General features: G+C 31.7%; 9 protein-coding genes and 1 non-coding gene across 17 annotated transcripts in view; 8 read left to right on the forward strand and 2 right to left on the reverse strand.

Annotated features, from left to right (window-relative positions):
- Positions 1-19,606: 19,606 nt before the first annotated feature.
- Positions 19,607-22,724, forward strand: LOC100794727 (monogalactosyldiacylglycerol synthase 2, chloroplastic). The gene is made up of 8 exons (XM_003549679.5): positions 19,607-20,210; positions 20,653-20,825; positions 21,125-21,286; positions 21,396-21,537; positions 21,690-21,914; positions 22,038-22,100; positions 22,180-22,254; positions 22,359-22,724. The coding sequence occupies exons 1-8, from the start codon at positions 19,938-19,940 to the stop codon at positions 22,614-22,616; spliced, it is 1,371 nt and encodes a 456-aa protein (XP_003549727.1). The 5' UTR covers positions 19,607-19,937; the 3' UTR covers positions 22,617-22,724.
- A 1,825-nt stretch (positions 22,725-24,549) lies between these two features.
- LOC100795255 (actin-related protein 2/3 complex subunit 3) lies at positions 24,550-27,273 on the forward strand. Its single transcript, XM_003549680.5, has 5 exons — positions 24,550-24,674; positions 24,770-24,838; positions 24,945-25,053; positions 25,148-25,417; positions 27,028-27,273. Exons 2-5 carry the CDS (start codon positions 24,836-24,838, stop codon positions 27,168-27,170), a joined length of 525 nt encoding a protein of 174 aa, XP_003549728.1. The 5' UTR covers positions 24,550-24,674; positions 24,770-24,835; the 3' UTR covers positions 27,171-27,273.
- A 2,669-nt stretch (positions 27,274-29,942) lies between these two features.
- On the forward strand, positions 29,943-30,734 carry LOC102665086 (E3 ubiquitin-protein ligase RING1-like). The gene has a single exon (XM_006601375.4). The coding sequence runs from the start codon at positions 29,943-29,945 to the stop codon at positions 30,732-30,734; it is 792 nt and encodes a 263-aa protein (XP_006601438.1).
- Positions 30,735-34,168: 3,434 nt separating this feature from the next.
- LOC100306475 (uncharacterized) lies at positions 34,169-36,105 on the forward strand. The gene is given in 3 exon segments (NM_001248654.1): positions 34,169-34,347; positions 35,490-35,554; positions 35,646-36,105. Coding segments are annotated over 3 exon segments (504 nt in total). The 5' UTR covers positions 34,169-34,245; the 3' UTR covers positions 35,983-36,105.
- On the forward strand, positions 35,030-35,127 carry MIR9742 (microRNA MIR9742). The gene has a single exon (NR_126779.1). It is a non-coding gene; the product is annotated as a microRNA MIR9742 (primary transcript).
- A 3,474-nt stretch (positions 36,106-39,579) lies between the features above and the next one.
- LOC100796312 (ubiquitin C-terminal hydrolase 22) lies at positions 39,580-44,165 on the forward strand. Its single transcript, XM_003549682.4, has 3 exons — positions 39,580-40,693; positions 40,845-40,969; positions 43,164-44,165. Exons 1-3 carry the CDS (start codon positions 39,813-39,815, stop codon positions 43,934-43,936), a joined length of 1,779 nt encoding a protein of 592 aa, XP_003549730.1. The 5' UTR covers positions 39,580-39,812; the 3' UTR covers positions 43,937-44,165.
- Positions 44,166-45,983: 1,818 nt separating this feature from the next.
- LOC100796846 (translocase of chloroplast 90, chloroplastic) lies at positions 45,984-50,721 on the forward strand. 8 transcript variants are annotated; one of them, XM_006600666.4, is made up of 3 exons: positions 45,984-46,048; positions 46,777-46,907; positions 48,145-50,721. In XM_006600666.4, the coding sequence occupies exons 2-3, from the start codon at positions 46,781-46,783 to the stop codon at positions 50,406-50,408; spliced, it is 2,391 nt and encodes a 796-aa protein (XP_006600729.1). In that variant the 5' UTR covers positions 45,984-46,048; positions 46,777-46,780; the 3' UTR covers positions 50,409-50,721. The 8 variants fall into 8 exon arrangements, with proteins under 8 accessions (XP_006600729.1, XP_040867086.1, XP_003549731.1 ...); XM_041011152.1 differs by having other exon boundaries at positions 48,151-50,721; XM_003549683.5 differs by having other exon boundaries at positions 46,040-46,369.
- Positions 50,722-54,324: 3,603 nt separating this feature from the next.
- TDF-5 (uncharacterized protein) lies at positions 54,325-55,743 on the reverse strand. The gene has a single exon (NM_001250102.1). It carries the CDS (start codon positions 55,726-55,728, stop codon positions 54,625-54,627), a length of 1,104 nt encoding a protein of 367 aa, NP_001237031.1. The 5' UTR covers positions 55,729-55,743; the 3' UTR covers positions 54,325-54,624.
- A 4,815-nt stretch (positions 55,744-60,558) lies between these two features.
- On the forward strand, positions 60,559-65,722 carry PAP3 (purple acid phosphatase-like protein). Its single transcript, NM_001249748.2, has 10 exons — positions 60,559-60,685; positions 61,087-61,318; positions 61,499-61,699; positions 61,918-62,029; positions 62,206-62,432; positions 63,067-63,205; positions 64,044-64,264; positions 64,440-64,561; positions 64,658-64,819; positions 65,404-65,722. The coding sequence occupies exons 1-10, from the start codon at positions 60,636-60,638 to the stop codon at positions 65,474-65,476; spliced, it is 1,539 nt and encodes a 512-aa protein (NP_001236677.1). The 5' UTR covers positions 60,559-60,635; the 3' UTR covers positions 65,477-65,722.
- Positions 65,723-66,389: 667 nt separating this feature from the next.
- The window catches only part of LOC100797374 (synaptotagmin-5), an 8,970-nt gene continuing 3,634 nt past the window's right edge, over positions 66,390-71,725 (reverse strand). The window contains exons 7-12 of the mRNA XM_006600667.4: positions 70,916-70,995; positions 68,957-69,107; positions 68,631-68,861; positions 67,434-67,727; positions 67,241-67,354; positions 66,390-66,713 (exon numbers count right to left, since the gene is read on the reverse strand). Coding sequence (XP_006600730.1) covers positions 66,567-66,713; positions 67,241-67,354; positions 67,434-67,727; positions 68,631-68,861; positions 68,957-69,107; positions 70,916-70,995 — 1,017 coding nt within the window. The 3' untranslated portion in view covers positions 66,390-66,566. The remainder of the gene's footprint in view (positions 66,714-67,240; positions 67,355-67,433; positions 67,728-68,630; positions 68,862-68,956; positions 69,108-70,915; positions 70,996-71,725) is intronic.

Here is a 71,725-nt window from a genome sequence, read left to right on the forward strand (position 1 = left end):
TCAACTCGTTTGATCTTATATTTCAGTTTAAAGTAATAATCCATTTATTTTTTGGTCAAATTAGTTTTATAAAAATAAAATATTAAAAAAATAATAAATATATTTTAATTAATTTATATTTTATAAATATTGATTATGAAATATAATAAATGTTCATATGAAGAAAGATAGATCCAAAAATATTATTGTATGAATTATAATAAATGTTAGGATCACAATCTTTAACATGCTTTTGAATATTTTCTCTCATTGATTAAAATATATTAAAAATTGTAAAAATTTAGTAGGTCTTATATTTTATTTATTGACTATTTCTCTTGTGATTTTAAAATTTTTAATACACTTTAACGGATAAAAAAAATTGTATGGAGAAGTATGATAAAGAATATGTTATTATCATTCATAAGTTATTGTTTGAATTGTATGGGGAATAGCATATTCATTTTTTATTTAATATTTTCTTATAAAATACTATGAAAGTTTGTAAATAATTTTTTATGAAAGAATTCACATTTTACTAGAAGATTAGAAGTAGGTTAGCGATTGAGAAATTTGTATGAAATTATAAATTTAAATCCTTTGCAACCATAGATTGATAATGATGAGCGGACCTGGATATTCCGGTGTTTAGGCAATATCTGCCAGCGTGAGATGTATTTATTAATTGAACAGTGTATTTATTAGTATCTTTTTTCTGAGGTATAGTATTTTTAACCTTTTTCACTCTACAATATATATTATTTGTGATTAAAATTGTACTACTATTTAGCTTCTTTTAATCTCAGTTTGATACTATTGAAATTAGATTACCACCTTGCCACAGTTGGCAATCTGATTCACATCCCCGTCAATATTGCTGCACTGATGAAACAGTTATATCATAATTTAATGAGGTGGATTTTTACTACCCAAATCTCTAATCTCACACCCTCCACCAAAAATCCCACTCCCTCTGAATCTTTATTCTAGACACCTAGCATTGACCCAAAGCCAAAGATTTGAACCCCTGTCGTCGGTGCAACTCCTTTTCCTCATGGTTTTACGGTGGGAGTGCTCCCCTATAATGTAACTCGTTGACTTCACATGCTACGAGTCGAAGAAAATGACAAAAGAGAGCAATGTTCGAAGAAACATCATTTCATTTTCAGAGGAAAGTTTCCACCATGGTTGGTTTAATGACTGTTGCATGTTTCAGGTCACTGGCGTCGCCGCTAGCATTGCAACTTACTCGTGATATCTCTTTCTTATATCAAAAGGACACTCCTGTTTGGTTTAGAGAATGAATATAAAGATAATTTTTTTAATTAAAATAAAATATAAAAAATTTGAATCCCACGAAACAAAATATATTTTTTTCTCTTGTATATGATTTCTCTCATTCAAAACAACCACATCTTTAAGAAAATACATGATTTGTAAAAAGGACCAGCAAAGAGGCTGTTAAGGACTATGGTTTCAAGATGATGCCATTAACCACTAGATTCGACGATAACAATAATATGCCTCCAACCATCCACTGTAGGAGAAGTGGTCAAAAGAGAAAGTTTAAATTTTTCTGTTTTTTTAGGTGTTATTGTTGAAAATATTTGATTTTTTTCCTTCCTTTTGAAATGAATAGGTCAATTTTTTGACACAATTTTTAGTTAATATGCTTAATTTTTAAAATAGGTTTGGTAAAAGAGTTGAATATGAGATCTTCATTTGTGCAATCTTGATATGAATCTCATGAGTAATATTAGAGTAGTCCATGGTGAAGTACATCCTCAACTCCTTCTTCGACTATCACAATGTTGGTATGAATTTGATGATTAATATTGTTGTTGTTGAAGGTAGTGGCATTGTTGTTCATGAAGTCATTATTGAAAAGGGGTTGCATTGTTTATGTTGTTATCATTGGACAGAGGATGTTGTTGTTGTTAGGTTCTAAGGTTGTGTTTAGTGAGCATGCTTAGTATCAGAGATAGTGTGCAATGAAGAAGATGAAGCGTTTTGTCAAAAACAAAAAAAAAATCATTAACCATTATGTGCACGACATGTGATAAATTCTGGTTAACATAAGTTACATTATTACACTGTAGGGTGTGTTACAAAAAATAAAAAGTTTTGGAGAGACAGATATTATTGTTCTATTTTTTTTTTATTTGACAATATAAAAGCTTTTACATTGAGAATGCATAACCACTAAATTCTTTAAATATTTCACATAATGTTTTCCATTTAAAATTTAATAAATGTTTATTAGTCATTCATTATTTTATTATGTATTTAAACTCCACTAAATATAATTAAATAGTCTTACAAGTAGCGCTAGTGCATGTATTTTTTTTTCATTATTATTACACAAATATTATTTTTTATATATAAGAATCAAATATGATATAAAAAATTTATAATAAGCAGATATCTTATTCCTCGATTAGTATTACACACGTATATATTCTTCATAGGGCAACAACATCTTTTACTTTTTCTTTTTTCACGTATAAACACACCTTGCTTTTAAAGAGGATAAATAAGAATATAAAACAAGTTCCTTTTCTTTCTTTGAAGTTTATTTTTGTTAGGCTTCGAGTTTCTGATGATGAGCTGGTACCTATCTTAAGGAGCGTATTTCAAACGCATCCAGTGCCCGAATCAACTTTTCGCCCTCCCACCACTTTTTTCCTAATTTCTTACTTTGGAAAGCAAATTAATTCAAACTTTGATGAATAATCTTCCCCCCTTACTAATTACAAAACTATAAAACTCTGATTGATGATACTTCGCTGTCATTCCGTTTGAATGAACCAAATCATGCATTTACGATATGGCCTACCATTTATATTCTCACCCAAATACGAGCCAACAACTTAATTACATGCCACAACTGATATTGACCCTTAAATAGATTCGCATATGATGACATTTTCTTATATTTAAAAAGTAAAATGTTAGTGCAAATATTTTCTTTTTCTTCTCACGATGGCCAATGTAAATCAACCAATAAAAAATAATCTGAGATGACTTTTAAAAATAATTATTATAAAATTCAATATACACATTATAGTTTATTATTGAATGAGTCTAAATTTATTTTGCATTATTAAAGCATTTAAACAAAATTCTATAAATAAAGGATTTTAAATTTAAATTTTCAACAGATGTTTAATTACTAGCAATTTCTACTATAAACGATTGTAACAACTGATTCATGGATGAACCATTGAACAGTAAAATATATTATTGGACATATTAATTAGATAATGAACGGTCAAGAATTTTAGTTGATAATTTAATTATAATTGAAATTTTAATGTTTGATTATTGTTAATTAATTAGTCATGATTAACTTAATTAGTCCTTATTAAGCCTAACCCTAAATCCCCCTTGAGCGTTGTTCCTCCGTCATTGCCGTCGGCGTTGCACCATCTCTGTCTCCTTCATCTGCACCCACCCACCGCCTCGACTGGTTTCTCATGGTGGTCGACTTTCTTGCTCATGCTGCACACAACACCACTCTTGTCGACAATGACACCTTAAGAGAGAGAAAAATGTGATCATTAAAAACATTTTATTTTTTAATTATTAACAAATATCACTGTTCAATGGTGCATCTGTCAACAACTTATTTCATGGTTCATGGTAGAAGCCGCCATGTTTACTTCAAATTTATTTGAGCTTCACTCTATTAATTTCCCATTTGCTTTATTCAAAATCAACTCTACTATTCTTATTTTCACTTTAGTTTTCTAAATGATAAAAATGCATAACTGTTTATTCATTAGTTTTTAATGGTTGAACCCATACTATTCTTCATTAAACTCTCTAACTTTTGTGTTCCAAAGATAAAAATGGTGTTGTTTTTCACTTTTATAACAAATAATTGATGTCCATTTAATTCTTCATAATATAAAATACAATAACTTTAGTCCGTAAAAAAAATAAACTTTGATTTGATTTTTTGATCATGTAAAACGCCGCTAAGGCATCTCAAAATAATTAATGAAATATAATCAAATTAATTTATAAGATAATTAAAACTTCGTTACAATCATCTCTCTCTCTGGTTTAATTAAAAATAATAATATATTTAATGCTGCTTTATACAATTAATGAACTAATTAATAAAAAAACAATTACAGTTTAAGTAAGAGGACCTTATACATTTGATTATTCAGCAAAAAAAAAAAAACCTCAATACATTTGATTATTTGAATAATGGAAACAAGTTTTTTTTTCTTCTGTAGAACAGGACAAAACAACCGGGAGCTCTCAATCTGAAGGCTTCCACATGTTTTCCCACTCATAAAAAAACCTCAAGGTTTCGACATTTAGGAATCGATAGTTCTGATCTGAATGCATAATCCTTAATTATAATTCAATTTTAATAATATTTTCTATTCATAGAAGAAAACTCAATAACACATATCACCCAACAAATTAAAAAGTATCTGTACTTGTAAAAAAAAAAAAGTATCCGTAATAGAAAAAATAATTAAAATCTTATCCAAATTCAGATATTTGTATCTTATAGATACATCTATCAACTCGACACATAGGTGGAACGGTTAAATGATAGCGATCGTGAATCCATGAGCCAAACCTCCACTGATAAACATTTCACTGGTATATATCATTTGCAGACATTCACCGGTTTTAATTTGTTCACAAATCATAAGCATGCAAAGACAGCTTAACCATATATACGTAAATAATGTTCATTAAACTTGTATTCCCTTTATTCGCTGTTAGTTGGCACTTTGTAGTGTGATATACTCCAAATCATACATAACTAATTATTATTCAATCAAATAAATAAAAAATGCTTCAAGTTTCAGCAATATTAACAACTTAATATATAAACCCACCTTACATAAAAAACACAAACTGTTGAGTAAGTGAAGCTAATATATAGTGCGCTGTCATGGGTGGTGGAGGGACCAAAGCACAGGTTGCTATCGAAGCCCCCATATGTTTGTTAGCTATGGTTGGCAGCATTTGTAATTGGTAAAGGTAGATCCAAAATCATCATTTGTGGAAAAAGGATTATTGGTTCCTTTTTAAGGTTTGGTTGGAGGAGGTTTCCATGGGATTGGGATCGGATCAAGACTTGTTATTGTTTACAAACAGCATCGTTCGCATGTGCTGTTGTGCGAATCTACTTCCAAGGACTCGGGTCGGAGCATTATTAATTAATCTTTAATTACTTTCCCAACCATGTAACTTCAAACAAAAGGATTTTTTCACACACAAATAAATACAGTATCTTTTATGAATAAAGAATGCGTAAAACTAACTAAATAATATATTTGAAAGAAAAGTTCAAAATAAAATATTAACAATTATTATAAGAAGAGAAAAATAATTATATACTTACTATATAATATTTTTACATTGACATCTAACAATAAAATGTAGAATATTAATTAAGAAGAAACTCAACTTTCCATATGTATTACTCTATTCTCTTAATCAAAAAATAAATTCCTAACATATACTTAAAGAATCTAAGTTATTTATTACTTATATATGATATCTTGTGAGTAAATTTGATGATAATATAATTTTTTTTTCACATGTGTTGTTTTTTAAACACAATCAAACATTAAATCTGAACATCTTTTATAATGAATATTTAAATGTTGATTCAGCATCTTATACAAAATCAAACCCGCAGACTCATTCCCTTTTACTATATTGGTTAATACATAGTCATTAGAATCTTATAAAAAAAAAAGTATAGTGAGAAAAACGTTACCCATTGTTTTATGTAAGTTGTAATAAACAATTCCGTGCAATTAGGCTTGCAATGTCCCGCGTGGAAGCGTTACTTAGATCTCACCGACAATTGTACATAACTAGTGTTATGAGCTCCCAAATTGACTTCTCTCTCCTTTTTTCAGCTATTCTGCTGTTATTCACTTAACATGTTTAATTTTATTAATATTTAATTTTATGATTCAATTTAAAATTGTATGATTTTTAAGGACAAATTGAAAAAGAAACAATAAAGAAGTTAAATTCGACCATACTCCTACATTCATGTCACATTTTTATGGTGCAGTGAGTCTGTCCTACGTAGTATGTCTTCACAATCAAACTAACTCTGTATGCATGGACAATTAATTTAATTAAGAACCTTTTAATTATTTTATATTAATAATTTTTTTTAATAAACTTCGTTCTAAAGTTCATAAACATACGAAAGTATTCAAAATAATTTTAATGGAACTTAATGAGACTTATAAAAAATAATTTACAGCTTTCTTATTTGATAAACTTACTGAAACAAGTTGTTAATTTTTAGTTTGTTATAATAAACTTCATGTTCAATTTTATAATATAAATTCATATGCAATAAAATTTCATTAACATTTACTTATGCTATTTTCTTAACTGTACATTAACTGTAGTTTATATATATATATATATATATATATATATATATATATATATATATATATATATATATATATATATATATAATTTAAGAAAACTTATGTTTGCATTGTTTAATATAATAAGTTAATTCAGTAAAATGTATAATAAATTAACATTATATTTAGTTTATATTGATTTTTTGTTTTGTTGAAATCAATATATTCTTATAATTAAAAATCACGAAATCAACTCTTAAAATATAGGAATCACATAAATCAGTTTTTTCTCTTCGAACAATTTTTTTCTGAAGCATGATAGAGAATCGAATCCTTAACGATTTTAGCTAAGTTGTACTTTAATTGTGATTGTGTTTATTATTATTATTATTATTTTGATATCTAATATGATGAGCCGCTTTAAGGGAATTTGGTGTCGGTTAATAGTGCTTGAAGTCAAATATTGTAGTGGGAAAGCCTACCAAATATTTTGACATGACAAAAAAAATTTAAGTGATAAAATAAATAAGCAACTAGAAATAACAAAGAAAATGAAAAAGTAACTATATATGGAGATGATGGTGTTTGAACTTAAAGAGCTACATTTACCTTTTAGCAACCCTTTCCTATTCATGGTCGATGAAAATCCCATTTCTTGTTGGCTGCAAAAGGTCATGTTGACCCTAGAGGTGCTAGAGAAAAGACAATGCTTAACATGTCAATAGAATACAATAAAATAGAATGTTCTATTTTATTTTATTTCTCTTACTTTCAGCATTTCTTTAATACATAGAATCAAAACATAATTAAGTCCTAAGGTGATGCAATCATGTGTGAGATAATAATTTATTTAATAAAATAATTTATATTTATTTTTTATATGTAAATTTTTCTTAAATCATTGATTGTTATACATTATGAATGAAATTTATTTTTATTTCGGTGGATTATAGAACATTGTAATCTCTAACAGATGAAATAAAAAAAAATCAAAACACATTGTTTTTTTAAAGTCTATTTCCTTATTTTCTTTTATTATATTTTTTTTCTTACTTTAACCATTTTCATAATAAAATTAAAATATAAAGCTTTCTTAAAGTTGATTTTTTCTCTAAAAAAATATACATAAAATGAAAGATTTAATATATAATAAAATCCTAAAAAATAGCAATTTATATTGTTTTTTTATTTTATAATTTTGTTTGCATAAATTATTTCTTCAAGGAATAAAATGGTTTGAAGATGTAAATTTGTCAACAAATTATAGTTTCAATGACTGATGTAAAGTGGAGATATACACTTTTAGTCAACGTTAGGTTGGTTCAAGTGAAATGAATTGAGTTTATATCTCTTAAATAAATTATGTATTTCAAATCTTATCAACAAGGAAAACATGATTGGAAAAAAATTACTAAAAAGATTGATCAAATTTTTTAGCAAAAATTAAGAATCTATGAAGCCGAAAGATACTTCACATTTATTACATAATAAAAAATAATATACTTTTAAAATAAAAAAATACAAATTATTATTTTGAAAATCAAATTATATATTAACTCTTGGATAAATAAAACTTCACCTATATCTTTTGCTTCTTCTAAAATGTTTTACCACATACTAGTCACTTTAGACTCATAGAATCTTCTTGAATGAACTGGAGCATAAAAGGGTGGAACATTGTAATCTTGATTGCTTCTGATGTACAAAATTCAGTTTCAATAACTCTAATGCATTTAATTTCTTGCACAGTTGTTACATGTTTATATATATCAATAGTTTAATCAATAACAATAGTTAAAAGGTTAAATTATAATTTTGATTTCTTATCATTTTAAAATTAATCTCGATCCTCTTATTTATAAATTAAGACGTTTAATCTTCTTGTTTTTCAAAATAAATAATTTTACTCATCTAAAATTAAATGCTAACTTTGATATGTAGATTGTTGATATGATATTTATATGAAAAAATATTAAATAAAATGAAAAATAAAAATATTTCAATAAGAATTAAACTCATTATCATTTTATTCATAAATAAAATAATAAACCACTAACATGCTTTGCTTATTTACATTAACATTATTTTTCACGTATAATTAGTTAAGAGTTATTAATTTTTTAAAAATTATCAAAATTTATAAATATTTAATATATATATATATATATATTTTAATTTTATTTTATATCATTTTTTATGTTTATATTTTGAATACTTTACATATTTTTTAAACCAATTTTTAATTAAATTTCATAAATTAATACTTAAATTATTTATATGATTTTTATAAAAAATTGATTTTAATATTCATATTATTCTTACTCTAATTATTTACATAAAATTAAAAATATTTATATATTAAATATTTTTTAATTTATAAATTTTGATCATTTGGAAAAAAAATTAACAACTCCTTACTAATGATACATAGAAAATAATGTTAACAAAGTTAATTAAACAAAACAAGTATTTTATTGCCTTGTTTTTGAATAATTTTATGTAAATAATTAGAGTAAAAATATTTTTTTATTAAAATCAATTTATATAAAAATTCTTGTAATTAATTTACATATCAATTTATGAAATTTAATTAAAATTTGATAAAACAAAAATAAAAATATGTAAACTATTTAACATAAAAACATATAAAATAAAATTAAAATATTTATATATTAAATATTTTTTAATTTATAAATTTTAATATTTTGAAAAAAAATATAATAACCTTAGACTAATTATACATAGAAAATAATGATAATGTATTTAACTAAATAAAATAAGTGTATAACTGATTTATTACATTATTTATGAATAAAGGATCATGTAACTAAACACTAATATGCCACAAAAATTATTTATTTTAAAAAATAAAATAACTAAATATCTTCACTTAAAAATAGAAAAATTAAAATCACACATTTAAAATTACAGAAAATCAAAATTATAATTTAACCCAACCAAAACAATTTTATTTGGACGGTTTGTGTTTAATTCCTGTGTTATCTTTTAATTTTGAGATAAAACAACATTACTTCCCTAGTTTTTTTTTTTTTTACAGGACTTGCCTAAAAATTTATTAAAGAAATGTCATAATACCTATACATGTAATAAAAAGATACTTACACTTACTTTTCATTTTTTATCATTTAAACCCCACAATTCTTTATCCTATTGAAAAATGAAATAATTAAGATTTTTATTCACATATAATTGTGATTATACAAGACATATATAAAATATGGTAAAGTAATAAACTCTAAATTACTTGTAACTTAAATTTAAATTGTAACAATTGACCATTAATTATTCTATATATCATATCAACAGTGAAAGATATCTCACATATATTCTTTCATTTCTTTGTGACTGCTATAAATTATCTGTAAGACGGTAACCTCTGATATCTTTCTCATTTCTCAAGTGTATGACACTTCTTTCTTCCACTATTATACCTATAATTGTGATATGATTGTCATTTTCCGTAAACAACATTTCCATTTAAAAGAAAGAGGAAAGGGTACCCACGGGGTTGCATTTGCACGACAAAGTTAATAAGATTAATTACACTTCCACCACATAATAATAGTAGTTAAGAATTTGTCATACCACTTTATCCCGGTTGATATTTGACAGCTTCGTTAATGATATGCTAATATCTTAAAATACTTCTATTCGAAACAATAGATATTCCATCTTACTTACCAAAGGTGTGAATTCGAATTGACAGCACCAACTTATGGCCAAATCAAATTAAAATATCTCCCCAGTGCCTAGAGCCAAAACCATTTAAAAAATCTTGTGTGTATTAATTTATTCATAAACAAAGAAATATCTTTCACGCAAGTTTTATGATATCTTAATATAATCTTAGAAAATAAAAAACCGTGTCCCGTGGATTTGGGATACGAAAAGCACCTCGTATTGTTGTAACAGGTTTCATATAAGATCATTATTGTTGTTCCCTCGATCTCTAATTATAAAATATAGTTGATTAATTTATATTTATTAAAAATTCAATAAACTAAATTATTGGTATTAAATTAATAATGTTTTTTAACTTTATTCTTAGTTTTATTGAAAATCTATTCATCTTTACTAATTTATTAAGAGAGAAACAAATAGTTCAGAGTATTTTAATAAAAAAAATTATTAATATACCAGGAGATAAAATAAATATTTATATAAAAAAACAAAAAAAAAATATTAACTATATCTTATAAATGGAAATAGATTAATATATTTTTAGTCAAGATAAAGTAAACGATGTAAGCGAATCATATCTTTAGTTGGAGTTGGGGATTTTTTTTATTTGTGTAGGATGAACACAGAACATATGATTATAATATATTGTAATAAAAATAATAAATAGATGGTGGCACTTTGCGTTGCTTAGGCATAGAACGAAGTTTTGGGATGAGATCTAGTTTTCAGATAATCAACCACACAGTTTGCGTCAGAAAACGGCTTCTTTTAAATTGTATAAAAATAAAAATTTAAATAACTATTACAAAGATTAACAGTAGTAATTACTATTTTCTTTTCCAAGTTGCGAAAGGGTTATTGCTTGTCTGTATGTTGCAAATTGAGTGGCCAATGACGATTTTAAAGACTGTGTGTGTGTGGACATGGTTCATTCCCCCTTGTGAGTTGTGAGGTGATCGAATGGAGTGAACTTGAAGGACGTTGAGTTTTTATGGGAATATAACCCTTGTCCACTCTCTCAGAAGAATGATTCATTTCACGGCAGAGATTATGAAAAGTCATGGGTCTAAGTAAAATTGGGTTCAATTTATTTAAATAAGGTATTGACTTTAAGTTTTGTCAATGAAAAAATTGTAATTAAAAAAATAAACCTATTAAAAGTGGTATGCTATGACAGAGATTATATTAAATGTTTTTAATTTTTTAATATAGTTGTGTCATATGTGAAATTGTTAAACCACTTGACTTATTCATGTTTATACAAATTCAATAAAACCAGTAAATCTAATCTAACCTTTTTTTATTTTTCCTTAGGCCAAGTATAAGCAAGACACGATTACTCATTCCTTTCCTATGTCTAATTAATTAATGAGCGATTAGATTTAGAAGATATAAGGTTAGTTGGAAGAATAAGAAATAATAAAAGAGTGGAAAAATCACCAATTTGATCTCTCATACTAATAAAAATTAATAATTAATATTTATTGATAAAAAAATCATTAAGCATGTTGGTGAAGATGGTATCCATCCTATTCTCAAGTTTTGGATTTGTTTATATATATATATATATATATATATATATATATATATATATATATATATATATATATATATATATATATATATATATATATATATAGAAAAAAAGTTAACTCCAATAATGAATATTATTTACTCCAATAAAATTATCCCACACAAAAGATATATTATTGTGCAAACAGAATTAAATAACAATGTGTAACTAATCAAAGACTATTCAAGAATAATACTCACATATTGAAGTAATAAAAAAAATACTCACATATTTTATTTGTAGTTGCAGTCAAAGTTTGGCAACAAAATAATAGTTAATAAAGAAAGATTTTCGTGTACGCTTGTTTTACTTTTACATAACTTTATTTCTAATAAAAAAATTGACAAAGGAGTTTAAAATCTCACTGAGTTTATATTTTATTTAGAAAGATAATTTGTATTTAATTTTTTTATTTACAATTTTTTTATACCAATAATAATCATATATCACAAGTAAGATTTATCTCTTAACTAGTGAATTAAGATACATGTAATCTCTGAAAAAAAATGTTCGTGTGAGAAATGGAAACAATCTTCAATTAAAACATTGCGTAGAACCAAAAAAATAAAAACATTGCGTATTTGTATTAATTTTAAACGTGTCAAAGTTTACATAGGGAAAGAATTTCACCTTTTCCACGTCTCCTTATTTTAAGATAAACGCAATGAATTATATAGTATAGTTTGATTATATTAACTGGTTCTAGAAGTTGACCATTAAAATAAAATTCTTGCATGCTGACGCTCTGTGTCCTTTGTATAAAATCCACACTGTTGAGACCGAAGAGCTTGAATGATGATTTGTTGTACAGCGTCACATTCACAAACGCATGGCACAGCGAAATTTCCTTCAATATGCGATGATGGTAGGTAGTAGATACATAGTTGGATTGGATATTCTCTTTTGTACCTTTGGATTTTTCATTTTGACCCCACTCCAACACCTTCACAGCACTCCAATGCTGTAAGGCTATTGCCTCCTTCGTTACCCGTCTGTTTGTTACTTATTTGATTGTAAATTACCACATGTTAGCTCATTTTTGTGCTTTAATTTTGATTATTATTATTATTATTAATTATTAACCTGGTATGACTATATTTTCTTCCCTTTTATTATGAATCAGGATATGAAAAAAAAAAAATGAAACTCTTCCACGACTTTTGTGTATATTGATATAACGAAAAGTAGTTTCCGTCAAATCGGCAACACATGAAAAAAAAAATAACAAACAGAATGCTGTCAAAATATAAGTAATGGAGGTGCAAAAGCTCACATAAAAAAGATAATGGAGGACGAGGAAGAGCAATGCTTGTAGAAGAGAAAGTGAGAAGATGCTTGAAGAAGATATTAAGGTGAGACTGAGGGGGGAGGGGTGTGAGGGAAGGGAGAGGGATAAAATAAGAATTTTATGAAAAAATCAAAATAGGGAAGGGAAAATATGGGCCCAAAGAGTGAAGGGGAGTGAATTTAGGAACTATATAGCAATTTCCCATAGCCAATGACCAACCTTCGTTTTTCTATTGAGCATTTTTTAATTAATTAATACCTTCCATTTTTTGTTGGGCTATATAAGAAATTCTTTTTTACCTGCCAAAAATATATAAGCATTTTTTTCCAGTAAGGTTGGGCTTAAAGCCTATTACTATAAGCTTGGACTTGATCATGAGTACATACCCAGAACTTTTCTATTCTGTCGGCCCATCTCAATTTGCTTTGCCCTGCGTTTGGATATGACATTTGAATTTTGTAATGTAATTTTAGAAGAGATTTTAATTGCTTCTGAATCAAATACCCTATTTGGGTACTCAAACACAGAATTTGAAAAAAATTCAGCATTTCATCCATTATCAAAATCAGATATTTGAAAATCCATTGAAATAGGTGGAATTTGTAAAATTCTTGATTTGTCAACGGAAGAGAAATGCATCTCATTCTCCATCGTTCATTTGTCACTTACTTTTCTCCGGTGAACCTTCCTTGTTAGAGTCGAGACCTGCCATCAATTGTTGGGCTCTCCTCCATGGGGTTTGAATCGCCGACAGAGAGTTGAACCAAGCCACTGACAAAGAGAGAAGATTACCCGTAAACTTCGCTTTATCATCTTCCTGAGATTAAACATCATCACTAACTAGAAATCACCATGGAGGAGGAACCTTTTGATGGTGTTTTACTGTCCTCGATGGAGTTTCTCAAGATACAGTGGTGCAACGTTGCTACTGCTGTAATGCTCAGGGTTTGAATGTGATGGTTGTAGAGAGCAAAAGTGATGAGAGAGATAAATCTTATTTAAAAATAGATTGTAATTAATTATTATTATGAATTTATGTGAAAATAGATTCAAAATCACTCAAAACCAATAATAATTCAAACAAGTTATTTGTAATTGAATAAAACTTAATTGCTTTCATTTGAATTACTTGCATTTCAAATTCTAAGGCATTTTGAAAATTCTTCATACACAGGTCTAGTGATTTTCACGCTGCATGAACTTCATTTTCTAACTACATGCTGCATTTAGCTTCAAAAAGTTCAACAAAAAAAAAAAAAAATACTACATGTTGCATTTATACCACTATAAGTGAGGATGGGGAGGGGGACATGCATAATTATTTTGTTATGATATATAATTGATGTAGTGGTATAAGATTCTTTACATTCATACGAGTAAAAATAATTTATTTAATGGAATAATTTATAATCGATTTTATGTAAATTTGAGAATATTTATGATCTCTGACTAGGAAAAAAAATATTCATTTTATAAATTTTGAATTTTGTTAATCATTTAATACATAAGGTCACATGTAAGGCAAAATCATATGATGTGTTAGTTAAATAAAAAAGTAAGTCAAACTTTAAAAATTTGCATACACTCACACACAAATTTCACATATCCAAACGAGTTTGCGAGTATTTCATATTAGACTCAACTATCAACATAACCTGAAAATATCCACAAACAGCTCTACAACTCATATAAATGTAATAAAAGGTTGTTATTTCATAAACCAATAATTTTGAATATAAAATAAATGACATTTTGTTAAAAAAAAAAAGTTGGTAGTCATGACTCAAGGTCTCTCTTAGAGCTAATGTAGCTTCATCCATGTTTATCTCTTTATTCATTCATTCCTCTTACAAGAAATAAAGTTAAAAACTAGACCACACACATACTCATATTATAAAAATATAGTTTTAACCATTCGTTTTTTCATCGCACAAAACTCTTTTACTTTGCCTTATCGTCATAGAACCACACATGCATTTACAAACTTTAAATCCTTCCATAATTGTTAAGTCTTTTAAACCATCTACTTCATTTAGAATCCTTGTTTTACTATTTTTACAAGATTAATTGCTGTGAAAAAAATAACAAACAATTTTTCACTCACCCAAACTCAAAGGGGTTAACATCCCTTGTTCGTGTTCTTCTTGTATAGGTATTTTTTTTTCTTTTTTTTTCTATTGTTTGTTGGCATAATTTTGTAATTTAATGTATTGAGAAGTTGAAGTAGACAAATCAAAATTCTATTATTTTTTTCATTTTTTATTGGGATTACTGAAAAGTTCCATCAACGAACATGTGAGCAAATGTGGTGTGTCTAGAAACATATTTTTTAATTGAGATTGTCATTATTACTATCTCTTATTTATTTTGTTGTCTTTTAACAAAAGATAATCAAGGAAAACAATTGACTCATATAATCTTTTTTCATCTTAGTTCCAATTTTGAGTGGGAAAAGGAGTTTAGTCTTGCAAGGTCTGAATTTGATGAGCAAAGTTTTGATACCTTGCAATTTTGATTCTGCTAGACAAAATGTGCTAGAAAATACTTGGTTAACTAGTTTACATTATAGTTTTTCATTTTTTCCCCTTTAGATGTTTTTCCATCTTGTCATCATCTTTAGAAACTTATTTTAAAAGACATTATATCTCCCTCCAATATATTAATGTGTTAGAGAGTTTATTACTAATCCTCCTTTTGATAAGATTGACTTATATTATTTGTCTTATTTCTTTATCCTTTTTTTTCAAAAGCTTTCACATTCAGATGATCATGGTGTACTTCATTTGTAACCTAAATTGGATATAACAGATAGATCTATGAAGCTACCAAATACCCATCCAAGTATGGCAAATCATCATCAAAGTCTCATTCGTTCAATATTTTTGAAACGATCACGACATTATTATGGCAATCGATATTCTCGACATGACTCTACCAATCAAGCGAATGCATCATCTTCTCGTGGTAAGGGTATTTCTTCTTATGATGACATACTTCCTTTCAAGTTGGCTTCTTAACCAACTTATTGTTTAGACAACATGCAAGTGTGTATTTAATGATTTTTTTTTGGTGATGCACAAGTTAACTTAAATTTTCCTTAGCAATGTTAAGGTTAATTTACATTCTTCATGTTCTAGTGAAGAATATTACTAGGAAAAAAAATCAATGTGGGATAAACACGTTTTGTATTATAATGCTTTGTGTGTATTTTAGTAGCATTTAATTTTAGGGTATACTTTATATTATATTTTTTAGAACCTTTTTTGTCACTATTTTATTTTCACCTTGGCAAATTGATTATTCAAGTTTTTCTTATGAGCTTTAATTTTTTTTTCAGAGTATAGAGAGAAAGTGTTTCCTAGGCCAGAGAGAATTCGATCAAGCTCCTTAGGGATGGATGCAGTATCACCAAATAAAGCAGAGATGGTTTGTGAGATTTGTGAAAAACTACTAAGTTAACAAATTAATTTTTTGGGGAGTTCAATGTTTAGTTGTGAATTTTCGGTTGTGGTGGTTTTAGTATGTGGTCATGTTTATCATGCAAATTGTTTGGAGCAAATAACTAGTTTTGAAGAACTACAACATGTCTAGTGTATGCAAGTTTACTCTTGCAAGATCATAATAATAAATAATGACAATAGTTCCAAGAAGATCATATGAATGTTACAACTTGATGTTGATGATAGTTTTGAGGAATGTAACAAAATGAAATATATGACATTTTGTTGCAAGAAAATTAGGATAGCTTGGATAAAGATCTTGTAAATTCACACAATCTTTGCCTTATTCATAGATTTTGTCAATCACCAGTAATGCACCAAATATCTTCTGAAACTTTTTTGTTTCACATAGTGCATATAGGATTACATGTTTACACTTGATACTTTTGAATAATTGAGTGATGATGTAATCATAATAATTATAAGATTTAAATATGGTTTAGTTTCACAATCATTGATTTTTATTTTTGGGTTTCTAATAAAAACATTGTTGGATTCGATTTTTTATTATACCATCTCATTGATATATATATATATATATATATATATATATATATATATATATATATATATATATATATATATATGAAATATTTGTTTGCAAGTATTACAATATTACTTAAAAAGATGATAAAAATTCTAAACAAAATAAACATGAATTTATGACTTTAATTTTGTAAAGTCAAAAAGGATAAAGGGTTACAGACTACTAAACTAGTGGCTTTGATATAATGAAAAAGAATAAAAAAGACAATATTATTGATAAGGAAGGCATAAGTGAAATTACACACCTTTTTAGATAAAGAAGTTTAAAGAAAGCGTAACGACGAACGATTTGGCTTGGCATAATTTCGTGACCCAAAGTCAAAAAATTGACTGAGAGAGATAGAGTGTTATACTATTTTTTTTCCTTCTTTTTTATTGCTTTCATTGTTTCATTCCATCTAACTCTAAAATAAGGGTGCAATTTAGGGTACTAGTCTTAGCACTACTAATATTGCTATTGGCTATAACCACATGGGACTATAAATATTTTTTTATAAAAATAATCTTTAATAGAAACATATTTTTGTTGTATATTTTATATGTAAAAACGTATTTCTAATTTGTATTCTTAAAAATCCTTTTGTTACAACGAAAATGTGATTATATTTTTTATATGCAAATATAAAATGAAATCATGATTGATTTTGTTGTGTGTCAAAATTAAACAACAATAAAATTATTCTGTTGAGAAGTTTGAAAAAAAAAAACATTCCATTGGGTAATTTTTTTTTTACTAAGTCTTTGATGTATCTAATAAAAAAGAGGAGACGCAGGAAAAAGTGAGAGAGGAAGGGGCTGAAATTTGTCATTACTCAATGTAGTGGACTTGCTTGCTTCTACAAAACAATTACAGCCTGGAAGGCCCACACGTTCACTTCGCCAGCAAAAGCCCAAAGAATTAACATTGGAAAGGCAATCACTCAATTCAAGCGGCGAATCCATGTTGTTCCCATCACGATACATCGTACTGATTAACTACATAAGGAACAATGATTTTTTCTTTTATAAAAAAAATATGTTAAGTGATGTGATAAAAAAATAGTAATAAAAATATAAACTAAATATATAAATTGTGGTATAAAAAATTAAAATTATTACATGATTTAACTCATATAAAGTACCAATATATCTTTAAAACAAAAACAAAATATTATAAAGATTAATTGAAAAAAATAAGAATACAAATTTTAATAATTTATAATTTATTATATTTATATATTATAATAATAAATTTAGTTGTTGTTTTTCAAATTTATATCAGAGCTCATTTCTTAAAATCTCGTGAACTTAATTATTTGCATGACAGTTCTTTTAGTTATGTGGTATTGTCTTTTTCTCTCGAGGCCAGAATCCTTTTTTTTAATTTATTTTTCTCTATGTTGTTTAAGTCCACCAATGGTCAAGTCACTCTCAACTTAAAGTCAAAGGAACCCACTTGGTGACAAGCCTGGAATACATTCTCCTCTCCAGCTCAAATGAGTGCATTTTGGGCATTTTAATTTAACAAATGACAACTTTAACATTTGCAACCCAACCTCAACATAATCCATGGGATATTCTCCATCTCTATTTAATAATTAGTTATTGCTACTATAAAGTCTAGTGTCTCATGAGTAGAAAAGGAATACTATCTTATAAAATGTATTTCGCTAGATAATTTAATTAAGTTTTATGGAATATATATATATATATATATATTTGTTGTGTGGGTATTTTTATATAAATTAGTTTTATAATTGAAAATAAAATATGATTAAATTATTTTGATATAAATTATAAGTTATTTTTATAATATTTTTTTATGAAATTTATTGAAATAAACAATTTAATTTATGAATGTATTATAAATTATTTTCATAACTCTATGGCATATTTATATAATTACTTATATCATAAAATAAATTCAAATAAATTATATTTTTAAAACGGGGAGCTACTTGTGTCTGATTCCTTATACTCTCTTTATAAACTAGATAGATAAAGATTCAATTATAGTATTTAGGATATGGTTCAGTTTTGAAATCACAAATTTTATATTGAAGTGAAATTCACAGTTCAGTTTCCGTATAAGCAAATGGGTATGAGCTCCTTGCTTATAAGCGATGGTGGCGATGCATTATGATATGGAGGGCAAAACAGTCCAAGGAAGTGTTTTCAACAACCAATCAATTCTTACAATTTTTTAATTTTTTAATCATTGTAAATTATATTTTTTTGTCTTATAACATTTTAAATAATATTTTTCACTTTTTTCTAAAATATTATAAGAACTAAAAATAAAGTTAATTTTAGCTATTGTAAATATTAATGCATCTTATTCTTCTCTTCAATAAACATTTATAAAAAAAAAGTATATCCAAAAAAAACTTATGTATTTTTTTCCCTCTCTTCCTTATAGTTATACCTTCAAAATAGAAAGAAAAAAAATCATTAGATAATACAAAACCATTACTTGTTTATGAATTATGATTCAATCAATATCTAAATAACACATATTTAAATTTTATAATTAATGAGAACGAATAAATAGCACTTAATCATAAGATATAGTGGTAAATATTAGTGAAAAATATGCTCTAAATACTACTTACCTAATAATATCTCCCCACAGAGTGTGGTGTAAGTGTAATAACTGATTCTATTGAACAATAAAGTTTCCTGTTTGGAAGAGCAAGAGCAACAATATTCGAATCTTCGAATGGGAACATTCCATCACAAGAAGAAAATCCAACGGCCATAACGCACCGATGTAACATGGCCCTCAAAAAATTCCATGGCATAATTCCCACACCTGCCGCCATTATAACAAGTATCCAACGTTGCAAGCCTCTCTCCATCTCCCTCGTATTTCGCTAAATTTGCATCAACCAATCATTCCCTTTCTCTCTCTCTCTCTCTCCGCCGGTGAAATACCGTTTCAGTGGCGGGAACGAGGTTTTACCGTTAGGTGAAACCCTGTTTTTTTTTTAGACATGGAGGTTTCCGTTTCGTCGCCGTCGCCGTCGCCGAGAAGGTCCATAGCGGAGAAGGTATTCGGAGGTTACTATAATGGGAACAACAGCCACAAAAAACGTGGCAGTGAGGCCCACGATGATGACAGCGATGGAGGCATGGAACTCATGGAGATTGGCGCGGAGAGGACAAAAAACGTGTTGATTCTCATGAGTGATACTGGTGGCGGTCACAGAGCTTCCGCTGAAGCCATTCGTGACGCCTTTCAAATTCAATTCGGTGACGAATACAGGGTAACCTTATCGCTCCTTCCCTCTGCTCATGTTGTTGTTGCCTTCTTCCAATAACAAATTATGCTACATAATAAGCTTCTTGTTTTTTTGAAAACTCTGTTCATTTGTTTCCTACAAGAGTTTTCTGGTCTGAGGTATTTTTGTGTTTTTGTCATCTCTTGCTTCATGGTCATGCGGACTTTGTCGCTACGTTTCATTTTTTCTTTTTCTTTTCTTGGACTTACTTGCACAGCTTGCTTCTTTTTTTTTTTTCCTAAAAAAAAAAGATCTTCTTGCCAATAATAACAAGTGCTTGTTTCATTTATATTTCGGTGGAACCTTTTTAATTTGAGATGTGTGATGTGATTCATATAACAATTCATACAGCAATTTATATAATATCATTTTTTTTGTATCTATCACTGATCTGTACAAATAATAACATTTCTGTTTCAATTTTCAGATTTTTGTTAAAGATGTTTGGAAGGAATACACTGGGTGGCCATTGAATGACATGGAGGGGCAGTATAAGTTCATGGTTAAGCATGTACAGTTATGGAATGTTGCGTTTCACAGTACTTCTCCTAGATGGATTCACTCTGTGTATTTGGCTGCCATTGCTGCCTACTATGCCAGGTAGCAATCCTTTTCCGATACTACTTCTCTTGTTATGATTAACTTAATTTGATAATTAGTTTTGTTTTGCCAACAAATTTTGATAATATAACTTTATGATGAAAAGGGAAGATGTCTTTATGGACAACTTGGCATTTAATCATTATTCATTTGTTAATTATTTCAATAATGATTGTTCCCCTATGCCCCGCAAGATAGTAATAACTATTCATATCTGCAGCCATAATTTTTTTTTTTTTTATGTTTTACGAAATTAAGTTGTGTTTTTCTAATTGGTTCTGCACTCTGTCATTTTTCAGGGAGGTGGAGGCGGGGTTGATGGAGTACAAGCCAGATATCATCATCAGTGTCCATCCCTTGATGCAGCATATTCCATTGTGGGTTTTAAAGTGGCAAGGTTTGCAGAAGAAAGTGATTTTTGTCACAGTGATCACTGACCTTAGCACATGCCACCCTACTTGGTAAAATTTCACTGCAGCTTTTTTTTTTTTCTTTTTCTTGCTTTGAAGTGAAGTCTATTAATTAATCAATGTTTACATGCTCTAAGTCTTACTTTTAATCTGTTTCCAGGTTTCATCCTTGGGTGAATAGATGTTACTGCCCTTCACAAGAAGTGGCCACGAAAGCCTCACAAGATGGCCTTGAGGAATCTCAAATCCGAGTTTTCGGCTTGCCCATTAGGCCTTCTTTTGCCAGGGCAGTTCTTGTCAAGGTATGTGTGTGTGTATATATATATATATATTTTTTTTTATCGACTAGTGTTAGTATGTTAAAATGTTAGTTTTGTGAAGGTATGCATATTAAAGTTATAGGGTGTGCGGTTTTGCTTTCGTTGTTGGAATTGACTTTGTCTTTTACTAATAGGAACAATTGAGAGAAGAACTTGGGTTGGATCCCAACTTGCAAGCAGTTTTGCTGATGGGGGGTGGTGAAGGAATGGGTCCTGTGAAGAAAACTGCAAAGGCTCTTGGAGAAGCACTTTTCGATAAAGAAGCTGAGAAACCAATTGGGCAGTTAATCATCATATGTGGTCGTAACAAGAGCTTAGTATCTACCCTTGAATCTCTTGAATGGAAGATTCCAGTAAAGGTATGTTGCTTCACTTTCCTTAAACCTGTGATATATATATATATATGACTAAGTGAATAGTGCTGCATATGAGAATAATGGAATAATGCCACCCAATGAAACTTTGTTTCTTGGTTTATGCAGGTTAGAGGATTTGAGACCCAGATGGCCAAATGGATGGGAGCCTGTGACTGCATCATAACAAAAGTAAGATATAGCAATTTGCTCTTTAAGCCCTCCTTCATATGTTTAGCATATAGGCTCATTGGTTCTATTGAATTTTCAGGCTGGACCAGGTACAATTGCGGAATCATTGATCAGAGGGCTTCCCATAATCCTCAATGACTACATCCCCGGACAAGTGAGTGATTAACTTGTTAATTGTTCTCCTCATTGCCATTCAGTCTCTTCTTTTATATTTCTATATAAAGTATTGATTCTTAGCTGGAATGGTGGTAACTACAGGAGAAGGGTAACGTGCCTTATGTGGTAAACAATGGAGCTGGTGTCTTCACTCGTAGTCCAAAGGAAACAGCAAGAATTGTGGCCGAATGGTTCACCACAAAATCAGATGAGAGGAAAACAATGTCAGAGAATGCACTTAAACTGGCACAACCAGAGGCCGTGTTTGACATCGTAAGGGACATTCATGAGCTTGCTGAGCAACGAGAGCCAGCAAAGTTTCCATACTTGTTGACCTCATCATTTACTAGCCTAATCTGATTTGATTTATTTGCGCTTCTTTCACGTTACCTTTATTCCTTTAGAATTGACATGTAGAGTTAGCTTTATTGATGAATATCATTCATTATCCTAGTGATTTTGGTTTAACTTTCTACTGTCTATTTAAGTCTAATGATTTTTTTTCTCCAATTTTTTTTCTCTGGAATTGTATTTTAGCATTAAAAACTGGCTTTGTTATTGGCTTCTTTATAAGGCAATATAAATTGTATATGGTTATCCTTTGGAAGAAAATCATATAAATTCTTGCCTTGGAAAATTGAGTAGCTTGCTGTTATAACATAGCTCAAAAACGAGAATCAAAGTAAAACATCGATGAAAACATGTTAAGTATCTTTAGTTTGAAAATGAATAATTTTAAAAAAAACATAGGAAGAGATGATTAAGGAAGAAAAGATAATAAAACCAGTGTTTGTTTTCTAAATTTAAAAGATCAAATTAGTTTTATAAGGTTGAGAAAGAAATAATAAAATTCCTAAATCAATGTGTTAAAAACTCCCAACATATGCATAACTAAACCCTAAGGTTGTGTTTGGGGTGTGATTTGGGTGAATTGTAATAAATAATAAATAAATTAGTACATAGAAAAGGTAATAAGAGAATATTTTCTTTCACGTCCTTTGATGAATCAAGTTAGACACGGTGAGTTATCAAACACACAAAACATGTTTAGTTTTAATTCATATAATTTCAGATTCAGGTTCAGTTTAACGCTACATACAGTAGTTTCTAAGTAAATGCATAATTGGACATGGAAAAAATTGATAAATGCACGTATGTAACGTGTAAGCAAAAACCACTAAGTGTTTATTGTCAGCACTTGGCGACAGAATATTATCATCCCAAAACACATTATGCAACCAAGAGAAGAATCACTTGCGGTTGACGTTGTTGAGGCGCTATACATAAGAAAAAATAGCACTGTTGTTTCCTGCACTTGTTAAGGTTTGCATCTTGCTGTTTCAACCTTCATTGAGGATGATAATAGTGAAAGGGGAGAACATGACCTTCTTTTTCTTTTTTATTTTCCTTCGTAATTTTTTATTAAATTAAAATCTATATAGCCAAATATGAAGTTCAATGAGATACATAGATGTAACCAAGTGGACCATTTCTTTAACTAGTACTGTTGTATTCAGTGGCGAATCCAAAATCCTAAATCAGTGGGTGCAAATTATAAAAAAATAAAATCAGTGGATTCAATTATATAAATATAGATAAAATAAAATATAAAAATATAAGATTTTATTTATAAATTTAATAAATTTTAAAAAATGAGAGGTTGCAAGTGTACACCCTCACTCACATGTAGGTCCGCCAGTGGTTGTATTGTATGTGCAAAAAATCGGCATAAATAGATTGGTAGATTTGGTTGGACTTTAGAACCAATATTTCCTTCTACCAGCAAGAAAACTAGAAATATTTTATATATTTGTCATTAGAATTTAGAATTAAATGTGTTGAAAATGATCACTATAGTCTTTTTGTTTTTATTTTCTTATAAATTTTATTTTTATAAAACAATCTTGTTTGAGATAGCATTGGACATTAAATGTGAATATCTTTTTCTGTTAGTATTTAAATCTTGATTTATGATATTGTGAGAGAATAATTTTTTTGGATAATTCCAAGTCTGTTTGTATGATCACTAGTCTTATGTCAAAGAAATTTCATCTTGAGTACTTCCAAGGGAGAAATATTGCTGATGCCTTTCTCCTCATAAACCTCGAGTGGCAAAATGAATATATTTTGATAACAACGGTTGCGTAAGGTTAAAGGAACATATAAAAAAAGAAAAAATGTTGCTGTCTATGGAAGCACCCACTGGGCCTTGCTGCAAAAATACTTCGTCCGGGCTGAATGAATTTGGGCCTATACGAAGCCTGGCCCACGCAAAATTACCAAGCTTCTTTCTGTTTACTTGTCTGTTAAGTGTTGTTGACAATGCAATAAACCACTAACTATCATTGTTTTCAGATCCCATTACTTTTGTCAACAATCTTGATTTCACGCTCAGCCTGGCGTCACCTGACAATTTTGGTATCTTAATCAATCAATTTACTTCGACTTTCGCAATTTTCGTATACAATTACATATTTACATGCCAGAATCGTTTTTCTTTCCTTCATTTCCAGAAGCATTGGGGTTGCAAAATTGAATTGTTCTGAACAAGCCTTGTTCTTATCGTCGCCGCTGTAGACATGGTACGGGGATTCAATTCAATTCATACTTATTCAAAATTCATAATTTGGCGTTGTTGTCAATTTATTGAAAATAATTAGTCTTGTTGTTGTTGATATGTATGGGAAGGTTTATCACTCTAGTTTTGTGAATGAAGATGGAGTGAGTAGAGCATGTGGGTGCCCTCTTCTTCCTCTCAAGAGCCACATTAAGGGACCTGCTCCTGTTTCAGATCAAGGTTTCCTTTCCATTGCTTTCTGTTCTGTTCTGTTCTGTTTTTTTTTTTTGCGTTTTCAAAATGTGGGATATGCCGTGACTGTGATGTGGTGCAGACAGAACTGATATTGTGGATGAAGCCATAACCTTCTTCCGAGCCAATGTGTTCTTCAGAAACTTTGACATCAAGAGCCCTGCTGATAAGCTTCTCATATACTTGACCTTTTACATTAATGTTGCTCTCAAGAGGCTTGAAGGTTGCAGAACCTTGGCAGAAGGAACCAAGGCAATCATCAACTTGGGTCTCGAAAAGGTTCCTGTCCCTGGAGAGTCTGGCTTTCCATTTCCGGGCCTTTTCCCTCTTCCTCAATCACACAAGGAAGCAGGTGAATCCTGTCATCACTATTCTTTCATCTTGATTTTCTTATGAGCAGATGCATAATTAAGCTTAGTTTAATCATATATATAGTCAATATGTTAGTAGTTAGTTTTAGATTTAATTACTCATTTAGTCCTTACAGCTACACAAACTTTACCTTTTTAGTTTTTATACTTAAGAATTATCCATTTTGGTCCCTACCCATACAATTTTTAATCCGTTGATATCATTTTTATCCCTTTTAGTTTTTACCATCTAAATTTATAGGGACTAAAATGGATTAAAAATACTGTATAAAAAGGAATGATTTTAAGTAGAGAGACTACAAGATAAAGTTTCTACAACTATAAGGATCAAATAAGTAATTAAACCTTAACATTTATTTAATTATGTAAGAAGTTATTTAATTGGTGCCCACCTTCCAAGAACTCTGATATATATTATATTTGAATCAGTTTTCCTATCCATTACCCTTAGGTAATAGTTAAGGATTCAAAAGTGGAAAACTTTTATTGACAAGTATGAGGTTGTGGTTAATGTTACTAACCCATCTCTACCGTGATTTGCAATAAACAATTTTTTTATTGATTCCTTGACCATTGCACTTGGGACAATAGTAAAACTGTATTTGAATAATTCCTTAACCAATATATTTCAATCAATTTCTTACCGAAGATTTGACAGTCACATTTGCTGGCCCAGTTCACTTTAAAGTTAAAACTCACATGACCAAATGAGTGTGTCTAGATGCCTCATATCTCAATGTGTGGGTGGCATTGTTTGAAAGACAAGAAATTGTATCACTGCTTAATCGTTTTCAATTTTGGGTACACACGGAACAAGGAATGCTAGTCTTTGGCAAAAAATGAACCATTCCTAGTATCTTCCTTGCATTATCTGTTTTCTGAAAGTAAGGATGCGGGTAACTCTAGGCATGAAGCTAGATAGGTATATCGTAAGATAACTTCAGAATACAAACATGGGATGGAGTGATATCAAATGCAAGTGCATTGGTTATCAGAAACCTGAAGAGATAACTCAGGTCTGGAAAACAGTCAATTCAGAGAGGTTCATTTTAAACAGCTAACTTTTACTAACTACTAAGTGACTTTATGTGGCTGTTGTTAGCCAAATTTTGCAATGTTGCTCTGGTGCATTGGTGCTTGAATTTCGACAGAAACAAATAGAAAGAATACTTAATAAATAAATTAGAGTTTGATATTTACTTCCTTGATGATTAAAAAAATTCTTAGAATGAAAACTTAAGTTCTATTACTTTCTGCATCTATGAAGAATTTTCAGCTTGTATTTACACCAGTACATGTAGGTTTTTTATTTCATTGTATATATTTGTCATTGATCCTTTTTAAAGAGTCAACTCAAGCGGCTTCTTGGGGCAGTTGCCATTGCTTTACATAATTGATGATTAAAACATTGTTAACAAATTTAGAACTTGAGATTGCACACTGATCATACATTCATACTACATTGAACCTTTATATATTGTTGTGTTTACTTTGTCTGATGCAGTTGCAATTTAGTCAACCTTTTTTTTTATATACCATATTTATTTTTATATTTTCTTATACTTCATGCTTTGTGATTTGAACAATGCAGAATTATTCAGAAATTATTTGAAGCAGATTAGGGAAGAAACAAGTGGGAGGTTACTGAGCGTTGCATACAGACCTAATGGCACTCCAAATAAATGGTGGTTGGCATTTGCAAAGAGAAAATTTATGAATATAATCATCCCTTGAACTGTTGTGGCAAACATGCAATTCTTAAACCATAGATTGTGTTGTGAAAAATACACTTAAACACTGTTGATCTGCCAATTAAAAATATATAGTCTGTTTTGAATCTTTGTTTTTGATTTTGAATATACTGAACTACTCTTTGCTAACACATTTTCACAATTCGTTTGTTGGTCAGTGGTCACGTACTTTGTACCCCATAAATAATGAAGTCAGTAATCATATGACCCAACCTTGCTTGTGCTAATGGTGCCTGATTATGTTTAGTTGTTATATTGTCGATTAAGTATTGCAAACCTGCATCGGTCACACGTCAGCTTTACATGATCAGTATTATATGTGTGCTGTCATAACGGGCCAGCCTGGCCCATGTGGGCTGGCCCGCAACAGGTTGAGCTAAGAGTGGACTAGTCCAGTTCGGCCCATTTTTGTGTGGACTAACAAAATGTCAGTCCGGCCCGGCCCACCACAGGTTGGTGAGTTATGCGGGCTGACCCACTTTTCTGCCTTTTTTTGTAAAAAAAAAAAAATCCAAACAATTTAAAATAAAATCCAATATAAAAACCAAACTAAATCAAATTCAAACATTCAATATTAAAGTGATTTAAGTCTTTAAAATAAACATTCAACATTAAGATAATTGAAATTCAAAAGTCATCAAAAATAAACTTCTAAACTATTGAAATTAAGCATTATAGCCATGAATCGTGAAATTCAGAACAACTTCCTCTTCTTTCTCAACATCACCATTAATTTCATCTACAAAGACAAAAAAAACAATATCATTAATAAGTCAAATAAATAAAATAGCACACATTATTGTTATGATTATTTTAAGAACAATTATTGTTATGCTTTTACCCATTATTTCATATTGATCATGTGAGTGAGAAATTATATAAATGTGAAATTTACTCACATTATTGTTATGATTATTTTAAGAACAATTATTATGATTATATGCTATAAAACTATACTCATATCTTTGATAATTTCAAAGTTAAGTTAATTATTTTATATTTTACTCTTTTTACTTATTTAAATATTAATAAATATGAAATATACAGGTTATAAGAAAATATATGATAAGTTACTTTAATAAATCATAATATTTGATATATTCTATTTTATGATGATAATCCCATGAAAAGATTGATCATCAATATGTTTAATTTTAAAAGATATTCATAATACTTACAAATTTTATTTATAATGAATTATTTATAATAAATTATAAAATAATAAAAAATTTATTTTATAATACAAAAGTTTAATGAATTTAAATTTAAATAATTATAAATTTATATTTACTATTTTCTTTTTAATTATCAACAAAATGTGTTGTTAAACAAATATACTCCTCTCGGTACGAGCAGTATTATTATGACATTTATGAATTGCATATCTTTTTTTTTTTTAATCTACACTATGCTTATCCCTGGTTCTTTTAGTGAGCTATCTCCTCAGGGTTTGTGAAAGATGTTCTACTATAAATATTCTTGTTATTGCTTGGACTCATATTCTCCAAAAAGTAGATCCGACTCTGATAGCTCCAAATAAATTAAATACATGCATTAAGATTAAGATACGAAGCCTTCTTATTTCACAACAACGAAAACACTTTTTTACCCAGTCATACATTAGGAGATTTCACTTGGAAAAGAAAAAGTGTTCCGCTATAATGATAACGACTAAATATGATGTGAGCTATTTTTTATATTAAAAATATATTGAAATATCTTTAAAAATATTTATTTAACAATTATTTTTAGCTTAAATGATAAGAATTGATATTTTTATTATATATGACTCATAGATATGTAAAGGATAGATTAAAAGAAAAAAGATCGAGAAAATATAAAAAGGAAGATTTTTAGCATGTTATGACTTATCTTTTTTATCTTAATCTTTTATTTTTCTTATCTTATCTTTTTTTATCTTTATCATCTTTTAGTTTAAATCTTTAATTTTTATCTAAATCTTTATTTTATCTAATATATTTTTTTATATGTTATTTTAAAAGAAAAGTTTAAAGTGAAAAAAAGAAAATCAAATCTAATATAATTGGGTCAGGGTCACACAAATCAAACCCGCATAGTCAGCGGATTAAGCGGGACCCAAAAATATGATATAACCATGAACCGTTTAATAAAAATTGGTCGATAACCTCCGCGGAATACGGGCCCCGCGGACCAGTTCATGGACCTGGCCCGTTTACCCACCCTATTCTTAAATATATAATATTTTTTTGTAAGGAAGACTTAAATTTGTAAATTAGGGATAGAAGAATAGATAAGAGTATATTAACATCATCTTTAAAATTTTATCTACTTATAAAAAAAATTCTACGATACAATACAAGATGCTCTATAAGAAGTTCCTTGTATTAAGTCGATGGTGAGTATTTAATTTGTTCTTAAAGATAAATATAATTTAATAATCAAATGCTAAATTAATTTTTATCTCTTCATAGTAATAAAGCCTTTCACCACAAATATATTCACATTTAAACACTTGATAGGCATGATCTTCATATAAGATATAGATATACCTTTGGAAAAAAATCTTATCTCTCTATCAGTTTAGATTTATTTCTATCTTTTTCTTAATGGGATTTATATGATGAGATTTTTTCTCCTCTGATTAGTTACACAGGTCCTTACCATCTTGCAAACAGTTAAATACACGCCAAACCATTAACTGATAAGACCTCAAACTTAAAAACTGTTCTTTGTTGAATCTTGATCATTCTTTGAGAAGTTAACCTCTCCTACCATGAACCCAATGATGATCGAACCTGCAAACATTAGTTCTTCGTCATCCTTCAATATCAACCCCAAAATTGTTGAAGAAAGAATGGGTCCCTACCACATTCGTGTGATAAATGAACAAGTGGTGAAGCCCAATCCCAGAGATACATTGAGATTCGATGTGACTGTTACCCTTCGACAATTTTCAATTTATGACTGGCGTCTGCGTCTCATAAGAACCTCAACCTTGTTGGAAACTTCAACATCCATAAGCTTCCAAAGCTTGTTTGAAGATAATCAAGATTTTTTACTATCAGTGTTATCCAACCCAGAATGTTCTCACTACTTCATCCCAAGAAGCTTTGATCAAATATCACGGAATATTGTTTCCGTTGTTCAACGAGCCTTGGAGGTTCAGAGCTCCCCTTCTTCGGCTGAGTCTGCAGATTTCGAATGCGAAGGGTTCCCTTTGACTTTAGATATTTTCGTGGACACGCTGGAAGAAGTAGATGAAGGAAGGCTTGCACTAATAGAAGAGGAGTCCATACAGCAAGAGGTCGCAATGATTCCAGCCTCCAATGAAGCCATACACTCCCTGCAAGCGTTCACAGATCCACTCTTCCTCAAGACTGAAAAGTGTAATATTTGCATGGATGAGTTTTATGCTCAAGAGGGTAATGAAGATGATGTCAAGTTATTGTCTTCTTCGTCAATGCCATGCGGTCATGTGTTTCATCATCAATGCATCGTGAAGTGGCTGCAAACCAGTCACACGTGTCCCTTGTGTCGCTACCCTATGCCCTCTGTCCACGACTAGCTCATCTTTTATTATGTTTATAAATCTTATCTTTATCTTATGTTGAATATTGTGTGGTTGATGACTGTGTTAGAATTCGATATCGTTCGAAGACATGTGATAACATTGTTCTAACTTTGTTTAATTTCTTTAGTTTCTCTCTCTTTTAAAACAAGAATCACACTGAATTAATTCCTGCTTAATTGGATCAATTGTGATTATGTCTCAACTTTATATTAGTTCTTTATATGCTATCATTTTATACTTTAAAGATTTGAAAGTTAACCTTTAATTTACTTGACAAGAAGAAGGTTCTATATATATGGAGTAGAAATTTAGTTCAAATTAAACCTTGGAAATAACATAGTTGACTATAGCAGTATAAGGTTTGGTCAATATGCTCTTATGCATGTCCACATCAGATTTATCATCCCAATGCAATTGACCCTTTAACATTGATCAGTCAATATTAATTTTTTAGAACAATAATTGGTTGAAAAGTAACCCACCAGCAGCCAGCAGGCCTAGTCTATCACGATATATATCTACACCATGACAATAGAAAAGCCAAGAAAATGCTATTCATTCTAACGACAATTATTGTTTTTCTTTCTCTTGCTGTCTTCTTGGTAAGAAAAACTCTGAAAAATAGCATTACTCCTTCAATTGAATATCACAACCATTTTCCTATATACAAAACGCTTTGCTTGATAGCACAAGGGTCAATTTATTGCTATCGGAATTGAGCCTTGCTATAAAACTCTTGTTTATATTGCTAATTGCACATTACAGAGACCAGTATGCAATGCAAACTTTATTATTGAAAAGATAAATTTATATCATGTCAGAAATTTATGTATGACCCATTTGATTAGGGACAAATATACATGACAATCAAAACGTCAACCTTGTCAATTGGAAAGATCACAGAACTACTTGCAACCAGCTACTCAAATCATCTTGTTTTCGAAAGTTAGTTTACAAGTTGAAGAGACCCTTGTGCACAAGATACTTTTTTTATCATTTCGAACTCTTCCCCTTTATTCATGCAGAAGCAACGGCAGACGGCAATGTCCAGTAACAGTGTTGCATTATGTAGGATATACTCTGCAAAATTCAAACATCACAGTGTTGCCTATGACGGAAAATATCGAAATGCATTTCTGGCAGCATAGTTGGAAACATGGTAACTTGGTAAGCTATTGTGGAGGGGTGTTTGGGCAACACCGTAACGATGTAATCTTTAATGATACTCAAATCATTTAGAGCAAGTTATGGAGATGATTATAGTAGGATCATGGATGTGGTTCAAGGCTAAGCTAAAAGGGTTCTCAGCATTTTTTTTATAATTGGTCTGAGCAGCCCTCTTTGGTGTTGCATCAGACTTAATCTTCGATCCTAGCCTTTTGTTGAATATATATCTGTGCTTGAGGTAGCTGGACCATTGGCTTAATTTGTATCAAAGTAATTTTGTTTAGTGTGTTTTTGCTGCTCAAGTGATGCTTGTCGTGTGTGGAGACATTAGCGTTTTTGTTTTCTCTGACGTATATACCAACATGGGTTGGAACTACAGGAGGATCAATCCCATTGCAAGTAAGAATTGGTTATTTCTTTTCTTTGGTGGACTTACCATAATAAGAATATAAGATAGTGGGACTGGTTATTTTTTCTTTCATCTCACCATGAAGTTTCAGCAAACTAGACACACCGTTAAACATCAGAATTTATATATGAAAGTAATTCACTAACCCATTTATATTCAACAAATTAACAAATTAAAAATGTTTAATTCAATTGTTCTTTGCTTTTGTTTGCACTTGCTCAATTATTGAAGTTGGGCCAATTGGGTTGTTAGCTATAGAATAAAATTTTATTTTTTTTAACAATTATAAATTTATAATAATAATAAAATAAAATAATATATTATTTAAATTTGGTGGGTTGACGGGTTGACCCACCAACTCACGGGTTAAGTGAGCCGGACTGAAAAGTTGTTGGTATCAATTTTTTTTTTTAAAAAATTGAGTCTGACCCACCTCTAACTTGTAGTGGGCCGGACTGACCCACGGACCGAAACCTCTTTTCAGATATTTAATAAATATATTCAATTGTTATATTATATACTTATATATCATTTATTTCTTTTTCTCTTCTTGCTAGTTAATGCTATGATGTTATCTACGTATTTATTTGTGTCCATTAAAAAGAATTTTGGTGAATTTATTTGAAAAAAGTTATCTTTTAAGATTATTTTATATAAATAATGAAAAAATTAGATTTTTTCTTTCATATTCTTGTCAACAAGTTTTAAACTAAATAACGTTCATTTTTTAAAAAAAATTTCTGGAACATTTCTTAATAAAAGGCTGTTTAATATTGAAATATATACATTTAATGTCAATTTTTAATTTAAGATTAGATGACTAGGATTTGATTTAAGTTGTATATAAAAAAATGTAAATAAGAATATAAAGTTATTCCATTTATATCAAATGTCAATTAAAAGTGGTTTAAGTTTTTTCGAAAATCAATTTTGTTTTATACTTGACTCGGGAATGGGGTTGTTTCAGAGTTTAAAATGATCAATGATAAATTATTTCCAAAAATATATTATAGTGTAAAATAATATTATCATCTATTTATTTTCTACCAAAAAATAGTTTTATATCATCATCAAAATTTAAGATAATTATTTTTAAAAAGTTAATAAATCTATCATGTATTATGGGTTATGGGTGGATGATAATTTTTTTTTGACACTACCAATCAATATATAGTCTTTTTTTCTCAATTTTTTTTGGTTGATAATTATCATAAAAATAGTTTTATATTTTCCTTCAAATCTTTAACTGCTTTATAAAAATATTAAAGTTGAAAGTAAATTTATTTAAAGCTTTGTAAATTTATCACATTGAACACTTACTATAAAGAAATAGGATTATCACGGCAATGTTGCAATGTTTATATGAAGATTTAGAATTAGAGTTTAATTTTTATATATTATCAGTTAAATTATGCACTATTAATTAATTAAAATCAGAAAATTTTACACAGTTAATTAATCAAAAATCATATTAAATAATGTAAATTTTAATCAAATTATTATAAAAAATAATAAACTTATTATATACCATAATTTTCAATCAGTAATTTAAATATAAATAAGTGGGGTACAAACTATTTACTTTAATAATTTTCTTCCAACGTTTAAACTGACTATCACAGTTTACAAAATGGTCCGTCATGGTTTAAGTGTAAATTAAGGGCCGAACTGTAAAAGAAAGGCCGAAGCCCAAAAGGGCACAAGATCCAAAGTTATACATTAAATGATAGGAAATTGTTATAGCCACTTCCAGGGAAAGAAGAAGAAGAAGAAGGAATCTGGCGTGGAAGTAACCAATCGAGAGTGGTAACAGAAATAGCAATAACAATTTGGTTAACAAAAACCCTAAGGTGGAGAAAGAAGGGGTTTACTCTAACCGACAATCAGATTCGGAAGCCTTTGACTTGTGTTCACTCTGTTATTCTCGCAATGGAGGTTCAGATTCCAAATCACACTGTTTTCGACATGCCTTCACTTCTCCAAGCTGTGGTCGCCGACACTGTTCTCGCCGCTGCTCAATCTATTGCTTTGGTATTTCTTTCTCATCAAAACCCTCTCTTTTCTTCCCACCTCATTCTCCCCTTGATTCTCAAGATAGAAATTTAGTAAGCGTTTGTATAAATAGGGTTTAATTGTTTCACTGATTTGCTTGCATAGTTAGGTCACAGCAGGGATTTTCTATTTTTTTGCCTGTAAGTGTTTTCAGCATTGACCATAAAGGATAGTCTACAATTGTGTTTCATGTGACTGTATTGAATGTAAGTAAATTGTTTGTTCTCCATTTGTGTCCTCGCTCCTGTTTTCAATTTGGTGATTGCTACATGTTGTGTTTTGGTGCTCGCTGGCACGAGTAAATGTGCTATAGATGCTTTGTTTTTGTTGGTAAAATGTATAAGAATGGCAATGCAATGACAGTGTAAGTTGTTTTAGATGGTCATTCAATCAAATGACCTTTAAGATGATTTTATAAAAGTCAACAAATTTATCAAAATGATGGTTTGTAAATTGTGATTGGATGACAGGATAAAACTATTTTACACCGTCAGCGGCGTAGTTTTTTTTTTTCCCTCAAAAGTATAAACTATTGCCTTAACATAAAGTATAAGGGGTTCCAGCAAAGATTTGGGGGTTGGGACAAATGCTGCCGACAGTTTTGCTGCATGATAAATGCCAAGGATATTCTAAAGTTCAAAAGAACAAGAGAGAGGATTCTCCTAATGCTACAAAACAAACAACACAAACACAGTCAAGAAGATGTATTATGTTTTCTTTCTTGACTGTGTTTGTGTTGTTTGTTTTGTAGCATTAGGAGAATCCTCTGTCCACTTATATTCCCCTTAATTTTTTGGGAAAAGGGGGGAGTTGGTAGAAGATCAATTGATGTGGTTTTCACCCCATTAACTTCTATCTGTCTGTCCAACATTCAAATCGTCTTTCTAAGGATTTGAGATGACAGAGGAGCTATTGAGAAGCTGTATTTGAAGGATGTGATCTGTTGTTTCTTGCTTGAATATGTACACAACTTAAAACGGGCATAATAAGTGTCCTGGGTTTAGTTGGTTTAAGATCTATTTGATGATTTGTTTAAACTATAGAATATCCTTGGCATTTATCATGTATTGCATGGAATCTAGTAAATATTTTAAATTTACTTCTGTTTGTTTTCCTCCCAGATTGGATATCTGCTTACTAATGGCACTAGTTCAGTGTCACCAAATTTGACTGAAGTGGATGGAAGGTAAGAATAAACTGAAGTCAAATCCTACCTCATTTCAAGGTAATGATAAGATTACTCATTATTGTTATGTTTGTGTTAAATCCTGGTCAAGGTTTCCTTTAGAAGACCTTTTTGGGAGGAAACGTGCTTATCTACAAAACAAGAATAGTGAAACAGAGGACGAGGAGGATGGAGATGAGGATGATGAAGATGGACCTGACGAGGATGAGGATGGAGATGACGAAGAATTCTCAGGTGAAGAAGGCGATGAAGGAGGGGACCCTGAAGATGAGGCTAATGGTGAAGGAAGTGATGATGGGGATGAGGATGATGATGGCGATGACAACGGCGACGAGGAAGATGATGATGACGGAGAAGATGAAGAGGAGGATGAGGAGGAAGATGAAGAGGAGACCCCACAACCACCTCCTACTAAGAAGAGAAAGTGAGAATTAATATTAACAACCTTAGTGATTAGGACAGGTAAATTAGCAACCTTTTGAGTAGACCTATCTTGCTTTATTTTCATGTCAATGATGATAATTATTATATTAACATTCCTCATTGTTTCCATGACTTTACCTTCTTCCACCAAATTATTATCGTGTGTCACTTAAAAAATGTTTTTCAATTAAAAAAAAGTCTCAATTGCAATTCTATCTTTAGAAAAGTCTCAATTGCAATTCTATCTTTAGAGTTGGGTTGTCTTGGGGGTTTTCATTCGATATGATCTCGTGTTGCAAACCTGTAAATCCAGCAAAAGTGCTTCACTTATATAATCTTTTTTTTTTTTTTTGACAAGGCGTACTACTTCAGAATATGTATTCATAATAAATTTCAAAATGTCCTAGATGCTCGGTTGACATCAGTTGCTTTTTTCTATTGTATTTCTTTTTTTATAAGGAAAAAAACGACTGTTATTTGAGCATATGGTTACTACAGAACGTGATTTCCTTTGATTCACTTCGTTTTCTTACTTCGATTGACACTCATACACGATTACCTTTTATCCCTCCACAATCCACGTGCCCTTCGCCATGCATGAACTCAACCTTGCTTTCAATTGTAACAAGTTTGCACATTGATGATATATTTTACTCTGGAAAGTACGAAGGAGCTGGTGTTTTTGGCGTTATTGAAGTCGTCAATGTCTTCAAAAGGTTTTTAGTTTATCTTATTATTGCTGATGTAGTACTTAATGGAATATTTGGAATACAAAAATTGTTAATTGCTATTTATCTTTTCATAATTATTTAGTGAGCAAACTTAAAAGTTTTAGCTCTTTGAATTTCTAACGTGTTCAATAATAAATGCCTTTTCACTATTTATCATTTTATCTTTCACTACCTATCTTGACTTACCCACGGTTTTGATTCTACTTCAGTAGCGTGCTTTTTTCATTTCTGGTAAGGAAGAGTACAGTTAAATTTTATAAAGCTGAACTCCTTGCATGTAAATTTTTCAAAAACTTCTAAAAAAAATATTAAGACAAAAATATAATTTTCACCCTTTGCCTATTTTTTTTAGTTAGACCAAAACACTTCTTCCATTAGTTTTTGCACTTGGGTTAATTTTTTTGACTTATGTGATAAATGTTCATCTATTGGGATTTCTCTTATAGTTTGTCGCAAGTCATTAAATTGACTATATTAGTGTGATAAACAAACAAAATGACCAACTTAATAAAGACGTTTTATGAAACTTTTGAAATTAAGGAACCAAAAGCATTTGAGATTATCCCTTTAATAATCTCTCGTTAATTTATAACTTTACAACTAGAAAGATTATAATTTACTATAGGATGAAGTATGGACATTCATGATATCTTGTCTTTCATAGGATTTCTCCATAGTTGAAACAATAATTATACATCACATTCTTTCTCCTCGTGTTTATATTTTGAATTCGATAACTTTTTTTATGAATTATAAGTATCTTTTATTATAATCAAATTGGATAAAAATATTATAAACTACAAAATTATTCATTCAAGTATTTAATGCAATTAATTTGATAAACATCTCTTGTTGTCACTTTTAGAGCATGGCATTTTCTTTCTTTCTTCTATTTAGTTTTTTTCCTTTTTAAATTTTGAATTCAAACATTGACTAATTAATTTTAATTTAGATTATACTCCTTACCTTCTCTCATTCTCTTGTTTTCTCTCCTTGACATACATTTTTTATTAATTCAAATATACTCATCAATTCATTCAAACAATATCATACAAAGTTTTTTGCTATTGATTGGTTATTGCACAACCATTAGGAAGGAGAAAGAATATGTGATGTACAATTATTGTTTCAACTATGGAGAAATTCTATAAAAGGCAAGATAAGATATAAGTTCCTTTTTAATTTTATACTCATTTTTTAGTGTTGATTTTCTGATAACACTCAATGAGGGAGCTCTATATAAAAAACATTTATTCTAAGATGGAGTCACAACAACTACCCCAAAGTAAGAAAAACTTTGGCTCTTAAACATGTCTTTTATCAAAAAGTAGAAAAAGAATCTTGTATCACAATGAAGATCACTAAAATTTATTAGAATAATGATGACACACCTTTTCAGGTTGATCTTTTTGCCTTCATGTCCTCCATCTCCATCTCATTTGCTATAGGCATATGCCCTTATTCTGAATTGGAATCTCACTTTATTTCACATCTAACATACTTGATCTCAGGTCAAGTGGCCCATCCACAAACCTATAATGGTTTGGACACACTTGTGCTATAGCCATTGTGGACACTGCATTAGCCTTTAGGTTTGCATTAGTTGTGATGTTGAAAACAAAGTCTAGATTGGTTGTTTGACTTTGCATAGGCACTTTATTAATGGTTGAATTATTCATCGATTTTGACCATGACATTTGTAACAATGATACTTGTTTGGAGTGATCGAAAGGTCTCACACTTTCAAGTGAATGGTTGAGATCATAATTTTTTTATATAATTTATTTTAATTTTTGGATCTTAATACTCTCCTTGGTCATTACCTTGAAAAAATGGATAAATTTTTTGTTGCTTTTAATATTTGGATTTCCTTTAAGATTAATCCTATTTTGTAATGTTTATTTTTTCTTTCGATGTATTTAAATTTGGTAATGTTGATAATACATCAATTTTTGCTAGAATTAAATGTATTTCCTTTTTTAAAAGATGTCTCTATTGATTGAATGATTGTTCAAAAACGATAATCCAATTCTGCTTATCAGGCATAAAATGGGGAGATTCTGATATTTTCTGTCATTTGTTTCTCCATTGTTGTTGCATCTTTTCCAATAATGTCATCCTTGTTTTGGATAGACTCTTGACCGATGGTTTGAGCTTTAGTCAAGGACAACTTAAGACGTTTGAGATGATTTTTGGTTAGGTGGCTATAACATCCACATGAGACATAAATAATATGAAAACTTTTATATTCAACTTTATATCATTGATCATGTAACCCATGTTTCTTATCATGAGTTGCGTGAGATAAATTTTTACAGACTCCTATGAATCATCCCGATTAACTTTCAATGCATTTCTTTGATAGGTCCTCCCAATATTGAGTCCATAATTATTAGGAAACTTTTATCATACAATAGTAGACAAGGTTTAACTTTGGGAAAAGCCCTGCACTTTAATCGTAGTATATTCCAGTATTTCATTTTCACCTTTACCCTTACATTCCTCCTCATAAAATTTAATTATAGTTATTTTAAATTTTAAATAGAAATACGAATAAAAACAATTAAATAAACTTGGAATTTATAAACACCAGGGGTTCTACATATTTTAAATAAAAATAAAAGTAAAGGGAAAAAGGATTAAAAATTTAAAAATAAAACTCATAAAAAATAACTAACTAATGAGAGTAGTGTGAGTAGTTATTAAAAAGAGTAGTAGAAGGTTAAAAACTAAAAAAGAGTAAAATTGTCTAACATTTATGACAACTAAAGAGAATATTTCCTCTATTAATTGTATAGTATAGATAAATAATTTTAAAATAGAAAAACTTGATTAGTAATGATTTGAATATATTTTTATTGTTTACAATACAAATATAGAAAGCAGAGTGTATAAAATAAAGCAGTGAAGCAGCGAGAGTGAGAGAAGCGAGGCAGAAGCTGAACACTTATTAAGGAGTAAAGTTTCGGCCCCACAACCCAAAGAAATCGAATCCTCATCAATCTCAATGCTCTCTCACTCTCATTCCTCCAATCTCAGCCGTTGATTCTCCCATCCATGAACCTTATGCCCTCGAAACCTAAGGTTACCGCATTATCACCGCCATGTCCTCCAAGATCAACGGTCAGATTTCTCCCCAGCCCTGTCCCCACTTGGCCGAGTTCCGCCGCACCTCCGCCAAGCCATTCCTAGCCCTCCACAACTGCCTCCGGATCAAGCCCCCCGGCGGCCGCGCCGCCCTCCGCCGCGATCCCGACGAGGTCCCTCGCTGCTGTTCCTGTGGCCTCTCCGCCCCTTCCCGCCTCTACGCCTGCGTCACCTGCGCCGCCATCTTCTGTCACTCATCCACCGGCGTCGGCCTCTCCCACGCCGCCGCTCACGCCGCCTCAATGCCGCCCGGCCACCAGATCGCCGTCGACGTCGACCGCGCCGAGCTCTTCTGCTGCGCGTGTCACGACCAGGTCTACGATCGCGACTTCGACGCCGCCGTCGTGATCGCTCAGACCGCCGCGTCAACTCTCGGCGGCGATCCTCCGCCGCCGATCCCGTCGCCACAGCCGGAGAATCTCCGAAAGAAGCGCCGCGTAGATTACCGGCCTTGGGCGCCGGATCTGCGCGAGCGCGCTCTGATCGGAAGCTGCTCTGTCCCGATCGCCGGCGCTGGCACCGTCGCCGATCTTTCGCCGGATTTGCCGCGCGGATTGCGCGGATTGAACAATTTGGGGAACACGTGCTTCATGAACTCGGTGTTGCAAGCGCTGCTTCACACGCCGCCGTTGCGGAATTACTTCTTGAGCGATAGGCACAATCGGTATTTCTGCCAGAAGAAAAACAACGGTGACGTTGACGGTGCTTTGAAGAGAAGTGGCGGCAACAATGGGAACAAGAATGCGCGAACATGCTTGGCTTGCGATATGGATGCTATGTTCTCTTCTGTGTTTTCTGGAGATCGTGCACCTTATAGCCCCGCTAAGTTTTTATACAGGTCTGTATATGGTGATGGCGTGTAAGTTTGTGATTGAATAAATGTAGGTATAGTTTTTTAAATCCTGATATAGGGTTTAAGTTTCATTAATTACAATCTTGTTTTGGAAAGTTTATCTGTTTGATTAGTTATTATTGGGGTTTTGTTTCAGTTGGTGGCAGCACGCAGCAAACCTTGCCACTTATGAACAACAGGATGCACATGAGTTTTTCATTTCCATGCTTGATGGAATCCATGAGAAGGTGGAGAAGGTTAGGTGTAAGCCACATAGTGAAGGTAATATGTTCCGACAGTGACACTGATTTATTCTCTTCACCTTCTTTGAAGTGCCTGCTTGTTACTGTTTTAGTTATAATTTTTGGTTGGGTTTAGTTTCAATTTTGTGGCATGAAGGGAATTTTTTTTTGTATTAAACCTCTTATTCTAATGTCTTTTTAATATTCAATTTAAACGGAATATCAAAATAAAATTAAAGCTTATGAGGAATGTTGAAACTTCTGACCCTGTGTGCTAATAGAATCTTTAAGCTGGCTTGATTTGGTTTATACAACAAATTATTTTCTGGATAAATTCAAGTCTTCCATCCTTCCTTGCTTAACATTGGTTTTGTAGTTTTTGTCTAACTTTAGTGGAAGCTGCTGTGGCTTCTTTATTCCTTTCACTCAAATTTTTAACTAGTGTTTATTTCTGTGTATTTTAGTCATGGTTCATAGGGCTAAGGTACTATCTTTTAAAAAATATAGGGAATATTGGAACACAAGTCTTTTTGTCCTCTTATTGCCATCAAGGAACTTCTTTGATGACCGACATCTATGTTTGCCTAACTCGATCCCGTTTTGTAGGCAAAAACTTACTGTATAGTTTAGTTGTTATGAGAGAAGATGCTGATAGTGATCTCTTTGGTAGTGGGCAGTAGCATTAGATTGTTTAGAATACAAAACCTTTAGATGGTGTAAGAACTAAGAAGTTAATCTGTTACCTTTTTCAACTGGTGACAACTTGTTGAATTAGCTCAGATTAATCATAGTTGCAACCAAACTGATTATAGAAGATGATCAATAGAGTGCCACTTTCTTGCTATCTTCAATGTCTTTGACTCTTTTTTTTTCTTTTTGCTTTCAAAATGATTCAAAATACTATCTAAGATAACAGAGTTGTCATGCAGGGTGAGGGTTTAGGTCTCTTGCTTGTTGCCCTAGGAGTTGACAATTGCTCAAGCAATTAGGGCTAATTTTCAACCACAACCTGCTGTCGTGATGGTGTTAGCTGCTACATTCCTGTGAGTCCCTGTAAGTCAATTTCTGCTTAGCCTATTCGTTTCATCATACAGGAGATTCTAGACCAATGATGCTAATGTTAACTCCACCTTTTACCTTGTTTAGGCTCTAGTTAACCAAAGCATTTCCTATCCTGGAGAGAAGGTTGCATTAGTTTTCCGGCCACTGTGAATGTGCCAGAACTCTCAGTTCTTTAAAAGATGGGCTAAGATTTTTTCCTTGAAAGATTTAGTTCCACTTTGGTGTGTGTTATGTCCCACATAGGAACACCCATTTTCTTTCCCATCTTTTGTACTGCCATTCTTTGGTTTCAATGCAAGTTCTATTTCAATATTCTCTCAATTAGAGGTTTTCAAATTTAGTGGTTGGCTGTTCAAGAATCACTTCTGTATTTAAGATTATGTGCTTTTGACTGGTCTCCTGCACTCTGGAGGACCTAGGGATAATTCTAGCAGATTGTTCTGGTTTTAACTGTGAAGTCAATGTTCTCCCATACATAATATTTAGAGGCTATAAGATGTTAAATTTTATTGGACCAATTGACAAATTCTTGGCATGCTTGGTTAGGGATAATTCTAGCAGATTGTTCTGGGTTTAACTGTGAGGTCAAAGTTCCCCCATACATAATATTTACAGGCTATAAGATGTTAAATTTTATTGGACCAATTGACAAATTCTTGGCATGCTTGGTTTGTAATGAATCAAGACAAATTCTGATGGCAGTGAAATTTTACTTCCACTATGTTGAGATAGTCAAGCTAGACAGTTGATTCTGGATTGGGTCTCAACTCTTCTACCTTTTATTTTTCATATTTCTAAAAATGTAAAGAAAAGAATGGCAATCTAATTTCGTGTACTGTTTTTTTTTGTGTGTGTACAAAATTTCTCAGTAATTTAAATTGCAAAGAAATTGAGTTGTTTCTCTTCTGGAAGATTATTTTTGCACCAGGATAATGGTGGTACAATTGGGAATCCTTTGGCACTTTCTTTCTGTACTTGAACACCTCAGTTTTAACATCAGGGCCCACCATGTTTTATAATTTTACAAGGAATTTATTTGCTACCTTCTTTGTTTCCTCAATTGTTTTGCTGTAATGTAAAAGATCTTCAATGTAAGGTCTGCTTATAAACTGATGTCATTTTATTAAGTCAACATCTTTGTATGACCACATTTTCACTGACAATGTGTGCAGGCAATGGTGACTGTTGTATTGCTCATAAAGTATTCTCTGGTATCTTGCGATCAGATGTTACATGTATGGCCTGTGGTTTCACATCAACTACTTATGACCCATGCATAGACATCTCACTGGACTTGGAACCGAATCAAGGGGGTTCTACCAAAATTACTACTGCATCATCCAATCATTCTTGCAATGGTGAGCCAGATTGCATGAATTCAAGCCAAAACTGTGGAACATCTACCCTGATGGGATGCTTGAAGAGATTTACAAGAGCAGAAAGATTGGGGTCAGACCAAAAATTTTTCTGTCGGCAGTGTCAGGTGAGGCAAGAAACTCTCAAACAGATGTCCATTAGGAAGCTTCCCCTTGTTTCTTGCTTCCATATAAAAAGATTTGAGCACTCTTCAACAAGAAAGATGTCAAGGAAAGTGGATCGCTACCTGCAGTTCCCATTTTCACTGGACATGTCTCCTTATCTATCATCAACAATTTTAAGGAATCGATTTGGGAATAGGATCTTTCCTTTTGATGGGGATGAGCCGGATGCTTCAGATGAGTTGTGTTCAGAGTTTGAGTTGTTTGCCGTTGTCACGCACAGTGGTAAGCTAGACGCTGGCCATTATGTCACTTATCTGCGATTAAGTAATCAGTGGTACAAGTGTGATGATGCCTGGGTTACTCAAGTAGATGAGAACATTGTGAGGGCTGCACAGTGTTACATGATGTTCTATGTACAGAAGATGCTTTACTATAAAGCAACTGATAAACAGGTTGCCTCATGATTGGGATAAGAAATGGTCCAAATCATTGATATGCCATGGTCAATATCGATTTTCATTCCAATGATATGCCATGGCTTTTACATTCATACATGAGGAAACAAAAGCAAAGGAAAATATAATGTATTCGCATCACAACTAGCAAATCTATCATTTTCAGAGATGAATTTATACTTTAAAGTTGGAGCTAGAAACCAGCCAGAATTTTTGAGGCACTCCAACTTTTTGGAAACTCAAGGGCATGGATTTTTTATAAAGTTGTTTATGCACCCCCTCTCCCCTTCCTTTTCTCTTCCCCGTGCTCTGAAAATCAGTGCCTTGAGGGCTTCCCAGATGTTGCTTCATATAAGGAGAAATTAGATACAAAAAATATTGCAACTGGACTCTAACCTTTATGAATCATGATATAAGAACTACAATTACAAAATCTTAAAATGCCAGCTCGCTGCTTAAGTTATGCTCATGGGTGTTCATAAGATTTGGATTGGTCCTGAGTGAAGATAGAATTAAAACCAATAATTTTTCTTCTGTTTAGTTTGGATTTTTTATCAATATTGGACAATATCGGAGTCAAATTATAAAGAATAAGTTAGTCCGGCTCAATTCAATTGGGTCACACATAAATGCAAAACACGTCGTTTGTTTTTTCTTCTGTTGTTGAAAAAGGTAAAAAGCAACAAAACGTGGTAATGAAAAAAAAAATACACCACACTACTCCCTGTGGAAATAACTTCCAAAGTCCCAACTCATCAGCTAGCAATATAGGCCTGCAGTCTGTAGGCAATTCCTAATTCAACAAATTTATGAGCATTTTGTTTTCCTAATTCAAATGAGCTAGTTTGTGATTACTATAAAAGATTTTATATATTATATAAATCAACAAATTTACTATATATATATAATGATTTGTGATTAAATAAAAGTATAAATGTGCATTTCAATTAAATTCTAATACTGATTGTCTTAAATAAGCTTAAACTTTGGTTACTATTAATAACAACTCTAAAATTTAAACTGCTGGCTTAAAAAAATCACTAGAGATCTTAGTTCACGCTCAACAACCAAATTGCAGAGTTATTAAAAATTAACTTTTCCACACTTATATACATTAAACTTGAGATCTCATTCTGCATTTTTATGAAGTCACATAATACTCTTCCTTATCATAAAATTAGGTCTCTTTTATGTTTTCACATGTGTAATAAATTTCTAAACCAAGAAACTTTTATTTCATAATATTATTTTATTAATCAACCCGTGGGAAACTAATTTTTCATTAACTAATAATTAAATATTTTAATATTAAATATTTGAGATTTTAAAAGTTTTAAATATTTATATCTATACACATTAAAATAATTATTAGTTAATTTTTTTATATATGTATAAATAGGTTAAATGACCTATTTGGTCCTTTATTTTATTTTTTTATTCACTTTAGTTATTTATCTTTTAAAAAATTTAATTTAATCATTTATCTTATTTTTTTGTTTCAGCCAATTTCTTTACATTTTTAAAAGGTTTATTTAATACTTTATCTCTTTTTTTTGGTTAAGTTTGATTATTTATTTTATTTTTTTGTTTAGTGGGATCTTTCAATCTATTTAAAGATTGACTTCATTAATCATTTAAAAATAAACTCTTTGGTTCACTTTTCTCTCATTCCTTTTCACTTCATTTTTAATAAAAGAGTTCATTCTTAAATAATTAATGACATGAATTTTAAATGGGTCGAATGACCAAATTAAATTAAAAAATAAGATAAATGATTAAAATATAAAAATTAAAAATAAAATACTAAATCAAATAAAAAAAGATAAAAGATCAAATTAAATTTTTTAAGAGATAAGAGATGAAGCTGGAAAAAAAATGATCAAGGTCATTTGGCATTATAAATATATTTACTAGTCTATTGTTACAAATAGACATGTGTTACATGTCAAATGTGATTAGAATGTCATGAGTTTTGTCAATAGCAATTAGCGCAAGTGATAAGAATTAAGAATGGGGCACCTCATTATATCTTGACCCGTGGGAGTGGGTCTGTTTTGAGTAGCACCACTTCAAAGAAAACAAATAAATAAATAAATAAAATGAAGAAAACAAGAGGGTGAGGTTGGTGTCGTCTCAATCTGTCTTATCTTGTAATCTCCATTTGACATTTCTCTTCTTATTCTTCCTCGCTTTCTCGTGTACTCATACAACCCTTTCCAATTTCGTGAAATTAGGGTTTTCTCACCCCCTTTCTTCCTTCACTGATTCTCGAGATACGAGAGAATCCAGTTTCCTTAATGATTTCGTCTTGTCGGTTGCACTCGCCACTGGACCGTACAATGCTTCTCGGGATTTGACTTTGAGTATATAATCCCAACGCTTGTTCTGCTGCCTTTTGTTTTTCGTATTATGGTTCCTTGTGTTTGATGCCCAAATATCAAAGTGAGCGCCTCCAATCATAACATATTTTCCCCGAAACTGCTTTTGCCGTTTTCATTGCATTTTTTTTATTGTTGAATTTAATTGATTGCTGCAATTCGTTTGGCGATCTCTGTTTCGCAGGTTTACACATCATGTTCCTTAATTGCACCATTACTGATTGACTGTTTTTTTTTTAATAGAAAACTGTTTAAAATTGGTTTATGTTTTCAAAATTGACTTGTAGTAATTGCTTTTGTGCTTATGCATATTGATTTAATTGAGGATCACTAGTGAAGAATTCTTATGCTTTGCTGATTGCATGTCATGAATATTTTTACTCATGTTTATGATGTGTCTGGGGTGTTATACTGCTGCAAATTACCATTTTCTAGTTGGAGTTATGGAGTTCTCTTTTCATATTATTGCAGTAGGATGAAAGGTGTTAGAGATTGGGTTTTCTCTCAAATACTATCCAAATCACTGGTCTCGCCTTCACCATTATCTGCCAGTAATAGTCTCTATGCTGGAGAACATCGGAATGGAGATGTTAATGAGCAAGGTACCATCCTGAATTTACTGTTTGACTTTGAGTGGAATCACTGAAAATGCATTTGGATAACTTCTCACATAGGAGGTCTTTAATGGAATTCTCCTCCCCAAAATGGTGGTTGCTGAAATAAAGATGATACTACTAGGGGATCTTATTTTGCTCTGTTATTCCGGGCATGTTAAGCTCAACTGATAAATAGTTATAATTTAGTAAAAAGTGACACCAAATTATATAGTGCAGTATGTACATCTTCCTAGGCAACCATTTGAGACTAGTAGTAGGTCTCACAGTTCTTAAGATCCTGTAGGGAACATTGTGACATGATTCACCACCATGCATATAGAGGAACTGTGGAGGTTATGTTTGGATTGATAATAGAGCGAGCCTTTACAGTATGATAATTTAGAGACATAGATATATAGTACTATGCCAGAAAGGCTACGGTTGGGATTCAAATCCAAGATTTGAGCTAGGTAAATGACCCTTCTATCATTGAACATTTTTTATTATTTTCAGGATGTTAAAGAAATTTGTTTATCTTAGCTTAATAATAAATTAAATTCTCATTAAATTAAAATTTCATATTAAGGTGGCAGGAACTGTGGGCCTCCACCGATATGCCCTCTTTCTGCAGGAATTATAAACTCGGGAGTTTGGACACACTAACTGGAAGGTTTTGTTGAAAGAATTCTGGAATTAAACCGAATCTGTAGTACAAAACACTAACACAGTCCTCTGCCATAACAAGGAATCTCCTCCTTCAAACCAACACCAACAATTTAACATACTGTCACACAATCCCTCAGAAATCTGTCACACATATTATTCAAGAAATATACACATAACTGCCATATAGTTACTAAACACAATAACCATCCTATCAAATTGCTGTTGTGATGAATTTACTGGATCTTTGTTGTTTGTTAGTTCTTTGATGTTGGTAGAAATAGAAGGTTTCTTCTTCACATCTAGTCCAGGGAACAAGTAAATTTAAATATTACATTTTTGGTTTTTCTACGTTTATTGGGATGCAAGATACTGCACTAAGAGAACAATGTGGTCTGATGTTGATCTATGCGTTTTATTTCTTACACTTCTGTGATTGAGGATGATTGAAGTGAGTGGTGCTAAATTCCATGCGTAATTTCATTTCTAAACCAATCTTTGTGCCAAATCTGATTTTTTATGAATGTAATGTCTATTGTCAGTACACCTTAGATAGAACTGATACATATGTTTTTGTTAGGTTCAGATCACTCAGCTAGTTCAGTATCATCACCCATTCCTTCTGACTCATCAAACTCTTCATACGGTGATCAGAGTAATCAGCATAGTTCCTCCTTGCAGCTAGTTTCAGATACAGAAATCTATCAGTATCAACATAACACTAATGGAAGACGGAAGGATACTTTGGCCAAGGTTGAGGAGCTCCAAGTTAAATTCTTCCGATTGCTCCAACGCCTTGGCCAGTCACGAGAAAATTTTTTGGTTGCTAAGGTTCTTTATCGGATGCACCTGGCATCTTTGATTCGTGCCAAGGAATCAGATCTGAAAAGAGTTAATCATAGTAGCAGTAGAGCTCGAGCAATAGCAAGCGAACAGGAAGCTACCGGTATGCCTCAACTGGATTTCTGCTGCAGAATACTTGTCCTTGGAAAAACTGGAGTTGGTAAAAGTGCTACCATAAATTCTATATTTGGTCAAGCAAAAACCACCACCGGTGCTTTTCAACCTGCTACTAATTGCATCCAAGAAGTTGTGGGAAATGTCAATGGGCTTAACCTAACATTTATTGATACCCCTGGTTTCCTGCCTTCCTCCACCAACAATATGAAAAGAAATAAGAGGGTCATGCTTTCTATAAAGAGATTCATTAGAAAGTCCTCTCCAGATATTGTTTTGTTCTTTGAACGGCTTGATTTTATCAATGCTGGTTATGTTGACTTCCCACTTTTGAAACTTGTAACTGAAGTGTTTGGCTCGGCAATTTGGTTCAACACCATCATAGTCATGACTCATTCTTCCTCTGCCATTCCTGAAGGACCTGATGGTTATACTTTTAATTATGAGTCATATATTTCTTATTGTACTAATATAGTACAGCAGCATATACAACAGGCAGTGTTTGATTCTAAGGTTGAAAACCCTGTACTTTTGGTGGAGAACCATTCTCGATGCCCACAAAATATTATGGGAGAGAAAATTCTCCCAAATGGACAAGTTTGGAGATCTCAACTCTTGTTATTTTGCATTTGTACCAAAGTTTTGGGTGATGTAAATTCTCTTCTAAAGTTTCAGAACAGTGTAGAGCTAGGGCCATTAAACAGTCCCCGCATTCCTTCTATGCCCCATCTCCTTTCGTCTCTCTTACGCCATCGACTTGTATCCAATCTAAGTGGGACTGATGATGAAATTGAGGAAATATTACTCTCTGATAAGAAAGAAGAAGATGAATATGATCAACTTCCATCCATACGAGTGTTGACAAAATCTCAGTTTGAAAAGTTGCCTGAGCCACTAAAAAAAGATTATCTGGATGAAATGGATTACAGGGAAACTCTTTACTTAAAGAAGCAGTTGAAAGAAGACTATCAGAGGCGCAAAGAGAAACTACTCTCAACAGATAAAAAGTTTTTGAATGGTGATAACCCTGATGATCAACAGGCACCTACTGAACCTGTTTTGTTACCGGATATGGCTGTTCCTGCAAGTTTTGACTCAGATTGCCATAGCCATAGATATCGTTGTCTTGTTTCTGATGACCAATTGCTTGTGAGACCTGTTCTTGATCTACAAGGATGGGATCACGATGTGGGCTTTGATGGTATAAACTTGGAGACTACTACAGAAATAAAGAAGAATGTATATGCCTCAGTTGTGGGACAGATGAATAAGAACAAACAGGATTTCAGTATTCAATCTGAGTGTACTGCAGCTTATGTTGATCCGTTGGGCCCTACTTATTCTATGGGTGTTGATGTTCAATCCTCCGGTAAAGATTTCATTTGTACCGTTCATAGCAACACAAAGTTGAAAAACATAAAGCACAATATTGCTGACTGTGGTGTTTCTTTAACATCTTTTGTTAAGAAGTACTACGTGGGTGCAAAACTTGAGGATACTGTGTTTGTTGGGAAGAGATTAAAATTTGTTTTGAATGCTGGCCGCATGGAAGGTGCAGGACAAATGGCATATGGTGGGAGTTTTGAAGCTAATTTACGAGGGGAAGATTATCCTGTAAGAAATGACAATGTAAGCTTGACGATGACAGTCCTCTCTTTCAATAAAGAAATGGTGTTGAGTGGAAGTTTACAATCCGAGTTCAGGTTATCTAGAAGCTCGAAAGCATCTGTAAGTGCTAATCTAAATAGTCGTAAAATGGGGCAAATATGTATAAAGATAAGTAGCTCGGAGCATTTACAAATTGCCTCGGTTGCAATTCTCTCGATTTGGAAATTCCTATCACGTAGAAAGGAAACTAAGAACTTGGTGAAGGAAGTAATGGACTGAAGTCTGCTCTTGTTAGGTTTACATACTGGTACTGATACTTTTTGTTCAAGGAAGATGCGAAAACAGTGAAGCATTCTACAAGTCCTACGTAGATATAGACCTTTTTCCCCTGTAAAAGGAAGACAGAAAGTTAGAAATGGACTGTATTTTATTTTTTGAAGAGGCTAGCTGGAATTTTCTTTTCTGTGATACTTCAGATGCCAGTTTTTGTAAGTCTTTTTAGGTAAGGCTGGCTTGCATCTTGAACTTATTTCTATCTGTAGATTATTGATTAATTATCAGTATGAGAGAATTAATATTCATTTCTAGTAAATGAAGTCATAATTGTACAGGAAAGCACAGAAAATGTCAGGACTTTCTTTTCTTTTTTCCTGTGATTTGTTCAAGTATTAGTAAGTTTGAATGATTGCGGATCGTAGTTCAACAGGAATTTTTGCAATGTGGGACTAGACTATGGGCGGTAGTGAAGTAGAAAAGGTTGTATTTTTTGCCTAAACTTTTTTTTTTCTTTTCAGCAAGGAACGTGATGCACATTCTATACTATGTTTGGTAATCGAAAGAGGAAATCGTTTTTTTAAAATAAATAATAATAAAGTAATTGTTTTTGCAAAGTAAGTTGAGTAAAATGTGCATGTAAAGCACTCAACACCATTATTCTCGCAACTAGTTAAAAATTCCATCTCTTAAACTATTGGTTTTTTATCCTCGTAAAAAAAACGTTTTTTTTTAATCTCTACCTCAACTATTTGTATGCTTGGTCTTTAATTATCCATCTCAATCTATCATTTTTTTTAATCACTAAATCGAATTTCAATAATATTTTTCAAAGAAAATATCAAAAGTTAAAAAATAAACTTATATTACAATTATTCATTGAAAATCTAAAACATTTACTTGTATATTATAAATTAAAATATATAATTTATAAAGAAAAACTCCTACTCTTCACTCTCTTAATTAAAAATTTCAATATTTTTTTCTTTCTTAAGATATGTACATCACAAATTATCCGTATAACTTCCACAAATATTTGCCTTTTTCTTCTTTAAATATGTATTTCACAACCCTAAATAATGTGAATTTCCTCACGTGAAAAATATCCCAGATGCACCTAAATATTAGGTCGGGGGATTTGTAATCCATCGATTGGCCTCGTGTTTGTGAATTTAGGATTAGGTTTTTTGTTCTTCTCATCTCGTTTAGTAATCAATGACGTAACTCAATGTGCCAACACCATTTGTGGCGTGGGGCTTCCTGAATTTCCATTCATTAATCATATGTTCATGTTCATGTTGGGCCCCAGATACAGAATGGACAATTAAGGACAGGCAGCACTTTACCATTCGATTAGACATACATAATGACATACTCAAGTATAATTGTATCAAGGTGTCTTCACATGAAAGCTAATCACTAATAGCATTTCTTCAGCTTTTCCTCGTTTTCAGTTGGCTATTTTTCTCTAGTTGCAACTTTTTTTCGATGCACAAGTAAGTGTTTAATTTTAAGGAAAAACAAAACAAAATTATGATGAATCTTGGTTGGATGTGTGTTCTCTTTTGTTCTGGCAACTTGGTTATATCAAATTATCAACCTCTTAGGCTCTTACCTCCGTCTATTAAGTCCTGACATAAAAGATAAATAGTTTATTCGAAAATTCTTTTTCTGATGTATATGTTTTACTTCCTGAATAACTTAGAATAAACAGAGTAAAAAAATATATCAGGCTGAATAATAAGGATGAAGAGACATTTGGGACAAGCAACTTTGATTGATGGTGAGTGGTGACTTGCTTTTACCCGTATTTGGTTTACATCACGCAAATCGTATATGGAAGTGTGGACGTGCGTGCTCTATGATCATGACACATTCGGATAAATCAACTAATGACTATATCGTGGCCGTTAAAATTAGGAACTTCATAACAAAAATATATATTAAATCACAGTACAAAGAAAATGAGAGAAAATTATTAGATATCGAGCACACCGTGTCGTTCGGATAAATCAACACATGAATAATTAAAAATATACTCATTAAATAAAAAATGTATCTAATATTATTCCTTAATTTAAAATATTAAAGTAAAGTTGTTTCCGTATCACGCTATTATTGGTAAAAATCACAAATAATGTGAAGATCCCAAACCACTTAATTTCTCCTATATCAGAACTTAAGCCGCAATATAGTTTACTTTATTAACCTGCTTAATTATAGGAAAATGATGAAGAGCACGGGAAGATTTTTTAAAAAAACTTTATTTCAATTGGGTAAAAGAATTAGAAGAGGGCTGAAGGAATGGGTAGATTAAGTTGTGTTTTTTTTTTACTTATTTTTATTTCTCTTCCAATAGTAGAAGAATTTGAAAAATAAAAAAATTGTTTATAATTTTTCTAAAATCATTAATATTTATTTATAAATAGCATATTATTTATATTGTTCGTTTCTTTCCTTTATAAACTAAATAAAAACAAATATTTTTCTCTTAAACAGTTAAACCTATTAAAATGAGATTCAATTTCTTTTCACCCTACCTTTTTCCTTTCTTTCGTTAAATTTCGTCTTCCTTTCTCAATTTTAAGCCGAACGGTTATGGTATGTTTGTTAGGACTAAAATGAAATAGATGAAATACAGAAATAGAGGAAACAAACAGAACAACAAAGGAGGGGAAAAATGACTTTCAATTTTTCTTTCCTCGTTTAAAACGTAAAGGACGAAAACATCTTGTATAGAACTCATCCCAAAATGCATTTCGTCCTTATTTTGGATAGAAAAGGGTAGAAGAGTATAATTTTAAATGTATAAAGATTATGTTATCCTTATTTTCATATATTTCTATTTTAGTATTTTATTACGAACATTTATATTATTTTGTATATATGTTTCTTTTTATTATTTACACAAACAAATAAGAAAAAAATTATTTTATTTCATTTTCTCTCTCACTAAATAATAAATATTCTAAAAATGATCTCACTTTAAGGATTGGTGTCCTACCATGAAAAGAGAAAGCAAGTCCCTAGAGGTTTCCATACTGCCAATTTCTACACGGTACTCTGAAGCTTTGACTACTTCCCTTCCCGCTGAGTCACGGAAAATTGATGTAATTAGCCTTCCTGTATGTTTGGACGTGCAAAACAGAACAGAAGCTAATCTTCTTATAATGAGTTTGAATACACAAGAATTAATTTATTTCATAAAATTATGGTAATAGCATAAAAAATTATTTATTATTTTATCTTCTATCTATTTTTCTCTACTTCATCATTTTATCATATTTTAAATTTTCTCTCTTTTAATTGTAAAACCTATTATACTTGTATTATTTCTCAAACAAAAATTAGAGAATTAGGAGAGGGCAACTCATGGCCTTGATGTTTCAGGGAGAGGGAGCCGTGCAGAACCACTTCAAATTGCACTGAAACATGACTATAGAAGGATTGACGTTATATTTTACGCTTACATTTTTAAGAAATGCAACAGCAAGCATGTAAGAGAGTGTGTTATGGAGCATGAGACGAGTCAAAATCCTGATTATTTAACACCAGCAACCTGCTGATCTATTATTTATTATTTATTTCCATTCCCATCCCACCACAACCACAATAATGGCATATGCCATGAACGATTCCCTTCAGAATCTTGATTCCTCAGCCGACTTCTCCTCAGCATATTCCGCATCCATATAATTTTCCTCATAATCTCTATTCCCTCTATCTAGTAGTATCTACCCATATACGCAACTTTAAAATATTTTTTTTAAAAAAAACCCTCTTATGAAGCCTTGGGCAATATAATGCACTTTTAAGCCTTCAATTTCTGAAATTCATGATTGATTAGTGTAAACTTTAGTTGAATAGAATTAATTTTATCTGTTGTACATAATTAGAAAAAAATAATCTGATTAAAACCGATGCATAACACTTACTAGTGATTTTAAGCGTAAGTAAAAGAGACAAGCCATCAATGACATATCAACATGACAAACTCGATTCTTCACATGCATTATTCACCTCCAGTGACCAGTGGGTGAAGAAAGAATCAATAATTACACATTTGATGAATTGAACTCCCCGTTCCTAAAACCCAATCTGTACATACATGATACAACACAGGACAAATTAAACCTATAGTATACATAATCGATTAATTGTTGAGTTTAACCGGTGGTCTCGAATTGAAGTTCTTTTATACTTGGAAGAAGAAGTTCAGTTTTCATGGGCTGGAACCCCACAAAACCTCAGCAGCAATGGTGGCAGCTTCGGCTTCAGAAACAGAGGCGTCTCTAACTCTGATCAAAATCTCAGGTTTAAAAGCCCTCTTTTCTCTCTGCCGCAACCCTTCCCCAACTTCCAACTGCACCGCAAACCTCGCCACGCAGCTCGCAAAAGGTTTTCTCTCCAAAACCCCACTAACCTTTTCCCTTCCAATCTCAATCAAATCCCCACCTTTCTCCGACCTCTGCAACTCCACCAGCTTCTCCACCAACCCCTCCTTCATCATCGCCTCCACCGCTTCCTTCCGCCCGAAGTACCCTATCTCCAGCGCGCACCCCAACGCAACAACACGCAGTTCCAGATCCTCCGAATTCAACATCGCGATAATATTCGGAATCTCACCGTTGCTCTCGATCTCGTCCACCAGAGGAGACCTAATGGACCTGATGAGTGAACACAGCACCTCAAGGGACAGAACAGAGCCCATCGAGACCAAAGCCCGGACGGTGGGGCCCATCAGAACCTGGCCCACGAACACGTCTTTATTGAACCGGATTAACGCGGAGACAGCCAGACCGGCCTGTTCCCGAACCGGGATCGAACACTTATCGTCGAACAGAACCGACTCCAGCGATGAGAAGAGCTTTAGTTTGAGAACCAGGTCCTGCAACTCGCGATTGAAGCCCTGCGAGACACGGTAAATGGACTGAGTCAACAAGGAGACAAATTCGTGGTTATTGTTAGGGTTTCGTAGAGAAGAGGAGAGGGTGTGGAGAGTTTCGCGGTCGATCCAGGATTGGATTTCGGACTCGATTTGGGAGGCGAGGCGTGAGAGGGAGAGAGTGGAGAGGGGGCGAGTGAGGAAGGATAGAAGGCCATTGGAGTGGTTGAGAGAGTGGACGAGGGTTTTGAGGCGGATGAGGTGGTCGGAGAGAGCGGAGAGGTAGGGGTCCGAGGAGGAGAGAATGGAGTGGAGTTCCAGGAGTGCCTTTATGGCTGGGGAATCCGAGGAGTGGTGTCGTTGGATGTCGTGGGTGGCTTCTTTCAGAGCTTCAAGGACTCGCACCAATTGTGGGGATTTTTCACTCTCTTCTTCTTCCATCTCTCTGTTTCCTTTGAAAATATATCAACCTACGTAATCTTTTTTAAAACTAGCATCCAATGTTTCTCGCTGAAGATCCAAATTTTCGCGGAGTTTTCGTTGCCTAATTGTCAACTACTCTAACTAATCGGCGTCCCTGTCTGTGGAATACTTGCTCCCCACGCCCATACATACCCTTTTAATTTCACTATAACATTTTTCATCATCTTTTATTCAATTATGATCTATATCTATTTTATTTTTACGCGTTTCTAAATTTACTTATATTTCTATTAGCACAAGTTTTTGTTTTAATCTAGTGCTCTGATTGGTCTTTTTATCCTTAAAGCTAGTTGAATTAATTGAGTGTTATTATTTTAAAACCTTTATCAGATTTTAACAAATTCCTTTGATTCATTCATGAATTTTGTTTTAAAGGATCATGCTTGGTCCCAATGGTAGAGGGGTCTTGTTTTAAATGTCACGTATGAGTATGATTGCTGGCACAGAAGCCATCTCTATCTAAAGGGACACCTGGAATTAACCGACTAATAACCATTTGTGGGCTTTCTTGTTTGCTGTCTATAAACAAATTCTGTAACACATGTAGTTCTTAAGGGGCTGTTGCTATATCCGATCCTCTTTTTTGTTAAGTACACTCTCCTTCCCTTTTTCTAAAATCAAATTACTTAAATAACATTTTTCCTTCAAACCTTATTTTCTTCCTCGTATACTCCTCTTTTCAGTGCAACAACACACTCCTTTTCTTCATAGAAACAATAGATTCCCTTCTCTTTCATCACACTTCTACCCCTTTTTCACTCCCTTCACCCCCTTTGATCTCTTGCTCTTGTCTCTCTTTGTTCCTCCATTGCTCAGTTTCTCACTTTAGTGTTAGGGAATCTTCATTCTCCAAACATTGAAGGGCCAATATCAATTACAACCTTTGGTCCTATATATAAGAAAAAAAACAATTCATCAAGACCACTAAAAGTGGTTAGATTAGTTATTTTGCCACAAATTTTAGTTTTATTTCAAGACTACCCATGACATCATATAATTTAAGATATGATTACTATTCAAAGATAAAAATTATAACCAATGAGTGTACCTTGTTTTGTTGATGGCTCAATAAATGTACTCACTTTCATGAAAGAAAATAAAGTAATCATTAGGTGTAAAAAGGAAATTTAGTAATGAAATAATTTTATATTTCTTATAATTATGACCAACAAAATAGTGCATTTTGTTTCCTATATATAGGACCGAAAGTAGTACATGTTTTCTCTACTTCAATTGCTTCACTATTGTACATTTTTCCTATATGATATTTTTAATGATCCTAGTGTTCTTTTTTAAAATAATTTAGATGCTTTTCTCAACATTTTAGAAAGTTACCTTCTAGAACACAAAACAATATTTTAGAAAGTACTTCCCAAAACATTTTGAAAAATACAAAATAGTACTCTAGAAAGTACTTTCCAAAATATTATAAACAATATTGTTCTAGAGAGTACATTCAAGATAGTGATTTTGTATCAATGTTATGGGTATAAAGGGTATGCATGATAAAAAAATTAAAACAAGTGTAGTTAGCAAAAAAGGGGAGTGAACATAACAACAACCTTCTTAATCTTAAGGTTACAAGCGGCCCAAAGAACCAGAGAAATCCGGCCATTGGATCAAATTATGGTGTGATGACATCGTAGAGCCAGATTATGTTTTTTTATTTTGGATCAAATTCTCTATATTTTGATTGACTTTCATTGAATGTTGTAACCTATGGATGCTCATTATTCTTTACATTTATAGACCCACACCCTAAGCATGGATTGATGAATGCCAAACTTGTAGCGAAATGTAGCAAAGGATTTTTTGTATATTGTTTTAGTAAATACATTGATAATTTGTTCTAGAAAAATATATTCTGGAATACTAATTCTAAAACTGATTTTAATACATTTCAGAACGGTTGCTCTCGGAAAACATTGTTTTATGTGTGAACATGGGAATTGAATTAGAATAGATGCGATACAATTAAATTAATGAGATAAAAATAAATTTAGAACAAAGGCAATAATATTAATTATAATATGTGGGATCTTTGTAATAATTAGCATGATATGATATGCACGTCTTCGCACATGTGATTCGGTTCCTTTACGTTTTATAGGTAAGTAAATAAAATAAAATAATACATATTTAATTTATTAATATTATTATTATTAAGAAAATCACGACAAATATATCATTTATAAAGTCTAAATTATATTTTTGTTTGTGTTCAATAAGAATATAGCAATAAGATAAAAACATATAGCTCATGATAATACTTAATATTTTTCTTTTGTTGTATGGTGTTTTAGATATATTGTGTTGTTCTTTTATTTTATTTATTTTCTATGTACATTGAAAAATAGCGAATGACTAAAATTGACAAGTAAACAAAATATTCTTACATATTGTATATTACTCAACAAGTAAGTAAATTTATTTTGGGCATTTATTACAGTACTTAACAAAGTTGTTAATAAATAAATAATTATATTTTCTTAGTCTTTTTAAATAATATATATCTTACTTTTAAATTTTGAAATATAATTATTTTCATTAAATTTTTTATCATTTAAAATAAAAAATAATTTTAGTTTCATCTATAAAATTGGAAAATATTTTATATAAATTATTTATTAAAAAATAGATATTTAAATAATTAATCATAAAATTCAACCCTCTTTAATATATTTCTGTTGTGGATAAGGCCTCGGACCAAGGGAGATTCCTGACCAATGAAATAGAGACACATTAACTCGTGAATCACTGGCTCTAAATACACCATGTCTATTGAGTTGGGTTCCCTTTGCTATCTTCATTCTTATGAGCATTATTTGAAGAGTGGAGGAGAGACTGTGTTATATGTTGGAGATCTTTCTTATTCTGATGAGCACAACTACAAAGACAAGCAATGGAAGAAAACAGAATAAGGTTATTGATGAAGTTGTCAACGTTAAATGAACCTGGAGCACTCGTAAATTTGGTGTTTTGAAAAGAATAAATGTGTCTAGCTATATATTGTAATGTATGTAGTTCAATGTGCCAAATGGTTCCATTCCATGTACTTGGCTTGTATGCTTCAGTGTGCTAATAAATATTACATTAACGCGCTTTTTGTAGTAGGAGAAAACAATTGAGACCGAGATATCTATTTATAATTTTTGAAAAGCCTGAATTATTATGCTGCCATTTGAGTGGTTTAGTTGGTATTATTATATCATGTCAACATTTATGTGTCATCTTCCTTATTTAATAATTATTTTAAAAATATGTCTTTCCAACTTGAAGAGATAATTGTCATACTAAATACTTTCAATTTATTTTTGTTGCCCTATCTTTAATTTTATATTCTCAATGTCTTTTCAATTATTCAGTTATTGTTTTACCTTATTCATGTTTTTTTTATTAATTATTTCCCTTTTTTACTAATAATATTTTAATATATGTGAGATTTAAAATTTATAATTTGCTACAAAATTAGTTTCAAAATCAATCAATTCGTGGAGTCAAACAATTCAATTTATAAAAGAAATGCATATTAAATTTACACAATCCAATTAATAACTTATGAGAACAATAATACTATTAATAAGTTTATAAGATTGTTGTTGGTACTAGCTAGGAAAATAATACTAGTATTAAACTTTTTTAGATTGTATATTTGACATAGTAAGTTTATAAGTATTTAATGTGTGAACATCTAAGCCAAAGAATTTAATTTATATACATTAACCGTGTAACACCTTTTATATTGGTATTACATTATAAATTGTCATGTATGTTAAAAAGTTCAACAACAGTTGGATTCTTTGAAAGCATGAACCACACTGACGTATACCAGATTACCAGTCTTTCTTTTGCAGAAGCATTCTCACTTAATCTGTGATAGGTTGAAGCATATGAATGATTGTTGAACCAGATCTTCTAATAAAGTTCCCAACCACTTGAGCATAAATCTTAAACCCTAAATTAAAATTTTACAAATAAAATAATGAAGGATTAAATTTGCAAAAAAAGGGCAATAAATTCACGAAATTGAGAAAATAAGAATATAAAAATAAATTAAATTTAATAACTATCAGCATTATTTTTTATTATTTGTATGTGGAAGTGGGCCAAAATGGACGACTTACATATACTAGTGGCCAATAGGCCACACCACGGTCCATACTGTGAGATCAGAACAATGCACCTACACATTGGCCATTGTACATGTAGCAGATGTGTAAGATATTACAATGTTTACATGAATTTAAACATTATCATATTAAATTATTATTAATTTAATATTTATCATAAATCATACTGTATCTCACACTGTGAATTTTATCCTTTTTTAAATAATTACTCTCTCCGTTACTATTTATATATAAGAACCAAGGGAGTAAAAGTATATAATATAACATATTTAGTGTTCTTGAATACATTAAATAATAGATTTTTAAACAATTAATATTCAAGCCAAGATTAATCCATGATATTCGACATCAATATCACATGTCAAGATAATTTTAAAAAATAATAGATTTATTAAATTTTATAAAGATAATTTAAAAAACTAAAATAGTAAAATAATATTTTCTCCATTCTAAAATAATTATCAATTATTTTACACAAACAAAAAAAATAATAAATTTATATGATCATTCATATTAATATTAATATATAAGGAATATAAATAAAAAATAATTAAATTATATTAAAAAATGAATTGTATTCGAAAAAAAAATATTTTCTTATACGTTAGACGGAATAATACACAGAAATTAAACTAAAATCAATGAGAGATGGTGGTGGACCAAATGCATTAATACACGTGCGCACCAACCTCTTCCCTTCCCTTCAAATTCAATCAATCGATTTATCGCTCTTTTATGTGGTTGGCTTCCTTTCGCTCTCTTCTCTGCAAATGCTTCATTCCAAGGTATGCTTCCTTTTGTTTAATCAATATCCGTTCGTTTATTATTTATTACACCCTTTGTGCTCTGATGATTTTTGTGCATGTGCAACTTCTCCTATTTTACGTTTGGACTGGTATTTTATTGCAAATTGTTAGCTTATTTTCAATTCATTGAGATCTGATATTATTATTCAGTGGATTCACAAGTAAAGTAGTAATTGCTAACTCGTAGAGAGAGAAAAGCTAATCAGAAAGTGAGAACCTTTTTTAATAGTAAAAAAATGTAACAAATAAAAAAAAAAAATCAGCATGAGAGAGAATTGGCACAGAACAATAGAGTTTTACCTTGAAATAAGTCATTTAGATGCAGTTTACTTCAAAATATGTTTAGTATGAATGACATTCATTGAGATTCGTAAACGCAGATGGTTAGGACTCTGTAGGCTGATAAAGACAACACTCATACCGTTGGAAAGAAGGATGCTGCTGGCCATGTTGCTTAATTTAGTTCTTGCTTCCTTTGTCTTCTTGAGTTTTATCAGAGACGGGAGTGCAGGGATCACTAGCTCTTTCATTCGGTCAGAGTGGCCGGCAGTTGACATCCCCCTTGATCATGAAGCATTTGCAGTTCCAAAGGGTTATAATGCACCTCAACAAGTAAGTCTTTAGAAGAGTAACAAGGCTGATTTTATTATCTATTCGCTAATAGTATTTAATGAAACTTTGACAAGGATCCTACTCCTCGGAAACCAAATTGGACATGTGAAGCAGTTTCAAGTTCTAAATCTATTCCTTTATTCCAATGAAGCTCAGCTGCATTGATTGATTCCTCTGTAGGTGCACATCACGCAAGGTGACTATGATGGAAAAGCAGTAATCATCTCATGGGTGACCACAGAAGAGCCAGGGCACAGCCATATACAGTATGGCACATCAGAGAATAAATTTCAAACTAGTGAAGAAGGCACAGTTACAAACTATACTTTCCACAAATACAAGTCTGGCTACATTCATCACTGTCTTATTGAAGGCCTTGAGGTAATTGTTTAATCAAATTAAGTAAGTAGAAATGTAGAATAATCAACACGTGCATTATATTTGCAATATTAAAAATAAAATCAATTGAGAACTGAAATCTAATGCACGATATGCAATATGTTTTCATTTTTTAGATAATCACATGTGCTTTTATAATTCTCATCTTGCTGTGTGTAGAATGTCTTTGTTTAGTTTAATCAATGATTTCCCCATTTCAGTATGAGACTAAATACTACTATAGAATTGGAAGTGGTGATTCTTCTCGAGAATTTTGGTTCAAAACACCTCCCAAAGTTGATCCAGATTCTCCCTACAAATTTGGGATCATTGGTAAGTTATCTGTTATTCAATGTTTGTTCTACTAGAAAATAGTTTTTTGTATCCTTAATTATAGACTCTTTCTATTTATAATGCACAAAGTGTCTATCAGGATTTCGTTTTGCTTTGATTTCCCATGATTTTTATTTTGTAGCTCTCACAAATGAGTCATTGCATAAATATTGCAGGTGATTTGGGGCAAACGTTTAATTCTCTTTCCACCCTTGAGCATTATATACAAAGTGGAGCGCAGACTGTCTTATTTGTTGGAGATCTTTCTTATGCTGATAGGTACCAGTACAATGATGTTGGTTTACGGTGGGATACATGGGGACGATTTGTTGAAAGGAGTACAGCATATCATCCATGGTTATGGTCTGCTGGAAATCACGAAATAGACTATATGCCTTACATGGTAATGTGGTAACCTGAGTATAGGATGCGTCTTAGTTATTCGTGTTGTACTAAATCATTTATAGAATGAAATGAATTCATCATTTTCTGGAACAATAAAATAATAAACCACCATCATGGTTTCAGCTTTCCGTTTTCTCTTTTTCGAATTGGAAGTATAAGAGACATGCATTTTTTATTCTTCTAAACTACTATGTCTGGACTGGTTTGTTCCTTTTTTTGGATTATGCATGGTCATCTGCGGAATATTACTTAGCTGACTTTCAACTCCATCAAACTATTTGGTTCAAACTAGATGTCTTCTTTTATATGCATCTTATTTTTTATATAGTTTTTGTAGCAAATTCCATGCAATTCCTTTAGAACTTTGTTTATAATGTTTAGATTAAGATATCCTAAATTTCAAGTGGCAAATAATTACTTGTTTTGTACATAAAAAGTCATTTCTTATTTTGTTGGTGAATGGTTATCCCGATGACAGATGCTGAAGTAAATGTTCATGAGATTTGTTGTAATACCATGTTGATCTTTGAGAAGTTTCATTCAGTTTATGATTTTAGTCTTTAACTTGCTTATGTTGAAAACTTCATACTCTTTGCATTTGATGTTAACTTGGGTCAAATATGCTTGGTCAGGGAGAAGTTGTTCCTTTCAAAAACTATCTTTACCGATATACTACTCCCTACTTGGCCTCCAATAGCTCCAGTCCCCTCTGGTATGCAGTCAGGCGTGCGTCTGCTCATATAATTGTGCTATCCAGCTATTCACCATTCGGTAATTAATCTCCTCTTTATCTACTTATTAATATTCCTTACATGTTGAGTTGAAAGAGAAGAAATTGTTTTTATTCAATCTTATTCGGGGTTACAACATGTGTGCTCCTATATATACAATGTGGGAGTTTTGATTGCATCAATGTTTGCAATGAAATTCTGATGCTATGCCGAGACACGGTCAGTACAAACAAAGTGAGAAATAGGATGCTTGACACAACCCCAAAATACTATATTCTATATGAAGTTTAGGTTCATAGTGTTTCATAACCGTAAAAAGTTGGTGTGCAATGGCATTAAAGTCTTTACATTCTATATTTCTATTATTCTTAGTAACTTTGTTTCTCTTGTTAGAAAAACTATACAAGTGGAGAGAGAAAAAGTTGTCATAAGAGAAAATAATGCTTTTTCACGGGATACAAATTTTATTATTGTGTGTTTCACAATAACAGTTTCTTTACGTTTCATTTTCAGTGATTGCTGATAAACAAACAGAAATGAAGGAAAAATATCCTAAATACAAGCAAAGTTGTCCTGTTGAAACAGGGTACCAATATAAGCAGCAAACATTTATTTTTACAAAAAAGTAAAGGCTTTGACTTCTCTACATTATGACTCAAGTGCCAGTTTGTTAGGAATGGTGGAGAGCAGCATTCTGGTGTTTCTAGGTCTTAAGAATGTTAGATAGTGTTACTTAGAGCTGTATCCATTTCGGTTGAATAGTCACTGCCAATTATGTATGCTTGTCAACTGCCACATTTTGTTGTGTATTTGGTCTTTTGAAAATTTTCTCTGTTTCCTTTTATGGTATTTTTCGTAATAGTTATCTTTCATAACAGTGAAATACACTCCTCAATACATGTGGCTTAAAGAAGAGCTGAAGCGAGTTGAGAGGGAGAAGACTCCTTGGCTCATTGTGCTCATGCACGTGCCGCTCTACAATAGTAATGGAGCTCACTATATGGAGGGTGAAAGCATGCGATCTGTTTTTGAGAGCTGGTTCATCGAGTACAAAGTTGATGTGATCTTTGCTGGCCATGTCCATGCTTATGAAAGATCAGTATGTTTTTCACTTTCTGCTCATTTGTTTTGGTCCTCTCACAACCCAGACAATATGTTTCAATAACTTGTTTGTTATCTTGGTATCAATAACTTGAGCAAGAGCAATATGTTTCTTCAGTCATCTGATGTCACGGTGGATTCTTATGTGTTGAATTTTTCTGTCCTGGTTTCAGTATCGATACTCTAATGTTGACTACAACATAACAGGCGGTAACAGGTATCCATTACCTAACAAATCAGCACCTGTTTACATAACAGTCGGAGATGGTGGAAATCAAGAAGGTCTTGCTTCAAGGTAAATTAAACAAACCATATCTAAAATCCTTCTTGAATATGATTATGTCAAAGATGTCTTGTCATATAGGTTTTAATTCTATCCTTGGTCATGCAGGTTTTTGGATCCACAGCCAGAATATTCTGCTTTTCGAGAAGCAAGCTACGGACATTCCACACTGGAGATAAAAAATAGGACCCATGCTATCTACCACTGGAATCGCAATGATGATGGCAAGAAAGTACCGACTGACTCTTTTGTACTGCATAATCAGTACTGGTAGGTTCCCTCCACCTTTTGCTTGGGCATTGCTTTCAAGTAGCAGGGAGAAATATGCCATATCTTGCTGTTGTGATGAACTATAAGATTGAAAGTTATCATTGCATCCAAATGGCAAGGCACAATATAGACATTCTCTGCCACATGCGTTTTTACTGAAGATAATAATGCTAGAAGTTTAAAATCGTTATGGCCTACATTCCGATAGTAATTTTGAGGGTTGGTTTTTGTGATATTTTCTTCTTCGTAAATGTTGAGAAGGGTACAAAGAAACTTCCTTAAGAGAACCTTTGCTTATCTGGTGCACAACACTAAAAAAAATCTCTCGTGGAGACTAATAGAAGACTTAAACCCCATAAGTTCGAAACTTGGAGCATGTCTAGCTCAGGGAATATAACTGCTAATTGATTACTGATTACATAATAACCTGCACACAGTAGATTTTGGTTGACAAGAATCACAAGATAGGCATGTAGCCTGGTTAAGAGTAGCCTGTCACTCTATTTTTCAGAGATATATAAATCAATGATGCAATTTCTTGTTCTGATAATTGCAATCCGGTTGGGTTCTGATAATGCATGCAGGGGACACAATCGCAGAAGAAGAAAACTGAAGCATTTTCTATTGAAAGTTATTGATGAAGTTGCCAGCATGTAATTTGAAGTTGAAGCACTAGCATATTTGGCGTTTTGAAAAGGATAAAAATGTGCCCCTTGATTAATATATGCAGTTCAATAGTGTCTGAGTGAGCGAAATGCAGGACGTTGGAAATGGTTCTATGTACTATTTGGCTTGTATGCTTGTATTACAACGCTAATAAGAATATTAAATGAGCTTGCTGGAGAAAAATAAAATAAGAACATATTATCTATTGATTGGAAATGGTTCCATTTCAGTGATTTATTTGGCATTGTTAAATTAGTAGGGGTTGCAAATCCATCCATTTATCCATCATCCATTCAATCCATCCACAAGCTAATCCATTCAATTCGTCCATTGCAAAAAAAAAAAATGAATATAATTCAATTCATCCATTTATTTTATGAATAATTAATGATTCATCCGTTTTTTTTAAAAAATTTAACAGATTCTCTAATAAATACGTAATAGATCAAAATTGATCTGACTTAATAATTAAAGAATTTGAGGACAGTTTTCAACCCATGTAGGTCAAGAATTAGAGATAGTTACATCGTGATACTTTCAAATTCATTATATACTCAACTCTATTTCTCACTCGAACCTTGATCTTATATTCTCAATTTCTCTTCAATTTGGTTGCTCTTTTACTTTGTTCTTATTTTTTAGTAATTACTTATCTCTCTTTTACTAACAGTATCCAGTCACAAGTGGGATTTGATTTTGAGATAATAGTTATCAAGGATGTAATTGACTTGTTGCAATATTTAATAGTACAATTTAAAGTGCTACTCCATTTAATAAATGCCAGATAATTTGTTCTGAATACGGGAAACAATAAGAGCATCAAAACTACAGCTAAAAGACAATTATCCAACCACGAGCTGTTAATTTTACATCCCATCATCAATGGAGCATTTATAGGATAATCTGATAGAGAAATTCATATATCCTTACCATTATTACCATGCCTGACAAGACGTATGTACATTTGCTAACTGTAATTGCTATTAAGATACACGATGTCTGTCTGAGAAATTATGGTCCAGATATCCACAGCCACAACTACATCCTCTATAAACTTATATATAGCGAGGGATAGGAAAACCTAAGAATCACGGAAAATTGGTTGCGGCATCCACTTGAGATGCAAATTCAAAAAGCCAGATTTGGCTCCATCTAGCACAAAACGTTCTTTGTATTCCCCTTCCAGTATTACCCTGGTAAGCGTCAATATGCATCTGCCCATATAGTCCTGCATGCATTACGGGAAGAACTTATCAGAAGAAACCAAAAGTTATCAACTTACTAAGTCGTGGATAGTGGTTTGCAGCATGAATAGAGTAATAAAACAAACAAGACAAGTAATAGATTCATATCTTCAAAATAAATAGAAAATACTCTAAAATTATCGTAATGAAAATTCAATAGTCGTCACATATTATTCAGATGGATTGAAACTAATTTGTTAGGGTCAAATTCTCAATGACTGAATGTCCTCTCTCCTCACTCATTTACTTGATGTTCTCTCCCTTGTTATCTTTCTCTTAACCATTTCCATTTTCCCTTTCCTTCCTACCCTATTTGCCACATGAGCATTGTTGCTACAACTCAAATCCTTCTTTTGCCCCTTACTCTTATTTCCCACATCATCCAACATAGAAGAACCCAACAGTTTTCCATCATTTCCCACATAATTAGTATTTAAACTTCAATGCCATTTGACTGAAAGTCATCAAGACATTAGAAAAAGGCAATCTAAGTACGTCTACAATTGTTTACCTTTCCGAATGTGTCGTGGTCCCAAACTTCAACAATTAGCATATCATGTAATCCATCCTCAACAACAAAGTCAAATGTTTGATTCCAAACAGGATTCAAGCTGTCATTCACAACCTGAGAAATTAACAAACTTTTAGGCCCAAATAAGTTTGTAATGTGTTCATAATTAATTAAGCCACAAAATTGGGAATACCCTGGTTTTGTTTTTTGTTTCTGCTTTCTTCAAGGTAAGAACAACAAAAGGATCAGATTTCCCCATGAAATCTGTTGCAGGCAAGTCTTCAGCAGATATTACAGTAACAGAAAGGACTCCTCTAATAATAACCTCCTTTTTCTTTTGGGTAACTGCGTTTTCATTTCCATTAGACTCTACTCCATTCGCATTTTTAAGAACCTTTTCCAAAGATGTCATTGAGTAGTTGGGAGCAAATGGGTTTGTAAAGCTATTCTCCATGCCAAATGGACAGTACAAGAGCTCCAAATGTACCTAATTAAACAGAACAATAATTGTAGCAGGTCAGATTTCGCTTAATTATTTGGGGAAACTTCCCTTGTTCAAAAGTCTCCCAGCAAAATTTTGATTATAAGTTGATACAAACACACTTAACAGAGGAAAATATATTTATTGTGCCATACAATTGAAAATATGTTCACAATTGTTTATAAACTAGGAAATGATTATAAATTCATATTGACAGGTACTTTTGAAATATGAAATGAAGCACCTAGACTTCAAGAGAGAAGTTGGGTTTGTCAAACGTAGGGTGCAAATCAATAAAACAGGTTGAAAACTTTAAAGTTTGAACAGTACTTTCAGGAATTTAATTTTAATATTATAGTTTGAAAAGAAAAAATTAATCACTTCTTTGATTGATATTTGGATGGGAATTGCATGAATGACAAGTGCAGCCTAAACGAAAGTCCAAGGCTCTTTCCCTCTTGATGGCAAAGCTTGATTGACTGACACTAAGAGCCATTCTTTCTTTTGAACGCATTTTGCACATATTGTAGGCATATTTTCATACAAGTGTATGTGTTTTCATGTTTAGGCTCTTAAATATGTAGTTATATAATAATTTTAGCATATGATCTATGTAGAATTGAGCCTTGTACATTGGACTATGGTGTGCCCATGTGATGTCTATGCCTCATAGTCATAGCTCCTTGATTTAACAATTATCCAGCTCTAGGTATGCTGCTAACAGGGTAGCATTCTGCTAACCTATTATTTGCAAAAAACACAGGATAGCTAAGCACTATAGTGTCATGGGGGTTCGAAAGGTAAACTCCAAAGTCACAAAAAAATTCTCACCTAAACCAAGAATCTGCAAGCCATCTATAGTTTTAAGTTTTAATAATTAATATAGCAAGTCATACATGTATTTCTTACCTGCCCTCTGTTCTTCGTATCCCTTTGAATCTCCAAATCCTTGACCAACTTCAACCAAACATCCTTTACTTTACCAGGTTGAAGTTCACTAAGCTGTAGCTGAGCACATCCAATCAATTCAGATGACTGTAAACCCTCAGAATCATAAACTTTAACAGTTACGTGCTGAGTGGACACATCTTCAACAACAAATTCAAAGTGTTCATTCCAAATCGGATTCAAATCATTGTTCTGGAGGGAGAAAACAAAATTAGTTATTTCTTCCATAATTGAAATCCAATAATTCTCTAGAGAGAGAGAGAGAGAGGAAAAAGAAATCAACTCACAATTGTTTTGCTTTTCTTCATTCTTTCGCGTAAAGGCCGTATGTATACAACGGCATATGGATCTGATTTTCCAATGATATCCTTGTTTGTTAATTCCTTTGCTTGCACAAGCTTTACTTCTAATATCCCCTCGGGCTTCAACTCCAAATCACTAAACAATAAAACACAGTGAGGTCCAAAATGAAAACCTGTGATTCAACCAGATGAAACCACAGTGAAAGTAGTCCCATGATTAACAAATCATTAGAATATTTAGAAGATATCGCATAATTTGGTATTATATCTTCAGAATTGAATATCTTAGATGGTCCCTAGTAGTGTTTCCAAGTTCTATTGAATTTCATGATTACCCTCAATTTAATTAGGAATAGGAGTCTAGTATTAATATAAAATAGTGGCCATGTTTTGAATTGTGTATCGCATCCTTGATCCTTCATACCAATATCAAGATAAGTTTATTAGTCTAAGAGACCCCCCCCCCCCCCCCCCCCCCCCCCCTTTTTTCTATTCCTAAACCCTCAAATTTCAACGTTAAGAAATCCAGTGATTGATACAGCCACATTAATTAGCACTGCCAAATTGACTGGTCAAAAGGTTTAGGCATGGGGACCAGACATAAAGCAATGCGGAGATAAATATTTCCAAAGGCTAACTTGGTCTAGCATCTCCACATGCCCCTTAGTATTATGCATCACCATTTCATAGATTATAATTCGTTAGAACCATAACTTGTATCATGAAACTAGTTGCAGAGTCTCATTTATAGCTCATTGGCAGTCATCACTTATATAATTATTAGATTATATCTTATGATTTCAATTCCTCTAAAATAAGTAAAATAGTAAAGGATTTTAATTAAAGTATGCTAGTGGCTTACTTTATTGTTTTGGATCTCTGCTAGTTAGATATATCTTGTCATGTGTAATTGTAGCTAGTTCTGTTACACAGACAACTGTCAGAGGGCTGTTAGATTCTATTATAACAGCCTCAGACAGCTGTAACTAACTCAGTTGTATTGGGTTCTGTTATTCAAGACTCTACAAGTGCTCTCATCATTCAGAGACACTAACCTTATGCTTGTTTGAGTGTAAATAGAAAGGTAGGAGATGAGTGAGATAGGATAGAAATGCCAAATTTCTACTTGATTGAGAGAACAAATAAGAAGTAAAAATTTTAATGGATCCCACCAAAAAAAATTCCCCCTGAAGTGGGGGGAAATGTTTGTTACATTTGATTTTTTTTGTTTTACTTTTTTAAAAATTAAATAGTTTTTTTATGGCATAAAATAATAAATAATTTTATGTTTAAGAAAAAATATAATAAAATGTTTGAAACTTTGACTTCAATTAATTTTTTAATTAGTATAAAGCTTTTTTATATTATTGATTTATTTATTTCTACCCACTATTCCACTCATCCAAACAAGCAAAGAAAAAAATTTCACTTCTCTTTTTTCTTACTTATATATCCACTCAAACGAGATTTTATTTACCTTATTTCTCTTTTACTTCTATCCTTCCGAATTTTCTACCTCTTAAGTTTTTCCTTTTTATTTCCCTTATAAATTATAATCCAAACAGAACATTAGTGTATTTTTTTTTAGAAGCAATCACTTACTTTTTAAAAGTGCTTATAGGAAGCTGGCAGAAATAAGTAATAATTTTTGCAAAATAAGCTAAACCAATCACAATAATTTTAACTTTCAGATCAGAAAACTTCAAGATCAAGATGCAACTCTCTCTCTCACACTCACACATATTCCTCTCATTTTTTTCAAGTTTCTCATCTGCTCATCTTCTAATAAAAGTATAAAACACATTGTACTCAACTATAGTAGAAATTCCAGAATCAACCACCCCCCCAAAACCAAGAACTTAAAGGTTGGCAATAACAAAAAGGGAATGACAATGATAACATTGAAGTGTGCTCATGTGATCCTTCTCTATTTATTTGATTTACCTGTAATCTCCAGGCAAAATGGGTACAACTTTTCTCACGGGCCATGTAATAGAATCTTCAACAGCATCCCGAATTGCCCCCTGTAATAATTTACTAGACCTAATTATTATAAAACATTTGAATTTGAGGCACCTAATTAACTAATCTAATTAGAGAGAAAAGGACAAAAATGCAGAAAAAGATATAAGAACATGTTAGGATCTAATTGCAAGGTGTGGGGACTTGAGTCACACATTAACAGCATGGGATTCTAGTGTGGGGTTTACAAGGCCCTGGGCACTCCAACTACAATGACTAGCTTTTGCAATGTGGTTCTCCCAAGGTTCTTATCAATGGTATCATAGCTTTTCACCATGCCTCTCAACTTCAAACAAGCGGCATAGGTGGTGGCATCAGCATTGTAGGGTTCACACAAGACTAGTCAAAGAGCCAGTGGATAGCCAGCTTTCGCAGGCACTGGGGCTGCAAAGCATTGTATAATGTTAAGATCCAATTGTAAGGTATGGGACTTAACTTAAATCTCACATTGGAAGTGTAGGATTTATAACTCTTGAACTCTCCAACTACAATGGCTAGCTAGTGCAGTATGGTTCTCTCAAGGTTAATATCATAAAGAAAGAATAATAAGCTCAGCTAACTATTTTGTTTATGAATGATTAAATTGTGTATAATATAAATATAAATTTTATAAATGAAACACAATGCAGTACCGAATATTGATATGCTAGAAGGCACCAAAAGTAACAACAGAGGTACAAGCCAACACATAGAAATGAACACAATATTGACTTCTTTTTTTTATATCAAACC

Source organism: Glycine max, chromosome 17 (assembly GCF_000004515.6).
Source record: "Glycine max cultivar Williams 82 chromosome 17, Glycine_max_v4.0, whole genome shotgun sequence".
NCBI classification, from domain to species: domain Eukaryota; kingdom Viridiplantae; phylum Streptophyta; class Magnoliopsida; order Fabales; family Fabaceae; genus Glycine; species Glycine max.

Coding starts and splice junctions, on each gene's coding strand:
- LOC100794727 (XM_003549679.5), top strand. CDS start 19,938: ATGGAGGTTTCCGTTTCGTCGCCGTCGCCGTCGCCGAGAAGGTCCATA. Junction 20,826..21,124: donor ATTGCTGCCTACTATGCCAG/GTAGCAATCCTT, acceptor GTCATTTTTCAG/GGAGGTGGAGGCGGGGTTGA. Junction 21,287..21,395: donor AGCACATGCCACCCTACTTG/GTAAAATTTCAC, acceptor ATCTGTTTCCAG/GTTTCATCCTTGGGTGAATA.
- LOC100795255 (XM_003549680.5), top strand. Junction 25,054..25,147: donor TGCTCCTGTTTCAGATCAAG/GTTTCCTTTCCA, acceptor GATGTGGTGCAG/ACAGAACTGATATTGTGGAT. Junction 25,418..27,027: donor TCAATCACACAAGGAAGCAG/GTGAATCCTGTC, acceptor TGAACAATGCAG/AATTATTCAGAAATTATTTG.
- LOC100796312 (XM_003549682.4), top strand. CDS start 39,813: ATGTCCTCCAAGATCAACGGTCAGATTTCTCCCCAGCCCTGTCCCCAC. Junction 40,694..40,844: donor CCCGCTAAGTTTTTATACAG/GTCTGTATATGG, acceptor GTTTTGTTTCAG/TTGGTGGCAGCACGCAGCAA. Junction 40,970..43,163: donor GTGTAAGCCACATAGTGAAG/GTAATATGTTCC, acceptor CAATGTGTGCAG/GCAATGGTGACTGTTGTATT.
- LOC102665086 (XM_006601375.4), top strand. CDS start 29,943: ATGAACCCAATGATGATCGAACCTGCAAACATTAGTTCTTCGTCATCC.
- PAP3 (NM_001249748.2), top strand. CDS start 60,636: ATGTGGTTGGCTTCCTTTCGCTCTCTTCTCTGCAAATGCTTCATTCCA. Junction 61,700..61,917: donor GTCTTATTGAAGGCCTTGAG/GTAATTGTTTAA, acceptor TCCCCATTTCAG/TATGAGACTAAATACTACTA. Junction 64,562..64,657: donor CAAGAAGGTCTTGCTTCAAG/GTAAATTAAACA, acceptor TTGGTCATGCAG/GTTTTTGGATCCACAGCCAG.
- TDF-5 (NM_001250102.1), bottom strand. CDS start 55,728: ATGGAAGAAGAAGAGAGTGAAAAATCCCCACAATTGGTGCGAGTCCTT.
- LOC100796846 (XM_006600663.4), top strand. CDS start 46,673: ATGAATATTTTTACTCATGTTTATGATGTGTCTGGGGTGTTATACTGC. Junction 46,908..48,144: donor TGGAGATGTTAATGAGCAAG/GTACCATCCTGA, acceptor TGTTTTTGTTAG/GTTCAGATCACTCAGCTAGT.